We start from the raw sequence: 59,885 nt of genomic DNA, 5'->3' as shown, positions 1-59,885 counted from the left end.
GAAGAGTAATGATAATCTGACACACCCACATGGCATACTCCAAATACTCTCTAGACACGGGATGTGTTAGAACCATAGATTTTCTTTCATCGAGATACACAATTGCACAATTTTATGGGGAGGTAGAGTTGTGTATCTCGAGGCATAAAGTCTATGATTCTAGTATGCCACGTGGGGAGTCATATTATAACGACTCAAACCGGAATTTGGACATAAGTTGGCACGTTTCAGGAAAAATCCACTTGTCTATTGCCATACCAATTTCCTACATAAATCTTACACACAGTTGGTGTAGCGTTAACATAATTTGGTGTGGCAATAGTAGTAGCTCGCTTGTTTAATTAGGCCTACCATTTACTTTTCATTTCAGGAGTTTTCTTCAATATCGACTTAATCCCATGGCGGGAAAAACACCGATCCGTTGCCAGCCCTAAAGAGACAAAAGATACGATTCTTTTGGGTTTTGGGTGTGTTTCCAAAATGTTTCCTTTTCTAGTAAAATCGGTAGATTTTTGTTTTTTGTTTTTTTGGTTTGAAATAGAAAGTTGCTAATTCTCTCTTCTTCAGTTCAGAAATAGAAAATTGCTTCTTATCTCTGTTTGAATTCAGAAATAGAAACAAAACTCTAGACATGCATCTCTATAAATACTTGGTGTCTCTCAACTTCAATTCATACCATAAAGAAAGCTTAGAACAGGATAGAGTTGAAGATAGATCACAATGGCAGGTATGTTTATCTTTTAATTTCCTTATTATCTTCCAATTCAATCTCTTATCATTGGGTATCCAATAACTATAATTGGTTGTTCATGTTCATGTAGATAATAATTCTTATATTACTTGGAAGGATTTTCAAATAAGCAATGGAGACAGAGTAATCTCTGTAGCCAAGGATGGAACAAAGAATTCTGTTACAGTTCAAGGAGCTGTTGATTTGGTTCCCAATAATAATACACAGAGAGTCAAGATTTCAATATTACCTGGAATTTACAGGTCTCCATATTTTATTTTACTTTGGTGATTTTATTCAATGGGTGTTGATAATTTTGATCTTTTGTATCTGGAATTTACAGATCTTATTAGCTTACAATGATTTAATTTCTTTTTAAATGTTTGCAGAGAAAGGGTAATTGTTCCAAAAAACAAACCTTTTATTTCGTTTATCGGAACTTCAGAAACTCAGACTGTAATTACTTGGAATGCTAAAGCTTCTGATAGAGATCATAATGGGAGGGTACTTGGAACCTTTAATACAGCTACTCTCGACATATAATCTGATTATTTTTGTGCAACAGGAATTACCATTGAGGTACTAAATATATAAAATTTTCGAGCATTGTTCCCATATAGATGATTTTGTCTACAAACTTAACCAATCCTAAATCTTTGAAATAAGAATTTTTGTTGTTGTTGTTGATCTTTGAATGAAATACATACGTTCACCCGGAAATTGTAGAACTCTATGGTAGCACGAGCCGGAGACAAGGGGATGCAAGCGGTCTCGTTGAAGGTAACAGGAGACAAATCGATGTTCGACAAACTCAGAATTGTGGGATCACAGGACACTCTCTTAGACTTGGAAGGCAGACATTATTTCTACAATTGTTATATTGAAGGCGCTGTTGACTTCATATGTGGTAATGCAAGCTCAATCTATGAGGTAAAATTTAAACTATGTAACAGAAAACAGTTCCATTATGGTAATATAGTATAAACAAGTTTGTTTGTGATTCTAATAGGTTTGTACTCTACATTCGACGGCAAAAAGCTTCGGAGCAATCGCAGCTCATCATAGGAATTTTGCGAATGAGAATACAGGGTTTTCTTTCTTAAATTGTAAAGTTGAGGGAACTGGAGATGTCTACTTGGGAAGAGCTTGGGGGGATTTCTCAAGAACAATATATTATCAGTGTTGTTTTGACAATATTATAAATCCCTTAGGATGGAATGATATGGGTACTGCATCAAGACGCGAGTAAGTGTCGATAATCCCCTAATGAGATAATCAATTTACATGTTTTGTATAGTAAAAAATTACTAAATCAACTATGTATTTTGATGAAATTAACCATCTTTTACTTATAGACGCGAGTAAGTGTCGATAATCCCCTAATGAGATAATCAATTTTCATGTTTTGTATAGTAAAAAATTACTAAATCAACTATGTATTTTGATGAAATTAACCATCTTTTAATTATTATTAGGTAATTTTATTTCAAAAAACAGTTATTGATATCACATGTGACTGTAAAATATATAAATTATATGATAAAAATCATTTTTTACAAAATTGGATTTATAGCTATTTTGAATATTTTTTGGAAAATAATTCTTCAATATGGAATATAATTTTGTATTTTCAGAACTGCGGTGTTCGAAGAGTACGACTGTAGGGGTGAAGGAGCCCATAAGAGACACCGGGCATTGTGGTCGAATAAATTGAGATTTAGAGATGCGAGGCCTCTTATGAGTATGATATTTATCGCCGCGGATCAATGGCTAAGGCTTTAATTTTCTGCCATTTTCAAAATTACACATTGGTCATGTTTTTTCCTATAGGTTTTTTTTTTTTTTTTGTTTCTTGTTCTTTTTATGGGGAGAATTTCTTTTACTTTTCACACTGACTATGATATTTAATTTTTCTTTAATCAATGGATATGGTAGGGTATTGTTTTTGTATGATTATGAATAGTTTTATTTATTTATTTATTTATGTAAATAATTACTCAGTATTTCAGTTCAGATTTTACATTGGATCACAATATAAGGATCTGACCCTTGTCGGATTGGGTTTTTATATTTATTAATTGGGATCAAGTAGATGCACACCACCAATTACCAATTACAATCTATCACTTAAAAAAAATCACCTTTGCACTTCATTTTGTACGGTTGCACTTCAAAATAAAAGGTTGCACTCCCCCCCCCTTTTTTTTTCCTTCTTCTTCAACCATGCTCATAAAAATAATTTATTATTCAAAAGTATTTGCAACAAGTGCTTGGTCGATTTTTATCTTGTTCTACAAGGGATCAAGACATATTTTCATTAAAAAAATATTATTTTAACACAATCGATTAATCGATAAATATTTTATTATCTTAAAACAAAGAGAAGGTGAGTAGAAGTTGGAATATGAACAACTTTATCCCAATGAAGTGCAACTTGTAGGTTAAGAGAGACAATATTGATGTGCAACTAGGACCCTTACTAACTTGGAGGGTACCATGCAGAAAGATTTTGGGAAGAATTGAAACATGTAGTTTTGATTGTATGAGCGTGTGGTTTTGGTAAGATAGGGGTTGATGTAGAAATGATCAAACAATTTTGTTGACCCTTACGATGCATCAACGGTTTAGTTTATTAGTGCTATACATGTGATTGATCCCAAAATCATAAATTATTACTGAACTTGACACTGATAAAATCTAGTCGTAAACAATTTTCGAATAAAGTACGTGAAAAAATCATCTAAAAACTTGATGAAGCGACATGATTATTTCAGTTGAGTCAAAATGAATTATTATTGATGGATTTTAATCCAAAAACTATACAAAAAATAAAATAAAATAAAAAACATAATTTGAACATACTAATTTGAAATGCTTCAAAAAAACTCTAGAAAATTTGGTGTTTGTCCTTTCAACTCTCCTTGATCGGAATGGATGGTCGAAAACACCACCCCTGATTTTTTTTCCTTGGGATATACAACTACACATATTTATGGAGATGTGTGGCTGTGTATCTTGAGAAAATTTATGGTTCTAGCACATGCCACATCGCGGGGGGAGGGGAGGGGGGGGGGGGGGCCAGAAAATCATTAATCCTATTTTTAACACTAATGATTTTCTGACTCGAAATTAGTCACTCAATCTATATTCGATTGACGTGGTAAAGGCACAAACCCATTGATCTTTTCCTTGTGTATCTCGAAGAAAAAGATCTATGGTTATATGCCCTTGCCACGTCAGCTCAGTACAAATTGAGTGAAAAAAATTCAAGTCGAAAAATCACAACTCTATTTTTAAGAGTCGTGATAATTTGACACCCCCCTTTGACATACGAGTCCTATGCCCCCATCATAGAACTGTAAATCAGTTACCTCGAGATACATAAGAATTTTTTTATGATTATGCTTATCTCGACGCAAAGGATCTACAGTTCTATGATGGGGGTGTATGCCAGAGGGGCGTCAGAAAATCATTATTCTATTTTTTTAAACATGTCTAGGCCTCATTAGGGTTGTCAATGGATCGATCAGGGCCAGACTTTTTTAGGCTTAAAAATTAGGCCCTAACCCAACTAAAGATCAGGTTGGCTTAATAAATAACACTTTAGTCCACTTCCACCTATATTCGGGTTATTTGTGGGGCGAGGCGAAACCCATTTTTAAAGACATTACCAAGGTCAGGGGATCATTAGTAATTTATAATAAAATAATTCTATATTATATTTAATATGGGCCACCCATCGGGCCTACATTCAAAATCCAAAACCAGCCCGGTCCATAGCAGGCCGGATCGGGACAATACTCGGCCCATTGACAACTCTAGGCCTCGTACATGAACATTGCGGTGCGGTACTTTTCGTATCCTATTAGGATAGATAGATAGGGATGGTGTTTTAGTAGTAATTTAAACGTGTGGGTTTTGGCGTTTGAGCTGAAGTTGAGCACTCTCTTCCTTCAAAATCCAAACCTTTTCCAACAACAACACAATCTCTCTTTCACTCTTTAGTTTTTCTTCTGAAATTAAGATTAATTACTACTACTTCTTCTACAACATGAACTTCAAATCACACAAGGATTACAACACGCATTACACATCAAGATCAAGCTCCTCTCCTATTTATACACCACCCTTCCCTCTTCTCCTAATCATCATAACTTCAGAAAAGAAATTTAAAAACAGAGAAAAAAAGATATGGGTTCTTCAAATTTTAATTGTTTTTTGGTGCTTTTGGTTGTTTTCTTGGGTACCCAACAATTGATTGTTGGTGCAGATAATAATAATAATAATAATAATAACTATATTAGTTGGGATGATTTTAAAATAGATGGGAGGTACGATTTGAACCTTAATAAGACGAATGGTAGTAGTCGAGACAAAGTAATCTTTGTAGCCAAGGATGGAACAGGGGATTCAGTCACAGTTCAAGGAGCTGTTGATCTGGTTCCGGATCATAATACACAGAGAATCAAGATTCTAATATTACCCGGAATTTACAGGTCTCTCTCTCTCTCGCCATAGGTTTCTTTTTTATGATTTTATTCTATGGGTGTTGAAATTTTGATCTTTTGTGTCTATTAGTGCACGTATATAAAAAAGTTTAGAGTGTTACCAACGCCACACCAACTGTGTGCAAATTCTTGCGTGATTTACATATGAATTGGTGTGGCATTAGTAAAAGTTAGTGTAGCAATAGCAGCTCTCAAAGTCTATGAGAGGAAATTAGTTAACATGGTTTTCGTAGAGCTTGAAAGATCTGCAAAAGTGTGCTACCATATTAGTAGTAAAGTTTTTATATTGATCTTTAAAATAAGTTTTGATGGATCAGAAGTCATATGGTTGTTAATCTTTAAATTTTCTTAGTTAATTATTATTTAATTTCTTATTAATATTTGCAGAGAAAGGGTAATTGTTCCAAAACACAAGCCTTTTATTTCCTTCATCGGAACTAAAGACACTGAGACTGTGATTACTTGGAATGCTAAAGCTTCTGATAAAGATAGTAATGGGAAGGAACTCGGAACCTTCGATACAGCTACTGTTGACGTACAATCCGATTATTTTTGTGCAACAGGAATTACTATCGAGGTAATATATTATATAAAATTTCAAACATACATTGCTCTTAGATTGCATGATTTTCGCTCAAAACTTAACCAAGCCTTAATCTTTGAAATAAGATTTTTGTTGTTGTTGCTCTTGGTATGGAATATATAGTTTTTATAGTCTTGGAATTTAGATTCTAATTTGCATGTGTTGTGTAAATGTATTGTATTTTATTGCGTTACACAGAGTTGTTTTGAGGAGTTTTACATGTTTTGATAACTCTCGGTTATATGAATAGAAATCAAATCTTTAGGACTGTAAAACTTATGAGAAAATAATAATTGTTCTTATTTTGTTTAGTGGACGTAGGCATACTGCCGAATCACGTAAACCCTTGTGTTTTGTGTGATTGTGTGATCTTTGCTATTTAAATTTTTTTTTCTTCTTCACAATATGTTTATGGGGAAATTGCAGAACTCTATAGTACCACGACGTGGAGGGGTGGGGATGCAAGCGGTCTCGTTGAAAGTATCAGGTGACAAATCGATGTTCTTCCAAGTTAGAATTGTGGGCTCACAAGACACTCTATTAGACTTGGAAGGGACACATTTTTTTTACAACAGTTACATTGAAGGCACTGTTGACTTCATATGTGGTAATGCAAGGTCACTCTATAAGGTAAAATTCCATTAACATAAAGTATTAAAAAGTTTGTTTATGATTATGTTATAGTTATTAATTGTGTGTGAATAATTAGGATTGTATTCTACATTCAACGGCCGAACGATCAGGAGCGATTACAGCTCATCATAGGAATTCCGTGGATGAGAATACAGGGTTCTCTTTCTTAAACTGTACAATTAATGGGACCGGGGATGTCTTATTGGGAAGAGCTTGGGGGAATTTTGCAAGAACGATCTATTCTCACTGTCATTTCGACAATATTATAAATCCTGAGGGATGGAGTGACATGGGAACTTCATCAAGAAGAGAGTAAGTATCGATGATCCTAATTATGAGATAATTGATTTCCTTTATTAAAATCAAATGAAATTAATTAACCATGTTTCACCTGGTTGAGTAATTTTATTTCAAAAACAGTTATCGATAAGGTAATTTCTCAAATAATTCTAGACATTTTTTGTTTATTCCAAATGTGTTATAATTATTGACAAAGTTATCACATAGTGTTAACACTTCGTGAATAATTTACCAACATTATGTGGTAGTTTTGTTAACACATAACATTTTTGGTATTTTTTAAAACTTCAGTAATTATTTGAGAAATTTCCCTTATTGGTATCACATGTGATATGATAAAAATAAAAAATTACAAAATTGGATTGATAGTTATTTTTGAATAAAAATAATTATAGAATGACTCTGTAATATGGAATGTGATTTTGTATTTTCAGGACTGCGGTGTTTGGAGAATACAAATGTACTGGTAAAGGAGCCTATCGGGGAAAACGGGTACCATGGTCGAAATCATTGGGATTTAACGACGCCAGACCTTTTATGAGTTGGAGATTTATAGAGGCTGATAAATGGCTAAGGCTTTAATTCTTCGCCATTTTCAAAATTACACATTGGTCATGTATAGGATACATGTCTTCATGGAGTGTTTTTTATTTATTTTTATTATTATTATTTTAAATTTTCCCACTATTGGACCGTGATTTTTTTTTTTTTTTTAATTAATGGTTATGGTGGGGTTTTGTGAGCTATAACAGTTGGTCTGAATAGTTTTTATTTTTATTTTTTTATGTAAATAATTATTTAGTTCAGATTTTACTAATTAAGCCAGACATGAAAAAGGTTGTCAATGGATCATGTCTCGGTCCGATTAAGGATAATTTCGTGAGGGTTAGACCTGAGTTTTTATATTGGATCTGGATCCAAGCCTTTTTGGGTTGGGATTTTGTATTGGATCTGAATATTGGGATCCAAATTCGAGTAGGATTGGCAGATCAATCAAAAATGTGATTTGATTTACAAAACACACATATTTATTGATAAAATATAAGACAATTTCTCAAATTTTATATGATTTAGACATGGTTGATCAAGAAGCAATCTGATAAGTTGTTACTAATTCAATCTTTGAGTTCAAATCTCTATGTAGCAACTCACTGAGGGTTGTTCGGCCATTATGGTTTATCATACAATTAAAAAACAAAACCTTTTTTCGAACTCATTTTAGTGTTGTAAATTAACTTGCAATCCAACAACACATCCTTCTGTATTTCATGAAAAAACCTTTTTTAATCCGATACCAACCCCTAAATTTATATAACGGTGAAAATTAACTTGTTATTGATTTTTTTTTTCAAAGGTCTTATAATTTTGTCATCCACAATTTTTTCGATACATTATTGTACTACTTATAATACCCTCAATTATTTTAGTCGTAATACCCTCAATTATTTTAGTCAAATACCCATTATATCCTTTTCGTGCTTTCGGACAGTAACATAGATTACTTTTCTTTCAGATACAAGTTTAAAAATCAATTTAGATACAAGTTTAAAAATCAATGGTTTGACAGTGTGTTGAACGTAGTGCCCAACGCAATCAATCCACCATTTTCCTAATGTTATTGCCGCAATATCAACCTTCACTACTGCTTCATTTCCATTCATTTCAGAGGATCATCTTTTAATTACTTGTTTATTTACTTAATTTCATCAATGTTAAGGACTTGAAATTTGGTAATACTACAATTCCAGAGAGAAATTTTTGTTGAAAAATCTTGATCTTCGACGATACTTTTAGGTTTGTATAATGCAAGTTCTTGGATTGCGGTATTTTATATTTTAGTTTCCTCCAACGTCTCGTTACTTGCTAAAACATTTGTTCTAACTACGCTCATTGAATATGACCTCTCATTAGAGAAATGAATTAATAATACCTGAAACAAATGAATGGAAATGAATTAATAATAATACCTGAAACAAATGAATTGTAAGTGATAACAGTCCTACCCATTAGGCAAGAAATGAAGTATCAAGTTTTCCTCATAAATAACGTGCCAAAAATGAAATACATGTGAACTTTTCAAGAAAATGAATTTGTCATGGGCTCGCCGATATATGCCCTTGAAAAAACACATTTACGATTTAATTATTTATATTTCCATGCATGATAATTTTTAAACATTTTCTTCTAAGATTTATATAAATTTTACTATTTTCAGATTTATTATTATTATTTTTACTTAATTAAAAAATATGAAAATATCTAATATTTACTTTTATTTGATAACTTTTAGATATTTTCTTGGCTACTCACCATATTTTGATATATTTGATAATTTTTACTATTTTTAATAAACATTAGTTAAGTTTTTTACTTAAATTAATAAATGATTAAAACTAATTTTAATAATTAAGTACTCAGATTCTTTTGTTGATAATTTGTAAGCATATAATCGACCACTCACCGATTTTTCTAGTTAACGAATTTTTTGTTTATAAAAAACTGTACATTTTCCTAATCTTTTTATGGGATTTTACTATGATTTACATGCAATCTCACTTTTCCATATTGCAACAAACACCCAGAAATAACAAAATCTTGAAAGAAAAAAAAATTCATTTACGATATTTCGTGACCATTTGTAGGGTACCATGCAGAAAGATACTTATAGGAAGGATGAAATACACAATGTGAAAAAAGCCCAAATTTGACGGCCCTAGGCCGTCAAATTTCATAAAATTCGATGGACCAAGGGTCGAATTTTTCATTGTCAATTTTTTTTTTCGATGGGTCGAAACTGTCAAATTAATGAAGGATGGGAGAAATTTGACAACTTCAAGTCGTTAAATCTGAGAATATCAAGAATTTCGACTGTCTTAGACCGTCAAAATTCAATTTCTAAAATTCGTGGACCTTGGTCCGTCAAATTTTTCTGTCGAATTTTTCAGTTTTCATGTAGTGTTATGCAATTTTGATTGCATGGTTGAGTGGCTTTGGTAAGATGTTCCCACAAATCTCAATCATGTATACGTGAGATCCAATGGTTGGGTAAAAAGATGCATCCCAAGAATAAATTACAAATCTCTAAGATAAATCTCAACCGTTGGATCTCACATATATACAGTTAAGATTATCTATGAACATATGAGTTCACCTTCATGAGTCCATGGATATATATTCGTATAAAATACACCTCCCTCGAGATTTTAATTTCTTGATTATGTAACAATTTCTTTTATTTATCTTTTTCTCAATAATAATAAATATGTTTTTTTACTAATAGAAATTGTATTACATCCATTCTTACCCTAAAAGAAAATCTAAGATTAAATTATATATAAGTCAAAGGCAATGTTTTTAAAGCTGGACCGATAATCCGACATAAATTTTGATTAATTGGTTGGATTAAATTCAGTCGTGGTTCAATTTGAGTACAAATAAATTACAAAATTGACAATCTAACACGCAAGCAACCCTCTAGATTTCATGGAAAAGTTTAGATAAAAAAAAAAAAAAAAAAAAACTTCAAAAGAATAATTTATTTTAGGCTTGATCAACAATTTTGAAAATGGATGACTACTAAACTCCCAAATTTAATGGTGAAAAATAATTTTTTTAAATACATATCACTCTGTACTTTACATCCCTGTGACATCGGATCATTTTTAATGTCACAGGTGAGTTCAGAACCCTAGTAAGATTTGAAAAAAAAAACTAAAAAATCAAGGAATTGGATCGATAATTCTGAAAAATCCAATCGGGTAGACCATGGGTCCAGTTCAAATTTTCAAATACTGGTCAAAAGTACTTATATAATTCTTTACAAAAACTTATATATATATATATATATATATATATATATCCAACTTTGAAATAGATATTTACACAATCAATTGAGGAGATGGGATTTAGGGAATATTAACCAATAATTTTTTTATTAAATAGATTATTTAGAAAGCCCCCAAAACTTGGAGACTGTTTAGAAATAAATCCCTCCACCAGATCCTTCAAGTAATTTTCCCTATTTATTTAAAAACATGGCTGAGCCTCGTACATGAACATAATGTGGTACATTTCGTATTGAAGTAGTGACTTTGTCATTGTAGGATAGATAGGAATGTTGCTTTAGTAATTAAAAAGGTTCCATTATCGATTTATAGTTTAAAGAAAAGGAGTTTTAACTAATTCAATAAAACTGCGAGGGAGTTTTCCAAATTACCGTTAACTAAACGTATGGGTTTTGAGTTTCTGTTGAAGCCCAACCTTCTACGTTTAAGTTTAATAACAAACACTCGATCTCCTCCTTCAAAGTCCAAACCTTTTCCGACAACAACACAATCTCTCTTTCACTCTTTGGTTTTCTTCTGAAATTAAGATTAATTACTACTTCTTCTTGTACAACATGAACTTCAAATCACACAAGGATTACAACTTATTTATATACCACCCTTCACTCTTCTCGATCGACTTCAGAAAAGAAATTAAAAAACAGAGAAAAACAAAACTATGGGGGGTTCTTCTGTTTTTAGTTGTTTTTTGGTGGTTTTGGTTGTTCTCTTGGGTACCCAACAATGGGTTGTTCGTGGAGATAATAATAATAATATTAGTTGGGAGGATTTTATGATAGATGGGAGGAGCGACTTCTATAATGGGATGAATCGTAGTAGTAGTAGTAGTAGTAGTAATGGAGTTATCTTTGTAGCTCAGGATGGATCAGGAGATTCTGTTACTGTACAGGGAGCTGTTGATTTGGTTCCCAATCATAATAAACAGAGAATAAAGATTTTCATCTTACCCGGAATTTACAGGTCTCTCTTTCTCTCTTCCCCTTTCAAAGAATTTTTTTATGTGTCTATTTTGGATTTTTAAGTGAATTTAGTTTGAGATGTTCACTTTTACTGTTATTTGTTAGTTTATACTGTTGAGTAATGATTTTCTGAGTCCCCCACGTGACATAATCTCATGATGTGGCATGTGCTTGAACGTTAGATCTTTTTGCCTCGAGATATACAACTGTATATATTTATGAGATGTGTATGCGTATCCCAAGGCAAAAGTTCTATGATTCTGGCACATGTCACATCAGGAGAGTATTTTGAGTATGCCATGTGGGGGAGTCCGATTATCATGACTCTTATACTTTATAGATGGAGTCTTGATATTTGACTCCCCCTCTACTCTCCTGACGTGGCATGTGACTAAATTTTCTTTCCTCGAAATGTACAACTGCACATTCTCATAAACATGTGCAATTGTGAATCTCGAGGAAGAGAATTTATGGTTCTATCATATTTCATGCCTAGAGATTAGAGAGGGAAGTATGTCAAAAAATCATTATTCTTATATATATATATACTGGGAACTTGGCATATGCAAAACCTATATGTATATATAATAATGAAAAAAAGAGTCATGATAATCTGACTCACACTTTTTTGTACGCTCCCCTCACAAAATCATGGATCCTTTGCTTTGGGATACACAAGGACAAATCTTTATGGTTTTGTATGATTCTATGATGACAACGTACAAAAAAAAGTGAGTTAGATTATCACGACATATAAAAAACAGGGGTTTATTTATACTTTTTTAAAATATAGGTTACATAATAAAAAGTAGTGCATAAAATGGGTAAGATTTTATCTGAAATTTGAGTGGTCTAAATCTGAATTTAACAGGTTTGGACCCTTAGAGTAGATCTGAATAAAATATGGGTTGATATCCCTTGATTTAAGTCAGATTAAGATCCATCCCAATATCCACCTAGATCCAAATTATATATTACTTTAAAAATTATATTTTCATGTTCTTAAAAATATCTTTTTTCTACTAATGAATTCTTATAAAATAAATGAATTATAATATAATAATATAACAATTAAAAAAGAAATATAACAAAAAAATGTAGAATGGTCATAAATTATTTGACTCGACCGACCCAAATCAAATATTGCAGTTGTATCTAGATTTAGTGAAAGCAAGATGGTTCGAATATGATTTTAGCTATAAGATCTTAGTCGAATATGGATATGGATCTGAATAAAAAATTTATGACTGTTCTCAATATTCTCAGAGAAAGGGTACATGTTCCAAAAACCAAGCCTTTTATTTCCTTCATCGGAATAGAAAACACTGAGACTGTGATTACTTCCAACACTAAAGCATCCGATAAAGATGCCCAAGGGAGAGAAATTGGGACCTACAATACAGCTACTGTCGACGTAGAATCCGATTACTTTTGTGCAACAGGAATCACTATAGAGGTACTAATTAAACAAAAATAATTTCCACTCTCTTCTTTTATATGAAGTATATAGTTTATATATAATCTTTGAATTATGATTGCAGAATACCATAGTTGCAAACCCAGGAGGTGAGGGGATGCAAGCCATTGCGTTCAAAGTATCAGGAGACAAATCAATGTTCTTTAGAGTAAGACTCGTGGGTTCACAGGACACTCTCTTAGACCTCGAAGGGACACATTATTTCTATCAATGTTACATTCAAGGGTCCATCGACTTCATATGTGGTAATGCAAAGTCACTTTATGAGGTAAATATATTCGAATCGCTTCAAGAATTTCAAAGATCTCATAATTTGTCCTAAAACTAACATGGGTAATGGAATTTTATTTTAATTTATTGAATTGTGCTAATTAACAAGTTTGTGATTCTGATATGAAAAGTGGGTGTGATGAACTAGGAGTGCACCTTGAATTCAACTGCAAAAACATCTGGAGCAATTGCAGCTCAACGTAGGGAATCAGCCGACGAGGATACAGGGTTTTCTTTCGTAAATTGTACAGTGACAGGGACTGGGGAGATCTACTTGGGAAGAGCTTGGGGTCAATTTTCAAGAACAATCTACTCTCATAGTCATATTGACGATATTATAAATCACGATGGATGGAGTGACTGGGGAGACACATCAAGAAGAAAGTACGTATTGTCTAACTTTATGAGATAATCCATTTTCATGCATTAGAAAAATCTAATATTTGCAGGAAAAAGAACAAAAGCAATTGGAGACAAAAAAATATATCATTTAAAACAATTGTAGAACATAATATTGAAACTCTTTTAACTTTGAATCTTCAGGACTGTGTCGTTCGGAGAATATCAATGCAATGGTAAAGGAGCAAAGACGACAAAATGGGTACCATGGGCAAAATCATTCACACATGAGGAAGCAAAGCCATTTCTGAGTAGGAATTTCATTGATGGACATGAATGGCTCAGCCTTTAAATTCTTAACCATTACCCAGAACACAGATTGGTCCCTGCAATGGGGTTCCTTAAGAGATGACCTTGACTTCAATTTTGTGATCCACGATCTCAAATATTTTCTTCTTTCTTTTGTTTTTTATACTTTTTCTCTTAGAAGAGAGAACAATAGCTGACATCAACAATACAAAATACTTTTTCCTCTATGTTTACACAATCTTCCTGTTTTGATAAGGGTAAGAAAATTTCAACCCTCCCATCGTACAATATTTTCTTACAAAAAAATAAAGAGAAAAAAAACTAAAAAAATAAATCAAAAAGCAAAACAGACCACATTGAATTTGATCCAATATCTAGTCTTCTAAAATGTGCTTTGATCTGTTTCAAATGTATGATTTCCTTGCACTAAGGTAATCAATTTCACAATCGAATTTGAATGAAGAGGCTTGCAAATACAACATAAGAAACCAGCTTTGATTAATCTGAAACATGATTTGGAATTATTTCCACATACAATAGATAGTGTCTAAAAATAGTTTAGAACAAACACAGAATTAGCCCGTGGTGAATGGAAGAAGATCCTCAGAACAGTTAAATTTCTAGTCTAATAATCCTTTCCCATAAATCTCAATCATGGGCTATCCATCTCATACCCAACAAACATTCAACATTACAATCCTGACCATCCAACACGTAAGAGTGCTCTCCCCATCATCAACAAATTTGATTTAGTTCTCCATGTTTCACTCTTGAATGGAATGTTTTTCGGCTAGAGTAAATCAATGAGGTACACTACCGGCTGAGCGATTAGGATTGATGTGTCCGAAGCAATGAAGGACAGCTGAAAGACTTGTCACTAACCTCTTAGGCACTTAGCAGCTTCTAGTACTCTTATTTCCCTGCTTTATAGTACCTCTAAATTGTGATCTTTAAGCGTCCCCGAAAACTGGGTCTGATATGGGGAAGTGTAACATAAGCACAAGAAGCACAAAAGGAATGAAAATATAGCGGGGACATAGTAAATCGATAAGAAAGTGATACCTTGTGATTCAATAGACAAAGTCTCTCGAGCATCAAGTCCATCCATAGAGATATCTGAAAACTAGTGTTAGATCAATTTTTTGTGATTCTGTCATTGAAAAAGGTTACGACTGCTGAGTGACGGTCCTCGAAAATAATAACAAAAGGCAAGCATCTTTTGAAAAAGGTAAAAAAACAAGCATTGTTAATCTTTTTGTATATGATTGCTTCAGTAGTTTCGGCGATCATTTCTAGTTTGATATATAAGCCATCTGAGCTCATGTTCAATATATTTCTTAGCAATAAATAACCCTAAAGAACAACTGAAATAATGTAAAAGCTAATACCTTCTAGCAACCATGAAAACAACAGATCAACCGGTACACATGGTTTTAATTCTCGTCCGCTACGTCTCGGTATCATCCACCAACAAGACATATAGTCAAGTCAAATGTATCAGCCAGGATTTAAAACCATGGTTCATTTTTCTTATTGTAGAACGAGACGACTCAAAACTTATCAGAAAACTCCTTCGTGGACAAGACAAGACATCAAAACGAGTTTTAAAACCATGAATGTCAATTGAACACCTCAAAACTTCACAGAAACCTAACTACAAAGGTAATGATGCTGTGTAGGAGCACCAAGTTTAACTCACTTAGTTCACTAAAAAGGATATAATCTCACACCCCATTCAAAAGAACCAAACACAAAAAATATTGGAATCCCACAAAATTTAACCCAACTAGCAAAACTGATGGAAAGGTAACGAAAAATAGGTTACCCACACTGGATAAAGCCATAAAGGCACACCCCAGAATTAGAGATTTGTCATAAACGCTTACCCAATTTTGAGATAATTAAACTGAACCATATTTCCAACATTATCTTCTTAAACTAAAGAACACCCGCGAAACATATAAATGGGGCTCTGAAACATAAACCTTAGTACACAATATACAACTGGGTTTCTCAGAATCTCAGCTCAAAACCCCTTAGAAGGATTAAAAAGGTAGTTTTGACGACGTTTGTGAACAAAAATGATGAAAAACAAAATGGGTATCAAAATTTAGAGCGAAGCAAAGGACTAACAGTAGAGAAGACGGAATATATGATGGTTAGAAGTTAGAACAGACCTGCTAATAATGGAGTTGCGTTAAGAACTTCGAGAGAGCAGATAAGTTCATTTCGTTCCCATTTTTGCAGGCAAGAGTAGAAGGCCATACAACAACGATGATGCCATGGAAGATATGGAGAGAAAAGAGGAGAATACAGAGAACGTGAAAGAAGTCTAAGTTGGGAGTAACTTTGAATTGATGAAATCTCATTTTTGCCGTATAGATTTTGCTTGAAACCTCTCCTTTTACCTTTGACACTCCATTGGGTATTATTAGGCAATTAAGGATAGGGAAAATTACTAAAAAAAAGGGCTACATATTTTAATATTTAAAACATCAGACAGTCCAATATTTTAATCATTCGAAAGGTATTTTTGGTAAAATAATGTATTTGAACACATAAAAACGTTGGACTGTCTGGAGATTTAATTCGTTTCTGTTAATTTTTGAAAAAATAGTTGTTTTTTTTTTTAAATATTAAAATATTTAACCCTTTTTTTTATAGTAATTTTCTTTTAAGAATATAAGGATAATTTCAGGTATTTTCATATATAAACAAGGGTAATTTTGTCAAAATGGGGGAAGAGATTTTCAAGATAAGGTGTGGAGCAAGTATCAAAGGTCCACAATCTCTCCCAACTCTCAAGTCCCAACTAATAAAGCAAAGCAATTTGGATTTTGAATAGGAGCTGTAGACCGAAGAGAGAATGCTCTGAGCTTCAAAAAGGATTCAAGAAATGAGTATCTCTATACTCAGGTCTCAATTCTACTTTCCTATGCAGTCTAATCTCACCATCCCAATAGGTAAAAATCCTCATCTCCTCTTTCCCATTAAAATCACTTCATATTCAAAACACCCTTCAAATTCATTCCCAACAAGAGCTAGAACCCACTCTAAACAAAGTGTTCAAAGAAACAAGTCCCTTATCTTAAAACCCACACCCAATACCCAAACACCTTCGAAACAAGAGTTTAAACAAGTTTCCTCTAATGGGTTTTCAAGGTTTGTGATCTTTGGTGCAGTGTCTATAGGGTTTGCCATGTTTCTTGCAGGGATGGATGACCAAAAGGCCTTGGCATTAGGTCCTGAAGGGCCTTTGATGGAGGAGTTTTGGGACAACATGAGGAGATATGGATTGTACTTCCTTACAGTTAGTACAGGTGTTATTTACGCCATATTTCAGCCAATCTTGGAGCTTTTGAAGAATCCTATCTCAGCAATTCTCATAATAACCATCTTTGTTGGCTCTATATACATTGGGTCTCAAGTGCTTTCAGCCATGGTTGGTGTATCTGAGTTTGCTTATGAGTATGGATACTAAATAAAGAGGTATCTTTCTTTCTGTATGTTGTTTTATGAGCATAGATATAGATGTGTGCACAATCAAAGATTAATACATTCCCTTCTATGTTTTTGTGTTTCTTCTCAATTTTGTGAGTCACAAAATTACCTACAAGTATGTAATTTTAACTCAATATCTCCATTATGTGCCATGTGGGATCATGGTCGTCTCGTCCATGAACGATACTGAGTCATCTCAGACGAGTTTTCCCATTCGTTTGAGTCGTCTCGCTCAACAATGACAAAAATAGACCGTGGTTTTAAATCTCATCCGATACGTTTGACTTGTCTATCTTGGTGGACGATACCGAGACATATCTGACAAGTCTTCCTGTTCTCGGACAAGATTTAAAACCATGTGTGGTATACTCTTTCTAGGCTAGCTCAATGACTTGGGTTTGGTAACAATTCATCATGGGCATGGTAACAATTCATGAACACTCTCTTCTAGATAATATCATGAGAAAAAGGTTGAATTTAACAGCAAAAAATCACCTCTCAGACTTGTTTTGTGTGTAGGGCTACCACTAAGTTCTTGACCTGAAGACTATCGAATCGCATGTTAGTACACATAAAAGCCAATATCAATATTAGGAAGTTGTTTTTTGATATTTTGTGGAGGTGATCAAAGTTTGGCATCTTAAGTTTGATGTAGTCATTCCACGGGTGGTAGTTACTAGGGTGTAAACTACTGTTTTTCATCTACCTCTAAGGGAAGCCAAGAAATGTGTAACACTTGATAGCGGTATGTCCGAGTTAACCCTTGGCACTTGCCCCATCAACGTCCATCTCCTTAAACTCCTGGTACACATTGAGATTTTAGACTGTGGTTTATGAGAGGTTGGGGTTGATTTAAGATTGTTCTATTCACAATGTGCCTCACTGCATTGACGCTTGAGAGAATATAAAATGCAATGTACAATCACACACACAACAGAATCAAGAAGAGAGATTCATTGCAGTTTGATCCCATTGGAGCTCTTCTCCCACCATTATGATTTCACAATGGAGTTTCCAATGTTCCTTAGAAGAAATGACGAGGTGTGTCCCAATACTACAGCTAAGAACTTGTAATGCAGTGTGTTGGCCAAAGCCCTTGAATAGGTAAACCTGTTTTTAATGAGATCAGTAACTTGGTGCTGGTGAGATATTGGCCAAAGCTTGTTCATGTGTAATCCGTGGAAAGTAAATGGTTTATCAACACAGATGAAAACCTCACACCCAAGACCCATCGATATGACACAAGGTTTTTCTTGCCCACAATGTTCTCCAAGCAACACCTATTTTTTTTTTTTTTTTTTGATAATATAAATTTTAATATTGAAGACAAGGAGAAGAGGGGATTGAGATAGCCCCCAAACAACAGAACAAGAAAAACTAACAAGGAAAAAAAAGAAAGAAGAAAAAAAACACACGCCCGACGGGAGGCTACGAGTCACAAAAGGTTTTCCTATTAAAAATAAAATCTTGGAAGCACACTCCTGCAAAGTTTTTACTCATCTTTGATCAAAAGAAAAGAAATCCCAAAATCTCTAAAATTTCCATGTGAGATGAGCTCTCCTTGCTATGGAAATACCTGTTGTTGCACTCTCTCCAGAGACCCCAAACAATGGAAGAAGGAAGGGTAGACTAAAAATACATCTTTTTATAAAAGAAGATATTGAAACTCCAACCCTCTAAAAACACAAAGAAAGATTGAGAAAAAATCCAATCCACCTGTAAACAAGATAAGAAGAACATTCAAATAACACAAGAGAAGGAACAATGAATAAGAATGTGGTTGGCGGGCTCCCCACCCTCGAACAAAGAAATAAAAAATTTAGGGTAATCCACCCCGACACATCAAATTATCTAAGGTGATGATTCTACTCAAAGAGGCATGCCATAAAAAGAAAGACACCTTAGAAGGAACAAAAGCGAACCAAATAATAGATGGAGAGAAGATTACTCACACGATAGAAGTAAGTAACAATACAAAGACTTGACAGAGAACTTTTTATCCTTAGCCTTGAACCATTCCCTTCTGTGTTGCTCATTCTCTCTTAATTGGATCTAATTAAGGAGATCAAGAAAAGTTATAACCTCCGTCAATTCTCAATCATTGAAATTCCTCATGAATCCCAGATCCCAAGAATTTGTGTTGTCTTTCCTAATCAGACACTGTTTTACTGCGTTGTTTTATTTTCAAAGAATAAGCATATAAGGATGGAAATTGAGTAGACAGAAATGGAGTTCCGCACCAAAAGTTCTCCTAAAATCTAACCTTCTCCCTTAACTCAATTTTGAATCTAATCTCCCTATCAAACTTATCAACACTCTTCAGTATACCTCTTCACATACTACACCAGTAAGTTCCTCTAGCATCGTTACTATACCAATCAAACCTCTTCTCTCCATATTTAACATGAACCACCCCTCTCCACAAGTTGTTTCTTTCTTTCCCGAATCTCCAAAGTCACTTGTTCATGAGAGCTTTATTTGTTAATCTTAGCCCTTTAATCCTCAAGCCTCCATTCTTCTTTGGAGTGCAAACCATCTTCCACTTCATCAAATGATATTTTCTGCCACCATTATTATCATTCCACAGAAAATTCTTCATGAGTCTTTCTATCTTAACTTCTACTAATTTAGGCAATGAGAACAGGGGTATGAAGTAAATCAAAATATTCATTAAAGTATTTTTAATCAACGTAATCTTACCCCATTTAGATAGATATTTTGCCTTCTAAGTACTCAATTTTCCATCTTCTCGATAACTCCCTCCCAGATGTTTTTATTACAATACGGAGCCCCTAAAGGTAAACCTAAATAGGACGATCCAAGAACACTAAGGTATCATAAATTGCTTGAAATTGCAACATAATAAAACCCGAAGAACTCTTACTTGTTCTCTAGAACGATCCAAGAACACTAAGGTGCCATATGCGAATTGCAGGTGTGAAATTAAGGGGCCCACAATGTTCACTCTAAAACCGAATGACTTCCCTATCTCAACTTCCTTTTTGAACAATTTTCCCAAGGCCTCCATCACTATAAGAAATAAAAATGGGGATAACGGATCACCCCGTCTCAATCCCCTGGAGCTCCTAATGTACCTTACTAGACCACCATTGACTAAGATAGAAAAAGAAATCAAAGCTACAACTTCACAACCCACCTAATCCACTTAGAACTAAATCCCATCGTACACAACATATACTCCAAAAAATTCCAACTTATGTGATCATAAGTTTTTTGCACATCGATTTTTCCTAGTAGCCCCACATTCTTATCTTTAATCTTAGAATCTAGACATTCATTAGTCATTAAAACACGATCTAAAATTTATCTTCCCCTAAGGAATGCACATTGTTCAAGGCCAATTAATTTCTTCAAAACTTCTTTCAATTTGTTTGCTAACACCTTAGAGATTATCTTGTACATCAATCCCATTAAACTAATAAGTCTAAAATCACTCAAGTCAATCACCCCCCACTCTTTTGGGAATCAAAGCCACAAAGGTACTATTAAGGGCATAATCCAAGCAATCCTTTTCTCAAAACTCCGAAACTATCTTCATGAAATCTTCAACTATAATTTTCCAACAGTGTTTGAAGAATTCCATTGTAAAACCATCTGGTCCTAACACTTTGTTCTCACCCATGGATGCAATAACTAATTTCACTCCGTCTTCCCCAATCTGTCTTTCCAACCACATCATTTCTTCATGAGTTAAAGTGTTGAAGTCAAGATTGTCGGGACGAAGTCTCTTATCCTCTCCAAGCATCATCTTTGGTCTCTGCAACTTCGATCACAATGCTTTTGTAAAACAGAAAGCAATGGAAAACAAGATGTCTTATAGTGTATTAAGCGGCCACTAGTGAAGGTTTTACAAAGTGGGCATCTGCATCCTCTTTAACCTATTGGGTTGCAGTTAAGACAATTATATCAACTCTGGTAACATCCACCAAATGAGTTTACAATATAAACTTCTTTCACAGGGATGAATTCTACATCAATAAGATGCAATTCTAGATAGAGTTGTATGGAAAAGGATGTGAAAAAATCGAAATAGAAAAGAGAGATAATCACACAAAACACAAAGATTTATGTGATTCGGCATTGAGCCTACGTCCATGGAATAGAATAAGAACAATTACTATTTTCTCACATGTTTTACAGTCTTAGAGATCTCTATTTATAAAATTGGGAGTTACTAAAAACATGTAAATCTATCCCAAATAAGAAACCCTCGCAGTTCTATGTTGTGCAACAGAATGACGACAAGCAAGACCACACCATATTCTCTGCACACTTAGTACAAAATCCACATTTCATTATTAAATGTGATAGAATTATGAAAATGATGTAATAGGTAACCAATGACCATTGAACTCTTTCAGTACTAAATGTGTATATCTTCTTAAAGCAAAATTTACTATTTTTAACTTAATTTGGTCAGTTTGTAAAACCCAAGGGATCATCAACAATTTATTTATGACCAACCACTGTTAAATAAAGAAAAATAAAAGTCCACAAATTCATTTTTACCTCCAATCATGAAGTTCTTCAATATAATTTTAATGACCTCCAAGCTAGTAATCCGAATCTTTTTTTGTTATTTTCATTCTTCATCAAAATTTAAACACTATCATGGATTTGGCTTGGGTCGGGTTGGGATTGATCTGGATCCAATCTGATGAGGATCGGATATGATCCAGAAATTATGGTAATTATCGGATCGGGTCCTCATCAGAACAAGGATTTATCGCATCACAATATTAAGATCCAAATCCAATACAAAGGCACTAGGATCATATCTCGGGATTGGATTAAGTCCAATTGGACGTATAAATATAAACATATAGTTATATAATGAATATCTAAATAAAAATAATTAATAAAATTCATATATTTTCTTATACATTTCGCATCAAAACAAGGTTAATCCGATCCATTAGGTTATCAAATCGGTTCTTATCAGCTAGAATCTAACCGAAACCCAAATCCTCGATCCAGATCCTAAGTTATTATTCCGGGTCTCGGGTCTTATCTGATCCATTACAGTCCGAGTATTTTGTAAGCTAAATATATGACACGTGACACTCAAAGAGATTGGGTGTGAGTTTGGAATCCAGCACCTAAGAGTACTTGATCTAGACCCTTGAACATTTCAGCGCGTCCGCCTTGCGCGTCGTCGTCATGTTTAAGACTCTGAGATTCTTAACCTCTCCTTAAACCCTAGTTCTCTCTGCGTAACAAGAGAGAAAGAGATGTCTCAAATCGCTCGATCTCGTAGTCTTCTGTTCGTGCTCTCGAAGAATTGCAGATCATTTAATTCAAGTGTTTCTGCAAATCCCTCAAAGGAACCTTTGATTTCGTCTTCATCTCTTCTCAACGATCAACCTCTCCCATCTTCTACTGCTCCTCCTCCATCTCCACCTCCCAATATCTCTGAGAAGAAATCATGGAGTTTTCTCAAATTTGGAATCTTCGGAGCTCTTACGGGAGCTGCTGCGACTGCTGCTTATACCTCTTATGGTCAGTTTCTTCTCATTTTTCACTTTGATTTGATCTCTTGTTGGGTTTCTAGATTTCTTGAAAAAAAAATCCCATTTTTTTTTATAATTGTGTGTTGTTCTTGGAACATCAGCGATCAGTAAATATTACCTTGCAATGCAAAATTCCAAGAACCTAATTGTCTAGGTTTTATCTTGAAATGAACCCAAAATTAGAAAATTCTCACATCCGGAGAACAAGTAGAAGAACTTGATCTTGTCTTTGAATTGGTTGTTGTGAGCTTCAGGGGGTTTGAAACGTTTTTGGGTTGGTTTGGTGGGATAATTGTTAGGTGTCTTTGTCTTTGGTTCGAAATGACGTCCACGCTTTTACTCAAAGATGTGTTATTTGTTGTAAGTGTTTAGATCACATGGATTCATCATCATGGAAGCCTCATCCGAAAGATTTGGTGGACGGTTGTTGGTCATATAATTTATTTCTTTTGTAAGGTGTAATATTTATATAATATAAAGAAAGGCGGTGGCATAGTTGACGGGCCTAATACAAATTTTTTTACCAACCTCTCCAATCTATCAATTTCTTCTTCTTTTCCATTGAAAAAAGTATGGATGAATTTATAATCATTGAATGAAAAAGAAGAAATTTGTAAACTTAGAGAAAGGAGGGAAAGGGAGCTTCAATGAAATAGAGATAATACTGGATTTATGTAAAAAAAAATGAAAAGGCCTTTGTTGTTTTTCCTTTATTGATTCATTAAAAAAAAAAATCGGTTCCACGGGATAAACCTGTTTTTAATGAAATCAGGAACCTGAGCAAGAGTGTGTCTATTTCTAAAATGTTATGTGACATTGTTTTCTCAGCATACACCTTGGAAGAAGTGGACGAGAAGACTAAGTCTTTGCGAGCATCTACAAATTATGATGTTGGGGATGATGCATCTGCTCTTGATGTAAGTTTGGCATTTATATTGTGATTCTCAGAAAACAGACATGCCGTAAAGGAGGGGTTGAATTTGTTTTCCTCTTATTTCTTTGGGTATGATATTTTTAAAGTCAAAGCTTAGGTAATCATTCTTAAAATCATGCAGGCACTGTAGTTGAATAAGAAACTTTTAAATGTATATAAGATATAAAATGCTAAAGATGGGGTAGAACTTGAGGAAGTGAATGGCTTTTATCAATTGAACTAGTCTAAAGGGAGGAGATAGTTTACATCATTATTGTGTATGTACCTGAGTAAAATTAGATAGGAGCATTAAGAGAATTTTGAGAAAATATGGATGATTTATTCTTGCAATTCCAAATAGAGAAGATATTATTGGAGGGAACTTAAAGGGGCATGTATTATTGTAGTGAAAGACAGAAGGATATGAAATGGTGCATGGAGGATACGGGTTTGGACAAAGAAATGAGATGGGAGTGACAATCCTTGAGGTTGTCGTGGCATACGATATGATGTTATCAAAAACATACGTAAAAATGAGAAATGAACATGTAGTGACTTTTAAAAGTGGATTATAGATAGATAGACTTTTCTCTTTTAGGAAGAATAAGTATCTGATATGCAAAGATTCGCTGGTTATCCTAATGAATAATTCTACACAAAATAGAAAATAATGATGTCTTTGGAGAAATATTGATTGGGGAATAAAGACAGAACATCTACTTATTTAAAACAAAACAAAACAAAACAAACAAAAAAAACAGAACAATTCAAGGCTGTTGGTGTTCTCTGAGTTGAACTAACTTGTTATCATGAGTGTTTACTTTCTGTAATTCTTCTCTTGAGCAGAAATTCAAGGCTTTGAGTTATACAGCTGCAATGACAGGTGAGTCTCTTCCTTTTCTCTCATTATTCATTATTTTCTATTGTTTATTTTCATGGAGTTAGTAATTGGTCATTGCACATAATGACTCTATGCTTGGGCATATTGTTCCAAGATTCGTTGTTCTACGTCTTGACTTTGACAGTTTAACTACTACACAAGCATGTGTCCTTTTTGTCTCCTCATTTCTTGATTTTCTTTTCACGTTCGTGCTGATTCCTTGAAATCAGCTATTTTTTTCCCTTTTTCGTTTTGTGGCATTTAGCAGGAGGGGTCAACTTGAGGAAGAGGGGATTTAAAGCCTGGATCACAATATTGAGTCCTTGATCTCATAGCTGTGGTTGAATGTCAATTTTTTTTTTTTTTAACTTCTTTTCTTTCAGAATTATTGTGATTTTTTTATCTTTACCTTCTCAACGTCAGCTAAGGATGGATTTAGCCTTCTAATCCTGACCATTTTGTGCCTACATTGTCATCTACTCTCACAGAGTCGTTAAATTTAAAACTTCTATTATTTTGTTTAATAGATCTTTTTTCGTTGATATTTCAGTGCCTGCTAAAAGCGTTGAACTTTACCTGGATCTCAGAAGGTCAATCGAAGAACATGTTCGGGTGTGTATTATATTCTGATATTTTTTCTGTATTGAGAAGTTGTTCCTTATCTCTTTTTTTGCATGGTTTTAGGAGTTTACAGAACCATCTGCCGAAAAGCTTCTTCCAGATTTGCATCCTCAGGAGCAGCACGTTTTTACGCTTGTTCTGGATCTAAATGAGACTTTAATACACTCTGATTGGAAAGTAAGCTTTACTTTTTGGAATATATATATTCTTGTTCTGCATTGTTTACAGTTTTCACCCTTTCCATAGTAACCATGGTCAGGATTCATCGTCAATTAGCATCTTTTGGTGTTGAATTTATTTTCTAATCATGAATTCTCCCCCTATGCGTTCACGTCTTTTTATAATAATGATGGTATTCTTTTGTTTTACAAAGCGTGAAAGAGGTTGGAGAACCTTCAAAAGACCAGGAGTTGATGCCTTCTTGGAACACCTCGCCCAATTTTATGAAATCGTCGTCTATTCTGACCAACTGAGTATGGTAATTTGATTTACTGCTCCCCATAAAGTTTTGCCTTTCCCAAATTATATTTGCAATTATATGGAACGTTTTTGTGTGTGTCTGGGTGTGGTGTAGTATGTTGATCCCATCATGGAAAGGCTTGATGGGAAGGGATGTATACGATATAGATTATCAAGGTCTGCAACAAGATATCAGGATGGAAAGCATTACAGGGTAAGAGTTGAGAACCTTCTTTGTTCCTTTCTATTACCTCATGATTTGATGGTTTTTATTCTTCTTTAAGTTTTGTGGTCATTTCACGAGTGCATGCCGTTCTCTCAGACTCGAAGCATTGTCTTAGTTAGGGAAATCAAATCATACTTTGATCAGTATCCCAATACCGTGAATGACTCATGATGCACACTAGATTGGGCACCAAAGCCACGTCAATCCCATATCATACTATCTGCACGCGTGGTTTGTGCTGCTGGTAGATTAGTATGCTGCTCTCTGTCTTGTTTTTTCTGCATAGCCATGATTGAAATCTTAAATGGCATAATCAAAGTGTTGCTCCAACATGAATGGCGGTAATCCTCCTTTTGAGATGATCGATCGCTTGTTATATACCCCACCATACTCACTATCACCTCCATGACCACCACTATCATGATCAACATCTCTACTCTCAACCTTCAAGCTTCTCATAAACCTATCAAACAACTCAATATCGGCAACAAGTGAATTGTCCCTCCTACTACTCCTTAAATGAACTTCTTTAAATTTCCCTACAATCCAGTGATCAACATCGATTGCCATATCTGAAGCCAGCCTTTTGTTAGTCCTTGGTAGATCCCCCAACTGGTCTTCTTTGATCTGTATCTCCAAAAAACTTTATAACGTCTTATATGTGGTTAGATTGATCATATCGAAATATCCCTCCAATTCGTATTGTCTTGTATAATGTGCTTCACTTTCAGGCTCAAGTTGAAGTGTGCATATATGATGTTGTCTAGCTTCCTTGTTTCAAGACTTTTTGAATGCCTTGTGTTGTTAGGGTGAACAGATTCCAGTTTCTTTCACATCCATTTGAGTAGGTAGTGGATGATTTTACCCTCGATGGCAAATTTCCTCCAGTTTGGAAAATCTACACCATATATAAACCACGACTCAGCTACATTTAAAATAGAAGGTAATTGTTATATGCATATGATGGAAAAATAAAATAATAACTAATTAGCTGTTGAGAGTAACATGTACCTTGTGCTAATTTTTTATGTTCTTTCCCAGCCAATAATCCATCACAGAATTCACATGTCACTTTGTGGTAGATCTTCCTCTTCATTGCATATGAGGCGAAATTAGTGTTAACTTATTCTGTTCAGTTAATATCTTGGTACATTATTGTAGTGTACTAATATGTTCATGTTAATGAGACATACCTTGTTACACGTACTGTTAGCTCCTTCATAAGTAATATGTATTTCATGTCTAGTATAATATACAGATATACAACTGATATATTCGTAACATTGAAGGGAAAATGAAAAGGAGAATAAATGATATACACAAAGGAATAGGATTTGTAATTACATTCATGTGAAAGCCAATATTAGGAGAGTGATTAGTCTTGGTTCCAAAGGGAGAGAGTACGATACAAATCCTGTTAGTGTAGTATTCCAGCATAGAGTTTTTATCTTAACAACTCCTGACGTGTCTACACTAATAAATATCATGCCATGGAGTATTCTTTTTTGTGTATTTTTCTTTGTAAAAAGATATTTATAAAAAAAAAATTTATTCCTGGCTGGCAGGACTTGTCGAAGCTGAACAGAGATCCTTCAAGGATTCTCTATGTGAGTGGACATGCACTAGAATCTTGCCTTCAACCAGAGAATTCTGTTCCAATTAAGCCTTGGAAGCTTGAGGCAGATGACACAGCACTTTTAGATCTTATTCCATTTCTCGAGTGTATGCCTTCTTGTGCCTCCCTCAGAATGCTCTGTGTGTATTTAATGAATTCTCATGAGTTAATTTATCTATTAATGCAAAGACTCACTAGTCTGACATGGTTTAATGACAGATGTGGCCCGTCATAGACCAGCTGATATAAGACCTGTACTAGCATCCTATCAAGGCCGCGATATTGCATCTGAATTCATTGAACGTTCCAAGGAACATCAGAGGTATAATAGCTTTTTAATTCTATATGCTTCACATGTTCAGTTAAAAGGTGGGCATTTACCGCCTTAGTGATCATCAAAATGTCTGTTATTAGTTTAAGAACATAGTAACCAAGTTTGGATTCTGCAAGTATTCGGTGCGAGGTCTGTTTGTTTTAAACCTAGCTTGTTCTAGACATTTGAAGGTTGAAGGCTGGGTAGGGGCAATTAATCAGCAAATCACTGATTGATTTGTCAATTCACCAATTTATCGGCTGGTCCCTGATGTGGAGAATTTTTTCACAATTTTTAAAATTTTGTGACTGGTCATGAGAAGCTTCAAAACTAGATGTTGATGTCCTGCTTTCAACAGACATCTGCATACTAGTCAACAGAAGTCCACTTGGATGTTTAGGTCATTTGTTTGGCTCAATGTTCAGACTCTGCCCCAAAACTTCAATAAAAGATGGACAGCTATCCTTCACGAACTTCAGATATAACTAGAGTCATACCATCAATCGAACAGCATGTAGGCAACCTGGATATTTATTAAAATGGGTTTTTGATGATGCAGGCGAATGCAAGAACAGAAGCAGCATGGCCGATTCTGGCGACATTGAGGCAATGGGGAGAGACTTGTTGGGGAGGGAGAAAAGTGGCTAAAAGTTCCCTAAGAAGATTTCAATTTTGATCCATAGAAAGGCATTTCTTGTATGGATAGCAGCATTTCTTTAGCTCAAGTCATCCCATGTTCAGCCGAGGATCTCTTGGATTATGGGCTGTTTTGTTTGTTTGTCTTCTGGCCTTCTTTACAGAAGCTTGTTTCTATTCGAGTATCACAGAATGAATTTTGATGGTGTAATGCGTAGGCTAGTTTGATTCCTCATTTTAGCAATGTTGTGAAATTGGGATTAAAGACCCGTTCTATTGGTTCTTTGATAAAACTTGCTATCTTAGAACAACTAATTTTGTATTCTTTCATTGTTAACTGTAAGAATCGATCTGCTAAGGAGAAAATATTTATACTAATGTTAAACGATAAATTCTCAAATAAAAGTTACACTAGGTCGCTAATGGGTGATTGTAAAGATACTGATTACTTGATGGAAGTCCACATTTTATAATTCGAAAGAGTAATACATGTTCCAAGAGAGAACAAGTGATAGGCAGATAAAGTAATTTAATTATTTAATACATAATTTATATTACAATTTCACGAAACATAATAAGTTAGTGGTCTGAGAAGTCATAGGAAAGATCAAATAGGAAGGTATGGATTTCAAGATTGATTCATTTCGTTCTCACGTGATTCACTCAATATGTTTTATCTCTCACAATATGTTTTCATTAAGTTAAAAAGATCATTTCGGAATCTTATATTCTTATGTTGCTTGCCTAGTGTTCTTATAATGCCACTTGAGGTTGACAGTGGTGGGCATCTGTTAAACGTAAAGAAACCTTGGCTTACTACAACAATCAATAACCCCACTAACTATTCATGATGATGATACTATAAGTCAGCATAGCTTCTCTTCAACCAAATATGCGTAATATAATTCCAAACGACAAAACGCCACAATCCAATGGACCATAATCTATATTATTATTATTATATTTTGATGATGACAAAACAGAAAAAAAAAAGGGTTCTACCATATACCACCACCAGCATATATGATGTGTGTAGAGTACACAACACAGTGCTTTACAAACAAGTAACAGATGAAACACTAAGTGGGTAATTAAAGCTATTAGCATATTGGAAGGAGATGGTTTGGCCTGGACCAAGTGCTTCACCATTGTTCACTAAGCAGTCATCATAAAAAACCCTCCTGAAAATGTTTGGGTTAATCATCCGAGCCGAACTGAACCATCCACAGCTGACGTGAATGTTGGCAATGGAGCGACCAGAGACACATACATTCAGGACTTGTACTGTGTAAGTCGGGATACCGTTGGGGAGAGGTGTAGTTGGTCCCTGGTATATAGCAATGTCGTCCCTCGAGCACACTTCCCCACTCCTATTCAATGCTTCCTCTTCTTCACAATTCAAACATACATATAAAAAAAACATTGAAAAAGGAGGAAGAATTAATTCTTGGCAGAGATATTCAAGTAAAAGTTTCTAAAAGAGCCAGAGAAAGACCAAAAATAGCAATGATGGCCATTGAAAGCAGATATAAAATCTCTTTCGATAACAAAATCCAACTTTTGACATAATGGAATAATATTGGGATTCATTTAGCCGACAACAAATATTTGGGACAAGTATATGTTGTTGTTCTTGTAATGTTGCAATGTATTATGCAATTTTTGTTTGATAAAAAATAGTTAAATTATGATGCACAATAATCATATATTGTTAAATTTAACAACCTAGGCCCAAAGAATTTTAACTTTTTCACAATAATGGATTTTATATTTAAAAAAAACATTTTGAAGAGAAGAAGTGGTGCAAGTCACAAGCTCTAACTACAAAATGTAGTTAGGAAACACAAGCCACAGAAGATATCACTAGAGATAAACACCTCAAACATATCAGATACTTATCAATCTTCAAAATCATGGGTTTTGCATAAATTATCCCAAAAAGAATTCCTTATTTATTATTTAACAATAATAAAAACAAGGGTTTTTTTTTATATCATAAACCAATGGCATTTTTCGTTAATATATCAGTATCTCAAAAAATTATTAATAAAATTCTATTGCACTAAAAGAACAAAATAATAATAATAAGAAAACATATTATATGATACTTATTAAGGCCATTAATGAAAATAATAGCAAAATCAGGTACGTAAGGAATTTTGTAAAATAAGAAGAAAAAAAATGGGTTGTCAAGTAATTTAAATAAAAAAAACACATAAATATCGTATTAATTTCCACTAATATATATTAATTCTACTTCAATTTTTCTTAAGTCTTACCTACTGATTTGAGGAGCTTACGAACTCCAACCGTGAGATTTGCATCGAGAGTGTGTGATCGTTGGATACCATCGCCCCTAATCAACGGCTCTGATGCATTATGAAGCACTGTACAGCAACACAATACAATGTTTAATTCAGAGAGTGTAACACTGAACAGTTAGCAAAATGTTCTCAGAAATGTAACATAAATAAATAAGAGAATTTCTATTGGCACACTAATGTTTATTTATAACACACCAATCTCTTTCAAATCAAATCGTCGACAGAAATGTAACTGTTCTTTAATTTTTTTTGTATTATGACACCTCATTTTTTTCCTTCAAAATCATGGAACCCATTTTTCTCCACCGAGGTATCTCCTTAGAAAAAAGAAGGATAGAGAGAGATTGTAAACTCTTTTAAGGGTTTGTTCTCTTAGGTTTTTTTTTTTTTTTCTAAAAAAATTACTAGAAGATAATGTTCTTCTAATCTTATTTGGTGTATAATATATAATTATAAGTAGAAGTTAGTTTGCCAATAGAAATTCTCAGTAAATAATGGTCTGATCTAATAATTCTTTAAACGATCCGATAAACTAATCTTCATCACTACAGGTTTCGTATAATTCCTATCAGATAATAAAATTAACAAAAAATGATCTTAGCCGTTGATCATTTGATCACTTAATCGAAAACAAGTCTTTTTTCATTTTTGCCAAGAAACGATTAATAAAAGAAGGAGCCAAGAAGTTGAAGAGAGAGCCTTACCGAAGAACAAAACAAGCAGAAAACCGAAACTCAAAGCAACCGAAACGATACGACAATCCATTCTTCGACAAACACTTTTCATCGCAAATCTGTAAATCGAATCGAATTTATAATATATAAATAATAAAAAATGAGAATCCAAAACAAAATGCATCAAAAAGATCAATTGGACATAAAACATGAAATTTCAAGAGAAAAAAAAATCGTCTATTTTTTTTTAAATATTGAAATACGAGATCTAAACCATGAAAATGAATGAGTTTCTGACACACGTCGGGAAGTAAGATACCGGCGAAGAATAAGTGTGGATTCCGGTGTGTAATAGATTACGCGGGAAGTCAGAGTTGCGAAGTGCGGAGCAAATCTAGTTTCGAAGCGACGTGAATCTATGAGGGATCCAGCTTGAATTTATATACGAAATATCATTGACTTGCTTTGAAAAGGGACGCGATTTTTTGTAAAATTACAGAAAGGCCACTGACGTCGAAGACTCTTAGCAATCAATATGGGTTTTTATGGATTACTACTCTACATACAAACATTTAATATCACATCTTTAACCATGAATCGTTGGATGCTCTTCGAGATTTTTGTTCAATGATGCACTCTGTGTTCACAGATCTCGGAGAACATTAACGTTTAATTATTGTTAGAGATAAAAGATACTTCATATTATAAATTGCTAAATTGCAAGGTAACCATAGATGCTTTTCATTGAGATAAGAGTGAAAAAACATCTATGGTTCCATACATTTTCATGTCAAGAAGTACAACATGAGATTCTAACTTGAGGTCACTCCAACACGATTCTTTTATGTTTCAACACAAGTGTTAGGCTGTAATAGTCAATATACAACATATTTAGAATATATTAATTAAATCATTCTATATTAGAAAATATTAATAAGGTAGGTATTTTATATTTAGAATAATTTATAATAGTAAGTATTGATATATAAAATAAATTTTATTAATAATTCTTGGATGGCAATTATAAAAATTGTCATAGGATATTTAAAGATATTACATAAATCAAGACATAAATGTAATATAAAATGGATTGGATTTTATCCAAAATTCAAGTGATCCGAAATTTAAATTTAGTGGGTTTGGGTCCTTAGAGTAGATGTGAAGTTCTAAACAAAAAAAATGGTTCATATATGGTTTGATTTCCCACGATCCGATTCAGATTCAGGTCAGAGACGCATCCATGCATATATTACCTAGGTCTGAATTATATATTGCTTTGAAAATAATATTTTTGGGTTTTCAAAATACTCTTTTTGAGTGCTTTAATATAACATAGATTTTTATAAAATAAAATGATTGTAACGGTAAAATAGAATTGTATTGCAATTAACAAACTAGTTTAAGAAAAAAAATGTTGAACTACCCCACCTAAATCAAGCAATTCAATCAGGTCAGGCTTTTAATAAGTGAAATCAAAATGATTCAACTGGGGTTTGATTAGTAAGGTCCAAGCTAAATGAATAAAGAAGGAATTGAATGATCTGAATTGCATATATAGTTTTGGAAGTAGGTTTATACAATATTGGCAACCCAAAGAATCAAGGAATTGAATGATTTGAAATGTTTTTATTTTTCTAATTCAATTCTTGAGAATTGGGATCGAGGGTATCTGTGATTTTTGACGATTCTAATTTCATTTCATTTATTTTAGAATCAGAATTAAACTAAATATAATGGTTATGATTCTAGAACTGAACCGAAACCAACCCATTGACACCCCTATTTATGACCACTCGAATTTTTGTGTCGGAACCATTTCTACTCCATTAGCCCATGATAATAGTAAAGAAAAATTTATTTAAGTACCAAATATGAATATTATACCTTTTTGATAAATAAACTGCAGAAATTTGAGGTGCCAGTAATTTCGCCAAATATTTGGTGGTTTTGGTGAAAAAAGTAAATAAAATAAGAAAGTCACACGCTTGCATTAATGTTACAGAACACAATTAAAACTCACACGCTTAAAAGGTGGGGGATTAAAGCTGTCGGTCACATCTCCCTTCTTCACGAGTACTGAAAACATTCCTAAGTCTTCGTCAGTTTGAAAAAACAGAAAATAAATGGCATTTTTACTAGCTGTAGTTGTCATTCGGCGCTGCTTTAGAATTCAAACTCCCATATAACATCGAAAGGTAAGTTTACTAAAATACCCACCATTCTATGCACAGAAATTAAAATAAAATAAAAATTATTTTCGTATAGGTAATTATTTATTATAAGTAAAAAAGGTAAATCTTTAAATTTTTCGCATAGGTAATTATTTATTATAAATAAAAAAGGTAAATCTTTAAATTTATTACTTTATATGATAGAGAACAATATAATTATTAATCAAAAAATATATTTTTATTTTTACGTTTTATATTTTATACCATAGACAACGATATAATAACTATTTTTCTTTCTCTCTCTCTCTCTCTCTTTATATATATATATAGGGAATGTTTAGCACCCTAAGTTTTACCACACACTTTAACAAACGTTTTTTGTCCTACATGGGTTAAAAGTTTTGGAATGGGCTGATTTTTGGTGAGGATGATCTCTATGATTAGAAGATCATCCTCCCCAAAAATCAGCCCATTCCGAAATGTTTAGCCCCATGTTTACACGTTGAAAAATCGTGGACCGTCCATTTTTTGTAAATCATTTTTGATGGGGTTAGAAGTTTTGGAATGAGCTGATTTTTGGTGAGGATGATCTCCTCACCATAGAGATCATCCTCACCAAAAATCAGCCCATTCCAAAACTTCTAACCCATGTAGGACAAAACGCGTTTGTTAAAGTGTGTGGTAAAACTTAGGGTGCCGAACGGGACCCATATATATATATATATATATATATATATAATATATATATATATATATATATAGGGTCAGGTTCAAAGGACAACCATTTCTACACACATATAGACAACGTGTTTTGTCTTATATGGGCAAAAATATTTGGAATGGACTGATTTTTTGTGAGGATGATCTCTGTGATGAGGAGATCATCCTTGCCAAAAATCAGCTCATTATAAAACTTCTAGACCGTCCAATTTTTGTTGAAAAATTATAGACCGTCCAATTTTTGTAAATCAATTTTGATGGGGTTACAAGTTTTGGAATGGGATGATTTTTTGCCAGGATGATCCCCTCATCACAGAGATCATCTTCACAAAAAGGACAACCATTTCTACACACATATAGACAACGTGTTTTGTCTTATATGGGCAAAAATGTTTGGAATGGACTGATTTTTTGTGAGGATGATCTCTGTGGTGAGGAGATCATCCTTGCCAAAAATCAGCTCATTATGAAACTTCTAGACTGTCCAATTTTTATTGAAAAATTATAGACCGTCCAATTTTTGTAAATCAATTTTGATGGGGTTACAAGTTTTGGAATGGGATGATTTTTTGCCAGGATGATCCCCTCATCACAGAGATCATCCTCACAAAAAATCAGCCCATTCCAAACATTTTTGCCCATATAAGACAAACACGTTGTCTATATGTGTGTCGCAATGTGTGTTGCAGGAACCCGACCCTATATATATATATATATAGGTAAATCTTAAATTTATTACTTTATATAATAGACAACAATATAATTATTAATCAAAAAATATATTTTTATTTTTACGTTTTATATTTTATACCATAGACAACGATATAATAACTATTTTTCTTTCTATATATATATAAAGGTAAATCTTTAAATTTATTACTTTATATAATAGACAATAATATAATTATTAATCAAAAAATATATTTTTACTTTTATATTTTATATCATAGACAACGATATAATAACTATTTTCTTTATATATATATATTTGATAACAAAGGATATTCGGACGAGCTTGTGCGCACCAGACTAGTCCCTACACTCTGCACTCAGGCAATACCCCACTACGTGAAGTGGTGCGTGGCCATCAAGATTTTTATGGGTAGTGGGATGCAATAATTATTAAAAAATATAATTTTAAAAATTTAAAAATAAAAATAAAAATTAATGAAATCAATCCCAATGAAAATCCAAGAATTTTGGATTTGCCCCAGTCTTGATTCTAACGTTTTAAAAAAAAAACCTGAACACTAATTTTTAGGTTCGATTTTGATTTTACTGAAACCCAAAAATTTGATTTTGGTGGGCTCAAATGTACACTCTTACCCTAGGGGCACACGTTAAGAAGTATTAATTAATACACCTTTAAAATTTATTTTCCTACCAAAAATACCTTTCAAAATTTTTTTCTAACAAAATATCCTCAAATGCTTATTTCCAAGGTGTAATTAAAGCATCTTAACCTCTGCACTGAGGGCACATGTTAATAAAACCATATTTTTAAAAAGAAAAAGGTTCAGAAATGCCACGTGTGGAGGTGGCCCCATCCCTATAAGTAGTAATCCTATAAAAGTTTTTGCTGCAATGGCACCCGTTTCAAAGATCCTGCAAATTAAACGAATTGATAGACATAAAGAGATAGATTGTGTTGGGAGGTGGAAACTGAATAACTGCAAGACTATCCTACTTAGGTTATGGACCAGCATGCATGCAATATCTTTATTACATTACATGGTATATTGTGGGACATAGCTATAGGTGGTCAAAGGCACCCCTTATCCCCATATACTTCACCCTTGGACTGGTGGAAGGATCACAAGAATTTTTCTTTAGGTTGATCTCTCTCATTATCTTTCTTGATATCCTTATTCAGAATTTGGGAAAATAATCACCATTATGATCAAAAGCCTAATCCACGCATTATAGTTGAGTTTAACACATTAAGTCTACTATATATTTAAGAGTCGTACTCGAATAACCTCAAGATTGTATCTCACATCGTACATCCTAACGTGAAATTGTGTAAGAATTAGATATGCTTTTTTTATTCGTACATTTATAATAATCATCTATAGTTCCTACACACTTTCATGTCAGGATGCGAGATATGATGTACATTCTTGAGGTCACTTCAGCGTTTTTAATTCATTAGTATTTCAATTTTGAATTTGTCTTGGAATATCTTGTTTAAGCCGGTATCAAATCTTCTTTTTATTAAAATATTATCTTGGGATAAAATTTTAAACCTTGATTTGATCTTCTAATTGAATGCGTTAACCAGATTTTGATGCCTAATTTAGATCAAATATATTATATAAATCTATTGATAAAAATAGTTACTGTAGGAAATTTCAATTAAAATTTAGTTTTTCTATTCATCTTAAAGATAATTTCCTGATTTTTCTAAATATGATTTGAAATTTTAAATGTACTCTTATATGCTAGGATCCTTCTACACAAGATCACTTATAATTAAACTTTATTTCTTATTTATTTTTAAAGATTAATATCGTTAAAATAAAAGAGAAATTTTACTGTGACACCAAATTATACTTAAAACACACCAATCCTTTTGAAATTAAGTATGAATTGGTGTTTTAAAAGTAAAAGATGGGGTGCTAATAGCAGCTTCTCAAGTAAAGAATGAAGGTATCAAATGGAAGTGAGAAGGGGTATAATCGACCTTTTAAGAGTGGGAAGAAGAGAGAATAATAATTAAAGAATTAAATGCAGCAAAGACTTTGGAATGTGGGGGTGAGACTGTGGAGAGGAGAATTGGGAAGAAAGAGAAGAATAGCAATTGAGGACTTAGCCGTCAAAACCAGAGATGCCGACTTTCTACAAGCGGCGTTATTTACTAACCTGTCTCCCTCTCTCCCTCCATTAATACTACTTTGGTTTAACAGAGAGATGTGTTATTCTCGATATAGATATCTCCATCAAAATTTTTGATAATAAATTATCTCAAATGACACGTGTCACAATCTTTATCGTCAGAATTCGAAAACTGTGCCATGACCATTTTCCTTTTCGCAATTAAATAACTTTCGCTCCTTTTCTTCCGTTAGTTTTGTAGAGAAAGACATGATAAATTATGGTTCAGACGTTGGACATAGTGTCAAAGTTGGAGCTGCCAATGGATCAGGTCGGGTAGGCCCTACTTAGGAAATGATCCGATGTTAATCAGGCCACAAAATCCTAACCCAAAGCCTGATCCGTTAATGATCTAGTTGGACCAAGTTGGTCCAAATTTAAAAAAATATATATAGCTACTTGGGTTTATTCCCTCTGAGTATGTGTTCAAAACTTACTTACTAGCTCCTGACTTACCCTTTTGCATGTTGAAAAACTTACATGGGATCAAGATAGTGGTGGCAATGTTAACATGATTCACAAACACAACTTGAAAATAATACAAAATTAGTGAGTTCGAGTCAAACCGTGTAATTGAATTTACGTCATAATAATGTCAATACGTCTAACATAATTATTAAATGGGTTGTGTTTAGATTAGGAATGTCAATTTGCTTCATCCGTTTTGACACGTTTACTTATCATGTCATTAACATGTCATTTTATATCATGAAACATGAAGAGTATCTCAAATATCAAAAATTATGTAACAAATTTTAAAATTATCCAATTTTTATTATAATTCTATAGAGTTTTTTCATAATAAGATTTTTTTTTCTTTAAAATTTTATAAAATATAGAAGGTGTTTTAAGATATTATGAAAATAATTAAGAATTTTTTTTTTTTTTTTGCTTGGGAAAGAAATGCTTTCTTTACTAAGTTAATAAAGAAAGTTTCTTGACTTCAGTATCTTGTGCCATCCAAAACCATGATCCGATGTCAAAAGGTTGTAGAGTACAAAATTGTAAGAATTCTAGAAAAAAAAAAATTGGTAGTAAAAATGAAATTTATTTTTTTCACTTAAGATTATAATTTTATTGAACAAGTTACATAGGCCAGTTACCTATTTAATAACTATATCAGGTTTAAGTTTTTGACTAGATTATTAAATAGGCCGGATAGATTTTTAGAATACCCGTAGCTCAACACGAGACAACAAGGCCCATTGCCACCCTTAGATTGGGGTGTACAATGGTAGGACTAGTCCCATTCCAAAGGTACACCTAATATATTCTCTTATATTTATATACATAAATGTAGTAAGACCTATAACCATGCCCTGAAGAACTCTCCTAGTTCAAGAAGGATCGTACTAATAAGGTGGCAGTTTACTAAGTTGGTTAAAGTCTCTGAGTTGATATCATGATTTGGGTTTAAAATCTGCCTTCACAAACTAATTACTAACCACCAGTCTCACTTGCGTAGGTAAAAATAGCTGAGATTCAAAGAACATCGAGGAAGATTATGAAAGCCAATATAGAACATTCTTTCAATAAAATAAAACGTGGCTCTAAACCAGAGTGAGATCGAGAAACAAGTTCTCTTTAACTATCCCAAATATTTAGAATATGGCTTCGTTGTTATTGTTCTATGACTTGACACCAAAATTGGGGTTAATTGAAACAATAATTATTGAGTCGTCATAATCTGACTTACCCACATCATATACTCAATCGACACTCCTGACATGACAGATTTAGGAATAGTAGATCTGCTATATCCTCAGGATAGTAGTTCTATATTCCGAGGAGAATAGATCTACGGTTCTCAAGCCTGTCATGTCAGGGGTGTAGATTGAGTATGTCGTGTGGGTAAGTCAGGTTATCACGATTCATAATTGTTTGCTCCCAATATTGTGGACCTTCATATCAATTAAATTTTCTTGATGTGTTTTTACCATTTGATTTATTATTTTTATTGTTCATGGACCAGTAAGGCCCAAAGAGTAAGCAACAAAAAAACAAGAGTGATCTATTTATTGGGAGATCAAGATCAAGATGAAGATGGTTTCCTACACCATTTGGGTTTTTAAGAGCTGAAGTCCATCATCCATGAACAAAAACCAAGGTGCAAATTTGTTAGGGTGACCCAATATGCATTATCACTCGGCTGCTTGGGCTTTTATCTGTGCTTGGATTTCAGAATTTTTGGGACAAACTTAACCCTGAATGGGATACTTGATAAACAAACGAGCCAATCTTGGATATGGTCTTGAAAAAGTTTAAGGCCCGCTTAAAATACATCATTTTGGGCTGTCACATTTGTCTTTTTTTAGGGCATAAAATGGGTTGGATTTTATCCGAAAATTGAATTTAGCAGTTGGGATCCTTTCGAGTAGATCCGATTTTTTATGATTCCAAGGTTTTATCTAGAAGGTTCGAATATGGATTCAGATCCAAATAAAAAATCCATATAGATATACTCGAATTTGGTTTGGGTCCAACCCATTTTAAGCTCTAGTCTTTTTTATCAATTTCTTATAAAAAGACCATGGTCATTATAATTTCAAAAAGAGTCGTGATAATATAACACCCCCCCTTTGACACATGCCCTCATCACAGAATCGTAAATCATGTGCCTCGGGACACATAAGAAAAGATTTATAATTATGCATATCCCAAGGCAAATGGTTTACGGTTCAATGATGGGGGCGTGTGTCAGAGCCTCCAAGGGGGGGGGGGTGTTTGAAAATCATTACACATGAGGTATCCGAAATATTCACCAAAACTCTGAGGTGTATTTCTAAATGTCCCATCAAGTTATAATGATCTATTTAAATAAATAAAAAAACTAAAGAACAAATCAATCAAAACACGAAACCTAAATTGACTTATCATAAAATCAACTTTTGGTTAAATAATGTACTTGATTGGGCTTAGTTTTGATAACTAATTGTGGCATTATTGAGTTTTAAAATCTGTAAGGATTCACAGCCACCCGATTAATATTGAAAAAAGAAGCAATTACTATACAGCCTTACATTTAAGTGTGATCTGACCAGTAATCTCAAAACTTAAGAATCCTAAGGTATCGTCAATGGTTGAAGCCAACTCTCCACTTAGATTACTTTAGACCTCAATGATGTGCCCTCAAATCTGCATTAGGAACCAAGTTGAAATCATAATTCTAAAACTGGGTCAGTAGCTCCCATATCCACCCATTCAACTCAACCCAATGGCTGATTTATATTGAATTTGGATTTATCAATAAAAGAAGTTATATATAATTTAGGATGTTATTTTAACTATATATATATATATATATACTAAACTTCTAACCCATATTTTGAAAAACCATTGTTTTTACATATGTTTTTACTTATGTCCCATGAACCCCATATATATATATTTGGAAAAATCAATAAAATGTTTTCAAAGCTTAAGATGTTTAAAATACATTTATATATCATTAATTGAATCGTTAACTAAACTTATGAGTCGTCTAGTTGGCTTGACTTGTTGTACATCTGAGTCAAGTGTGAATCAGGCTAAATTCTCAAGTATGATTAAATATCACATCAAGAAGCCAAAGTGCATCACACGCAAATTTAACCGAAGTTGGAATCATAAGTATCTAAAGCGACTTATAACTACTATATATTCTACAATGGCCCATGTTGGAAACCCAACAACCATATATGTGAGCTTTCTCAAAACTACAAGAAAACTAAAACCAACCCCAAACATGGTTTTTTAATGCTAAAAGACAAACCTTGCAATCACCCCAAGAACAACATCCATACTAATGTCTAACCATTGGATGGTCCTTACTTTTTATCTAGTGTGCATCCCGAGGAAAGTAAACATAGAAGGGCTAATGTAGGTTTCTCTATGATGAGAACTCATTGCGAAATCGTATGGGATTCTAAACAATTAATGGCCTAAGCAACATTATTAGTTTCCGATGTATAACACGCATGCATATATAAACATACCCATGTCAAGCGTTCCTTAGCTTTTGCTCAAGCTTCTTCTTCTTGTTCGAGTTTGGGTTAAGATATCTCCCTCATTCTCTCGAAACTATTTATAGGGAGAGAGAGAGAGAGATGGCTTTGAGGTGGCTTGTTCATTCTGTATGCACCTCGGTCTTTGAATATGGGAAGGACGTTAACGTTCAATATGATCATGTAGGGTTTACTCATCCTGGAAGTAATGTGAAGAGTCCAAAGGACCCAAATGAAGGCTCACTACAAGGAAAGAGTTGCAAGGGCAAGTGTCCTACAGAGTTCCAAATGCCCCTTCATTACCCACGGTACAAGAAGGCAGACTATAAGAACATGGAAGAGTGGAAGGTAGACATGTTGCTACGAGAATATGGGCTTAATTACGATGGCACCCTTGACGAGAAAAGGGAATTCGCAATTGGGGCCTTCTTATGGCCTGATCAAATCTGATCAGGTCTTCAATATATAGATGCAAAATAAGGCGTTAATCGTATTTTAAGCCATTATATACTATTTTATTGCCAATGCTTACCTCTTCTTCATGATCTGCAATGCGAGGGAAAAACTTTCATGGATTTGTATATGTTAATTTGGTATGACTAAGCATATTAACGATATCGAACTTGAGAATATGAAGACTATTTTAGTGAAAATAGTAGAATTAATTTAGATTAGATAGAGACTAAGTTTAAAAAAAAATATGACCTACAAATGATAAGCTATAAGATTAAATTTAATGGTGTCATTTGTAGCAATATGCACACATATGTGTTTGTGTATGTTTTAATTGCATGGTTTCCCTCTACAAATTCTTTCAAATATGTTTATGTTACTTTTATTACAATAATGGTTGCTAGTGTGCTACGACAATCCCATGGCAAGCAACATGAATTTTAAAATAATAATATTTTTTTAATATCTTATGATTATGCATTTATTAATCCATCTTATAAATTATATATAATAGAACTGGAGTGACTGCGTAGGACACTACGTTACACACTGTGTTGATGTGGAGGTACGCACAGAATCATAGATTTTTCACTTGTATCTTGAGGAAAAGCATCTACGTTTCTGTGCATACCTCCATGTCAACACAATATGTAACGTAGTGTCCTGTACAGTCACTTCAGCATTTTCCTAAATATATTTTGTCACTTCAACATTTTCCTAAATATATTTATAAAATATTCCGTCCACGATGAGATGACACAGACTAGTCATTTGGTGAGGAAATATGGAAAAGGGTTGCAATCATTAAGAACATAAAATGAGGTGTCCGACCTATAAGCCTAACTAGCAGGGATGAGACAACTAGCCTCTTAGAGCGCCATATCTTGTCAAAATCCCCAAGGTATATGCAACACCCTACGAACCACACATAAAAGGTAAGCCAAGATGAATCCCTATGATTAGCCACATACCTCTTCCTATTGAGGGAGGCCTCAGCCACCACACCCAACACTCGTTGGTTTTATGTCGTATGTTGTGAAAAATGAAAATTGTTTTAGGATCTCCATAAGAGTAAGGATAGGGAACAACAATTATGTAATACCAATTCCCACATTGGTTAAAAGTAGTTTAGTTTGTCAAGGCCGGTCAACATATTTATGCAATCCCAACTAATAAAATTATTATATATAAAAAAAGTGATTTATACATGCCCTTCATGTCTTGGCCAATAAAATTATTATAAATAAAAAAAGTAATTTATACATAGAGTCATATGATAATTTGACTTAGACACATGACATACTCAATCGACTTACTTGACGTGATAGGCTTGGAAATTGTAGATCTGTACTTCTCGAGATACAAAACTACACATTTTTATGGAGAACCACAGTTTTGTCTTCTGAGAAGAGTAGATCTACGATTTCTGAGCCTTTCACGTAAGATAAGTCGATTGTTTTTCAACTTTGCTTTAACCTCTTGTGATAAACCCTTGATTTTTCTCTACCCAATTTTTTTTTTCTGGTCCCTCAACCTCATCTCCCCTGTTATAATAAATGGACTGTCAAGATACTGCCTAAAGTCAGGGATTACTTGACAGAGTCGTTTGGGAGCGAACTTGGCGAGGACACCTTGACGTGGTGGTGCATGCATATCCATAAATGCATTTTACTCGTATCTCGGAAAAAACACATCTACGAGTGTTCACACCACCCATGTCTCCTGTGATGCGTTTTACATAATTTTCCCTTTCGAAAAATTTGGTACATTCTAGAGACGCCTAGTCAGTGGCAACTTTAAAACAGTGATAAATGAGTCATTTCCAAAATGGGTTAACATTTGACATATGTTGTTCTTACCTTATGGGCCAACATCTAGAAAGTTTATAAAAGGTGGAGCAGATGGAAAGTGATCACTTTATAGCATTATCAATCTTGCCCATGGTTTTAAAACTCGTCCGAGATTGAAATATATCATCCGAATTAACTCGGTATTGGAGTTGAACGAGACCAACTTACAAAATCACTTTTTTAGCAGAGATTTAAGACTCACATTCAATTTTTTTATTTTTTGAACAAGACGTCTCAAACGTATCAGAAAACTCGTCCGAGACAACTCGATATCGGGCCTGGACGAGACAAGACGCGAAACTGAGTTCTAAAATCATGATCTTACCCTACCAATTTGAAAAATTACTAAGACCCCCCTTGACCATTTAGTCAAGGAAGTAGATTCTTTATAACATCATGATCAAATGTTGTTCAATCTTAAGCAGCTCGACTCATCCATCACTTTGATTTCAGTTGAAGGCATTAAAGGTGTTTGACCCTGGTATTTTATAAATAAATAAATTTTAATCGTAGCAGCGTAACTCCAGTAGAGTTTCTAACCTAACTCGGTGCATTTTACAAGATGACTCTGATGAGTTGAGTTGATGATTTTGCCAAGTTAACTCAGAGAGCTGGTTCCATCGAGTTTTCCGCTGAGTTATCCCAGTAGAACCATTTGGCAGAAAGGGACATCGAACAACTACAACGTACCTTTCTGAATGAGAATGTTGGATTTTCTTGCTACCCACACAATGATTTGCAATCCATAGCAAAATGACTCATGATTTTCTAACGCCCCCTGATGTGGCATGGGCTAGAGCCAAGATTTTTTTCCCCTCAGGATACACAATTGTACATCCCCACAAATATGTGCAGTTGTGTTTCCCGAGAAAAAGAATCTATGATTCTAACACATTCCACATCAGGGGGCGTCAAAAAATCATTATTCTAGCGAAACATATAAAATAAAAAGATATATTTTTTTTTACAGAAATGAAAATAAATAAATAAAAGACATGTCCATGAGATTTTAATCAGAAGTCTAATGCATACAAGTTCAGGCAAAGAGAACATGTATTAAAATAACTTTCATTAAGATCCAAATTTCAAATGTCTTCCATATAAGGTTCTAACAAGATCCTGCCATTAGTCTACAATCACATTACAATAGGTTTATTAGATTAAATTCACTCCTCTTTAACTCTTTTTCTTCATCTGAACCACAGATACCACAAATAGAGCATTTCAGCAACACCATTAATATCAATCAGGAACTGTAACAAGTTGCATGTGTTGGGTCCATTTACAAGGGGTGTATTGGAGAACAGAGGGTAACTCCCTCAATTTGGTGCAGTGGAAATACAACAATCTTTAGGAATCATTGAATAAGCCTGGAGAAGATCTTGTGCTTGCTTGAGAAAGGTCAGGTCACAATGTTCCAACCTTCGTGCGTAACCCCTAAATCGAGGGGTGGAGGGCAAGTGTGGAAGTAAGGGAGGTCAAAGGGTGTCAGATTATTGTGTATGGGGGAAGCCTACTCTTTCTGGGCAGAACCGCTGAAAGACGGAACCCTGTACAAAACGAAGTAAACCTGAAATACGAGCAAACTATTAACAAATTTGGACACGAGTGGAAACATGTTCTAATAAAATTTCAACGTATAAAACATCATCCATCTGTCTAAGTGAAATTTAGCTTCTCTATATCCTAGACCTGTTTCAAAGTTGGCAATCCTTTTCCCATTTGCGTCTGTTAGGACTGGATGGAGTGGAATAGTAGTGTGATTGAAGGAAAGGAGCATTCCTTGTAGAAGGTTCTTCTATCCATTTTGGGGCTCACATTCTTCTGAAGTAAAATCTTTAAGGAGTTTTCTTCAAGGATTTCATGTTTAAGAGGAATGTGTTATGTTCCCCTTGAGAGTTCAGTGTTTTGTGTCTTCTTTTTGTTTTTTTACTTATTCACCAAGGATGCCTCCTTTCTTTTCTTTCTCTTAATAAAATAAATTTTTACCTATCAAAAAAATGCAAAAAGAGGATTGATATTGGCAGCCTAGTAGTTCAGATATGATAAACCTTACTAAAATTTATAATTGTTTGCCACGTCATCAGCTTGTGCATACATAAGGAAAGTTTAATAATTGAAGTTCAAGCTGTGTTTCTTTGATATATACAACTTGGAAGTTATCGCATTAGGCTAGACATGACTTGTGTTATTTTTTATTTTTTTGATAGATAAGAGAATTTATTAATCCATCAAAAAATGGAAGTCAAGGAGACCTACCAAGAAAAACAAGGTAAAGAAAAAGAAAAAGCAGAAAAAATACAAACAGGCCATAACATTTTGCATAACCATAGTAAAACCTTATTATCACAACAAGAATATGAATACAAATCATAGAAAAAAAAAACACCATTTCATAATAAGGAGAGTAGAAGACATATATCCAGGAAATTAACATAGATAATCTAAAGAAGGATTTTGAACAAAAAATTACCTATTTTTATATAAGAAACTTGTGTAACATCAGCTTATATATCAGTTGAAAATTCCCATTTATGGAATGAAAAGTATTACAATTTATATAACAACCAGCAATGCATAATCTTAGTAATACATGAAGTGATTTAAAGAGACTAACCATTTGCTTTCTATTAAGCAGCTTCTCAAATTGTCATAAAAGTCTACCCCAGACCTACAAGAATGGCAGACTTCATCTGCATATTCTTCCAAATAAATGTACAAAAAGCAATAAGTAAAGAACTACCTCGACCCAAACTCAGTAACCTTCCTATTTTTCTTTTATAGCTTCTTTTTTTGCTTTTCTTTCAAGTATTTGATTAAAGAGGGTTCCCCATGGAGTCGCATTCACTACTGTTCTCAGCATCCTCAACTCTAGCACCATTTGAAACATGCTCCGCTCTAGAACCATTTGCAACATCCTCTGCTCTAGCATCCATTGGTGGACTGGACTCCAAATTCAAAGGAATTCCTTCACTGCCTTGCAATTCTCTAACATGATTAAGGACCCTTGTAAGCTCTGTACGGACGTAATCAGCACGCTCTTTCGTGCTTGAAGATTCTGCAAATAGAGTTGTAGTAAGTGAATGGAATGCTTGACACCAGTCATCAGTGTAGATTTGAGTACTTGTAGGAATTAAGGAGCTTTCTCGTCTCCATCTAACTGGCAAATATTTTTCTGGAATGTGAAAGTAGTTCTTTAATGCAAGTACACGAAGAGCGTGTCTGCATAATGTTCCGGAGAATTCAAATTCCTTGCAAGAACAATGAATCTTTTCATCTCTATGTGACCAACTCACAAGATGACCACCATCCATCTGCTTGTGGTGCCTCACGAGATACAATCCATTAGGCATTTCAAATGCTGCACATTGCATAGAAACCACAATTTCATGTTGTAACTGATTGAAGGCATAAGGTGTAAGAATCCTAGAAGCTTGCTCTTCAAGGGGCATGGATGTTTTAATAGGCACATCTTCCATCTCTTCTCCTGCTTGACTTCTGAAGCGGGCGGTAATGCCCACCTACATTCCAAAACACATCTTACGATCATAATGTGTCAAAATGATTAGTGACAAGAATAGAAGATATAAGATATATTCAACAAACCTGTTCAAAAAAGCTTTCTGAACATATTTGTGACCTCAAGATTTCTTTCAAGAATGCATCTATGGACTTTGAATACTCTGTTGTTGTCATTCGAGCATGAAAGTAGCATCTTATGTGAGACAACGCCCATGATGCTCGATAAGAAAAGAGTAAACCAGAATGTTTATTTGAACCAAGTCCAAAATAAGTAACCATCTGATTCCACTGACATTCGAAATCCTTTACCGTGTCCAAATTATACAATCTAGTAAATTCGGACCTAAATTCTTCATACCGTGATCCAAGTAGCGGATAGAACCAGCTTGACAGCTTGGAAAAAATATGCCAAGCACAAAAAGCATGTTGAGTATTTGGCAACTCACTAGTTATAGCATCTCTAAGACTTAAATCGAGATCAGTAAGAATCATCTGCGGGCTTCTTCCTTTCATAAACCGAAGAAAAGTCTGTATGAGAAGAAATTTATAAGGAAAAGAAATACACAAGCATATAAAGGATGCTCTAATTAAGATTTAACTTCACCAACCTGCAAAGCCCATGAAAAAGAATAAGACGTTTCGTCTTGCAATAAAACACTGCAAAAGAAGATGATGTTCCCATGGTTATCTACACCGAACCATATTCCAAGAAGCATGTCGTAGGTGATATCACGATACGAGGTGTCAAAAACAACTACATCACCGAACACCTCATATGCACGAATAGAGTCCCCATAAGTCCATGCAATGTTTCCAAGCTTATCATTTTCATCCATTGTAAAGTCATAGAAGAAGTCGGCATCTCTCTCTTTCACATTCTTGCACAAATTAAGAAGCTCCGACACATCATTTTCTCGATCAATTTTCTTAGAAGATGACTGAATAAAGTTTCTCACATCCCTCTCTATAAACGGCAATTGTCCTGGCTCTCCCCCCTTTTCAGATCCTAACATCTTCATTATATGACACGTAGAATACCCAGCCTTACGGAGTAACAAGATGCGTTCTCGATCCGCAGCTGGTATTTTACGATATGCAGGAAGGAGACGTAGCTGGTCATCTTTCAACAATTCATGGTTATGAACGTTACTGAATCGCTTAATGGTCCATTGAGGAATGGTTCCATAAAATTCCTTCACGACGGTCATTTTGGCCTCACATCCACACAATGTTGATTTTCGATTTTTTTGTCGCTCGGGTTCAGCTGATTTTCTATGTCGAGCAACACCGGCACGATAACATACCAATTCCCTTCTATAAGTTCCTAGACGTTGGCTACTCTTTGAGCTCTCTCTCCTAATTGCAAACCCATTTTTTCTTGCAAAGTTGGCATAATATTCAAAGACATCATCGTCGGTATAGAATGTCTGTCCTACATATGGAAGAGCAACGTCGACCTCAGTATTAACAGCAGCAATTGACGATGACGCCTCTTCATTTTTTACCAAGTCTAATTCTTCTTCTTCTTCTTCTTCAAATCTAATATAACATTTCAGATCTCCACATGGGCAATGCTGCCTTCGAATCCAGCATTTGACGCCATTTGGGGACTTAGTTGTTGCCATTTTTTATTTCAAGCATAGATTTTAAGAAGAAGAGAAAAAAGGTCTAAAAACCCTGGATTAGAAACATAAAAAGTATCAAAAATGTGTTGTAATTCATGATCAGATGGGATTCAAATTGAACAAAAATAAAACTGAACGTAAATGGAGTGTTTGCTAAAGAACGTAAAATCCAAAAATGGAAATGGTTTTCTGAACTTAGAAAAATCAATTTTTTCCCTCGTACCCATTAAACGTGTAAGCTTCATTTTTCGAAAAATGTTGACTGATTTGAACAAAAACCCTAGAATTTGTGGATTTTGCAACCATTACTGCTTTATGCCAAGAGGTTTTAATGAATGAGGCAAAATTACTAGAAAAATTAAGCAACCCAATCGCAGAGAAACAAAATATTAAATGTTAGACTAAACGGAGATAATTGAAAAAATAACTGAAACAGTGACGAAGAGATGCATACTCTTCAACTTTCGTTTCTTCTTCGTGCTCGCGTCTTCCCTCGGTTCTCAGCCTTCCAGCATTTGTAGTCCCTGTATATAGGCCCAGCTCGCTTTTAAGCCCAAATTGGGCCTTCTTTAGCTTGGACACAGTACAGAATCGGCCTTACAAATTTGAGACCCATTTCTTTTTGGTGAATATTTTAGGTACCCTTGTTCTTTTTCAAACTAATAACGTACCCATTGACTTCAGTACTAAAAGAAAGACCTAAATGCCCTTGTGTTCAACCTCTAACCAAAATCCCCTTGATTTTGAATTTTATACTCGTCTTCAATCACAAGGTTCTATCTCTTCAAACTTCATTAAAAAAATAGGATTTTTTTAAAATGATGGAGTTTTCCATAAAGAAAAATCAAGGTTTTTCACTGAACGTTAAAGAAGACCTCTATAGGTCATTTTCTTTTAGTCTCACTTAGACGTCTGAGATCAAGGGATATGTCATCAGTAAACACAAGGGTATCTCAAATATTCTCCAAAACCTGGAGAGTCAAGTCTATATAATATACCTTATTTTTCTTTTTATAGATTTTTTTGGGGGTAATCAAGAAAATAAATCCTTGGCCTGGAAAGATGGCACAAGTAATAACAGCCGTTAGGCTGAGACCCCTTCCATTTTTTTTTTAATAAAATAACAGTATTTTAAACCATTCTAGGTATTGTTCATTACTGTTGTGAATATCAATTACCGTGTTATCATACCATTCTAGGTAAAGTCCTGCTGGAGTGACCTCAAGACTATACCTCATATCGCACATCCTGACATGAAAGTGGATAGGAATCATAGATGCTTTTTCACTCGTATCTCAATGAAAAATGATTCCTTTACACTTTCACGTCAGGATGTGCGATGTGAGGTACATCTTGAGGTCACTTCAGCATTATTCTTCTAGGTATTGTTCTTAACCTTGCTTACAAAAGTCATGTCCAAGTAAAAAAGAAAAGGAGTACAAAACAAAAGGAAACCAAAGAAATTGGTAGATCAGTAATCAGTTTGCCCTCTGGCCTTTGCCATATGACATAATATATTTGGGCGGTACAATTTTTGTTTTGGGCAGCCCTGTCAATCCTACTATTCCCCAATATAAAAATTTCTGAAATTTATGCCACACTAAGACACCAGATTAGAAAATGGAGGAGATGTTTATGTGTTCAAACTACAAGTAGTATTTAAATCGATTTTGCTTTGCATGAGCAGAAGTTCTGTTCTTCACAAATAGAAGTACAAACAAGGTTAGATATGCACTCCACCTTGAATTTTGGAGGGAATGTACTCATCTGACAAGAAGGAAATTGAGGACACAGATAGCGCTTCAATCTCAAATTTGACCCCCTTTTGCAACATCATCTCTAGTTCAGACCTGTCATGGAAAGAAAAAAATGTCACTTCTCTTCACCAAGGATTGTCCAAGTAAAGCACAACTAATAGAAATTTATCATTTAAAAAAAAATCACAGAATTTTACCTCCATTGTGGTGCTTCTTGTTGTAGGTAGCATCTCAGTAACATGGCTTCAGCTTTCCTCTTATCTGAGACGAAAAACGAGAACCCTTAGAGATTACTCTGGAAGAAGAAATTTGCCAGAATCAAAGTAAACATGCGATAAGGATCTCATTAAAAAATAAATGAACTCACCTTCAGTGGTCAGAGGAAGGAGACATCGCTCTGGAAGTTGGTACTTCTCAGAATCTGAAGGAAAAGCTCCAAGCCAGCGTATCTCGGGCACACGCAGAAATTCCGCATCATATGCCATTTGCTTTAAGGAGGTGGGGAGGGGCATTTTTATTTTGGCAATTAACACAAAATAATAATATATAATAATAAAAAAAAAGGCAGGCATGAATACTATTCTGTGGGAACTTCTCAATTACATTGCCCAGTCACTTTTCTAACTTGCTTGAGTATATAGATTGATAGTTAACAGAAGATGAAGAAACCATACCATAGAACCAAAACGATAGGTTGTCAAGATGTCAAAACCATAAGGATCACAGTCTACCAAACAATAGGCAGGCAAGCGCAATTTTGCTATAAGAAGCCGCAAAAACCTGAATGGAACAAATGAAAGCTTTTACAATGGAAAAAATAAATATGAAAGATCCGATGTCACTCAGGTAGTTTAATATATACTCGAAGAGCCTTTTTCAACAAGAACACACATAACTGTCAGTGGAACTTTACGAGGGATCAAACTTATAAATTACAAAGCCAAATATGTTGTGTGAATGTCTTGTATTCTGTTGTGCTATGCAGAGCTGCGGGGGTGGAGGGGACAGCGCCCCCGCCGGAAGAGGTATGAAAAGGGCAATCATGTAACATTTTCTTAAGAGTTTTCTATTTTTTGGGGGGTTTCTGTTTTGATACCTCTTGGTTATATAAATAGAGATCTCTAGGACTGTAAAACTAATCAGAAAATACTGATTGTTCTTATTTTGTTCCGTGGATGTAGGCACACTGCCAAATCACGAAAATTCTTGTGTTATTGTTGCGATTGTGTTCTCTTTGCTATTTCGTTTTTTTCACAAAATATACACATGCATCACTTAAAACAAGTCAAAAAGTTATAATAGGCCAGAATGTCATAGTGGAGGAATTCAACAAAAGACATCCCTGGACATTAGATAGGTAGATAGTTTCTTTTATCTGATAAAAAGTGGCAAAATGGAAATAGAGAACAAGGGATATCGATTACCTTCTAGTGGGAACATCTGGATACCCTCTTCCCTAAAATTATTAAGCAATAGAAATCATTAAAAATGCTGTTGAGAACTACAGGATGAACGAGTAAGCGTGCTTACTGTGATGATAATACAACGGTTTGTATCACAAAACTGGTCATTTGCCAATCGCTGGAATACTGCGGTTAGAAATCAAACACCCATGACTCACTTCAAGCACACCAATATGGGCAGTCAAAGTAAATCATGTCCATTGTTGTATAAAAGTTTACCAGCCTCCTTCTCTACGACCAATATATACTCCGCAACACTAAATATATCTATAAGAAAATTAAGGGAAAATTTCAACAACAAAAAAATGCAAGCATATTTTCATCTACTGAAGTGTAAGCATTACACATAAACAAATTGAAAAAAGAGAAATAGAAAGACCAATCAATTTTTCTGGGTAATGGCTCTCATGATTATTTGGATACCTTTGACTTCTTCTACATGTACAGGTACAGTGTGAGCCTGCAATAAAACCAGTTATATAGATCTACATAGTTATATAGATCTACATAATATGGAGTAGCTATTAAGTTTGGAAGCTATTATATGTTCTTACAGTGCAAGGGCTCCTTATGCAATCAAATTTCCTTTCACCTTCTAAGAATCTTAACCAGCCCATAACCAACCTAGAAGAACAATAAATGAGTTGAATAATACTATTGCAAGTCATACACATTCAAATATGAAAAATTCAAAAAAGAAATGATGCAAAGCCCATGATATCCCTTGCATAGTGTCGGCAACTGAAGGTAAACAAGAATATTTTCTCAAAATAAAAATATTTATAAAACAAATCTCGATGGTTTTACACTTTTAAGGTTAAGAAACATTTCTCTGCACAAAAATAATTGTTTTATAGATAAACATAGTAACCAAATACCATGGGATATCAAGGTGTGTACCACAACAGTAACTAGGATAGATTATTTGTTATGGTGTGGAGCCTGATAGTACTAGTCAACAAGGAGGTATTGTACCCAAGGGTATTTTCGTAATTTCACTAATATTATGTAAAACCCTAGTTAAGTTTCTTGGGGTATTTACATTTCTCGTTTTTTGGTGAAAGGGTGTAATCTGTAATTGCAAGTTTTTTTTCTTCATAGTGGAATCGGTGTCATCCGTGGACGTACCTCAATCTAGAGGGAACCACGTAAAATCTCTATGTTTCTTTGTGTGATTGCATCTTGTGTTTGGTGTTTCAATTCATTTTCTTGTTTCAATTGCACCTGTTTTCTTAACATTATTCTGATTCAAAAACCGAAGGGTGACGAAATGCATCATTTTTCGGCCCTTCTTGCAATTTATGCTTCCGGTATGGACCAATCAAAGGTCTCATTTGATTTTAAAAAATGCTAGCTACCATATCCAGGCATCACTGCATCCCTGGAGCATGTGAAACTACTCAAATGAACATCTATATACTTCTGTATCTATCTCATCACAAAGGATACGGTGACCCTCAACCAAATAAAAAAATTGTTTCCTTATTCAGTTTGGGAATCATTTCCATGGTAGACTAAAAAATCATTTGATGGAATAGAGTTTAGAGAAGCTAAAAAGGTACTGATCTCTTCTCCTGTTCCATGAACCAAGGTGCTGCTTTTAAAGGTACGTACCCATTTCCTACAGATATCTGCAAAAATTTGAGAAAAAAAATTAAGTAAAAAACCTGTGACTACTGACTAGTTGGTTTTCACTTGAAACTATATAATTATTACAGAATCTGAAAATTCTTAGCAGCCACTCATGGATCTTTCTTATAATGTAATTAATCAGTTTCTAGCTACTTAATCATATTTCAGGATTTACGACACTTGTACAGTTCAGTTTATCTTTTTTCTTACAACAATACAAGCTATTGAGCTCATTGTCAGCTGCATCATGGGGTCGCATTTTATCCATAGAATAATGGTTTTGCTTCCAATGTGCACATATGGCAGATTAGCCTAATGTAACTCAGACAACCTGCCATTCAATTGTGATAGACTAGGCCAGAAGTTCAAAATGAAGTTTTTAGGTACATTTACTAAGCATAAATCCAGTAGTTTAGAAAAAGGAGAAGAATATAGTAAATTTAAATATGAATCAAAACATCAAGATAACAGAGCATACCACATTTAGGTTATGTCGACTGCACTGTAAAAGGATGCATATGTCATTGATACCCCGATCTACAACTGCTTGTTCTGCAATTATAATTAAAAGAGACTTACATGGATAAAATCTATAGTATCTACAAAAATCACATATGAACCAGAAAGTCTTAGTAACCGGAATATAAAAAATATCCCAAGATCAATAGAGAAAAAAATGAAACAATGTCACTGTATTCAACTTTGTAAAAATGCACATTAATTTTTCAAAATCCATGTTACAGTAGCAGATAAGTTTAACAGATAAATTCCATCACAAGAGTACCAAATATATCTTACAACAAAAGCTAAGCTCTTCTGAACATAAATGCTCAAAAATTTATAGAGATACCTGAAAATATAGATGGATGCATGTAGTATATGTCTCTCTTTGTCCCATGTTTGTTCTCTTGCAGAAGTTGTTGAACAATTAGTAGCACCCTTAGCAAGACATCTGATGAAAGACAAAGAGAACAGGTAAGAACTCAATTATGCTCAATAAAACAAAGTACCCAATTAGTATGTCATGTGATTCCCCAAATTTGGGATATGGCTTTGCCGATAATTATGATGGTTGATTCCCTATGTCTATTCAGGCTGCAAAATATCAAGGGTAACTTACTCAGTCGACGTACATTGCATTCCCTTTGAAAGGACAATAGCTCTTTACCATTGTGCAAATTGGAGCTGCAACAACTGCATCCATCAATTGTAACACATAAGTCAAATCCACCCCACGCTTGAGCAGAAACCATTGATTTAGTGGCAATCAATAAGTTGGAACAACTTCGTAAGTATATCTTCAATATAGAAATCAAAAGGATTCAATTCGAACATCGAAAAGCATCATAAACATGACCAAAATTAAAAGATCTTTTGGTAATGGAAGAAAGGATGAATAATTTATTGGAGTTCTTTAGGTTCAAAATCCATGTCCATTCTATGCATGTCTATGATTGTGATCCCTACATTGTTGATGAATTCAGATGAAAAATCATTCATTTGTTGCTTCAAAACCTAAGATTCTTGCAGTATTATCGTAGAATCACAATGATTTTAGCTTTTAAAATTTGATAATTATATGTTTTGCAATATAGTACGTAACAAAGAGACAATTCTATCTTTTAGTAAACTAAGATTCCACATATATTCTCACCTGCCATCCATAATTAAACCTTCAACTAAGATTCTTCTTCTTTAACCTCCAAAACAAAACTCCCTACTTTTTCCACCAATTCACCTTAAACTCGAGAAACCTAAAACTGCTAAACTTTCTACACTAAAAGATTCTGAAAACTTAAAATTATAAAACGATCACACAATGATCCTGTTAATTCAAAACTCTAGTAAATAAGAGATCATTCGAAAATTATTTGAATTTGCAGAACGAAATTCATCAGATCTAGGTACTTTTAAAGATGCTCACCAGTTTCCAGTTGGATCTGCGCAGTAATTTCTGTAGCGTTCCAGGGAAACTATCGGAGATTTTCCATTGCGGAGATCTTCTAAAAGAGATAGAGTGAACTCTGTAAAAAAGGATCGAAACTCAGTGAAATCTTCAAATCTACATCAAAATAACAAGACATTTTAACCAGATTTATTTGGATTATCACCTCTGATTTTCTTGAGCAGATTGCATGGATTTGAACTCGAAGGTCTTCCCTCCATTTCCTACTTTTGAGCTTGAGAACTGAACCGCGTTTGAAATTTCGCGCCTTTTATAGCGGAAGGACTAAATATGGTTTCCTTTGCAATACGCCAAGTGCGCACTGCGCACATCTGTTAACTCTACAATTATACATACAGTGGAAAATGCTAAAGGGACTGCGCAACTGTTACGATCTTCAATCTTGACCATTAAATTTGTTGCCCACAACTTGAATAAAAAGGTTGGCAAATATGATCAAACTGATCTCTGAAGTCTGAATAATCAATTTGTGGCCCAGAACTTGAATATACTTTTTAGCATAGATACCACATCATTTATAAATAATAATAAAAAATTAAATCAAACATTGGAACGAAAATTTATCAATTTGGTCAAACCTAGTTCAATTTGGTTCATTAGGCTACATTAATTTATCAAAAAATATATATATATATTCATTGGTAAATAATCAGGGGCGGATTTAGAGTGGGGGCAATGGGGGCACTTGCCCCCATAAGAACTTTCAAACCTTCTTTGGAGTAATGAATTATTATATCCCAATTTGTTTTACACTCTTAGTTGTCCCCACAAAATAGTTTCCATTGTTATGTTGCCCCCACAAAAAAAATTACAATCTTCATTGCTCTCACAAAAAAACTTTCACTCTTACATTGCCCCCACATGAGTTAAATCCTGACTCCGCCCCTGTAAATAATATTTAGTTATATTGTGAAATGTTAATTTTTTCTTTGTGAGTATCAGTAATAAATGTTCTCACTTTTATATTTAAATTTAATATAAATAGGGTCATTTTAGTAAAAACTTAAGAAAATCACCATCCATCCCAAAAATCAGGGTTAGTTTTCAAAATTACAAAATAAATATTTTTTCTTATGTAATCTTGAAAACCATCCTTAGTATTTTAAATCACAGATAATCCCATAGCTGCATGCGTGTTTGCACATGACACCTTCTAGTCTATTTTAATTTTTAATACCAGTGCATCTTACTCTATGGGCTAGGTAGGCTAAGATTCATCTATTTTAGGTAAATTGTTATTGCATCTTAACATAACAAAATATCCTTATATCTATAGTTTTTAAAATAAAAGATAGAGAAACACCTATCATCCTATCTCTCATTAACATTAAGTATTCCTAAAATCCATCTAATTGTCTTCTCTCCCTTGTGTTAAATTCTCGTTTCATCCGTTCGCTTTCTAGTTTTAATTCATTAAACTCTCATTTCCACCGCAAATGCCATTAATCAACATCATGTTCTTTATCGATAATGTTGGATCAATGATAAAATAACAAATTCGTCAAAAAATTTAATATTTTATTTTAATGGATTTTGTTAACAAGTAACATTAGGGCATATGTTAAAGTGCAATAAATACACCTGAAAAATTAAATTTTGTACCCAAAATGCCCCATGCTAATCTACATTTTCATTTTTCTCTAATGCCTCCTTGCAAAATGGATTGGACGATGGTACACCAAAGTCTGACTCAAAATTATGGGCGTATAAATTATAAGCCCTCCCCCAATAATATGAGTCAAGATCAAGGTCGTAGGCTCATAGTTATAGGTTTTTTTGATAGATTTGAGCCGAGTGGATAAGACTCATTAAGTCCAATTGATAGTCCTATCCAAGAATTTTCGATGTAAATCAAGATTTTAAATCTTGTTTTGACGTCTCATCCATGATTGAGATTGAGATTGGGTTGTCTAGAGTAGTCTCATTCAACAATGAGACAAATGAATCATGATTTTAAATTCGTATATCCATCTTGTTGGTGGACAATAGTAAGACTAATCGGACGAGTCATCTTGATCTTGGACGAGATTTCAAATCATGATGTAAATTGCTCAGTTTTCAATTTATATGCTATAAAAATACAACCGTACTTGCCTAGCTTTTTTTGTTAACTACAAAAAAATGTTCTCTATTAAAATTAAAATATATATATATTGTCGGTGGTTTTGATTTTTGAATTTGAATTTGAGAGGTGATCCAGTGAGGGAGGGATCAATCAGCCTACATTACCGAAATGTTAGGGCATACGTGGCAAAAGGATATCTTAATTTCATTTCAACAATAATACAGCGAAAGAAAACAAGCAAAAAAAAAAAAGAAGGGACCCAACTGTCATTAACACTATTCTTTCTTCGAAATTTACATTTCTTCGTGTCCTTCAGTCCCTTACCAAATAGAAAAACGAAACAAGTGATGAGAGAGAGAGAGAGAGAGAGGAGAGAGTTGGATACAAGAGCGAGTTGAGTGAAACGCCACATATTCACCCGGAACTCTGAATCAGCTCGTCGATTTGTTCCGGCTGTCCAGCAACGTAATCTAAGAGACCTTCTCCGGTTTTCTCGACGGAAGTGTCAGATACTGGTGGAGAAATCTGACCGAAGAGGACGACAGCGATGAGAAATAGAGCTGTGGAGACGAAAAGAGGCCAGAAGTAAGAAAGAATGGTTAGAAACCTTGGAGCAATAAGGAAGAGAGAGAGAAGGAAAATAGAGAGAAGGATTGCGAAGATGAAATGAAACTTGAATTTCAGAAGCTTTTCTGGGATCGCCATGGCTGAGATCAGAGAGAAGTCGAGCTCAGCTGAGTCTTTAAAGGGTTTTTGGAGAGAGACAGAGAGGTTATCCCTCTCTGCAAAGATTCTCTGCTCGAAATGTTTGTTTTAGAATTTCAGAAATGTGAGTTTTTACAGTTAGCTTTACTTTTCATCCAATTTTATTTTTAACTCTGGCTATGTTTCCCAAAGTAGCCTCGACATTATCTCACATTTCGTTTTTTCTATTTGACCAACTACGGAAATATTCCTATTGTTTGTTTGAAATGACGGAATTACCCTTAATTATTCATCTTAATACGGAAATATTCTCCTTGTCTGATGGAAATGGCGGAATTGCCCTTAATTTTTAATTGAATGGCCTACGACTTTTTTGAATTGACGAAAATAACCTTAACAAAATCTTGAGCATAGCAAGAAAGTTTGGATTCGATAATTATTTAGAGTGGGGTTTCAATTTGGTTAATTCAAATAAATATTGTAAATAAATTGAGCAAATTTCTATGAATGTACAAAGACTTATGATGAATGCACGTAAATGATACGTTGTCTTTACACGGTTGATGTGGCAAAGGCACAAAATCTTAAATCTATAATTTTGTACCATTGTCACGTCAATCACATACAGACTGCGTAAGATTTATAATGTGCATTCATCATGACTCATGTATAGCTGATGCTTTTAGATTAAATAATGATAAATTTACTGAAAAAAAAAAAAAGACAATCGTTTGACATGACATGTGTCCAGAATCATAAATCTTTTTTTTTGTGTATCTCAGTAAAAAAAAAAAATCTATGATTTTGTGCGCATGTTATGTCAAGCAATTGAATTTTTTTCAAGTCAATTTATCACTACTCTTTTAGATGTTTTTATTTTTATCAACATCCACTCTTCAATCTCTTGGAAATCCTATCTGATTCTTGAAATTTGAATATTAGGGAAAAAATTATGAAGAACAATGGTTAAAGATGTTATTATAATCGCATAAACATTAGAGAAGATTAATTCATTGATTAGCATATAATGTTATTATAATCGCATATAAACTATGAAAGAAAATCACAAAAGTCGAGGGCAACTTGGTCATTAGAACATTAAATAAGGAAAATCCCCCAAATGTTGTCGAGCTCTGACTAGTCGGCTTCATGTTCCTGCACCTAAAAGTAACAAATATTTTGTATTTAACTGAAGAAGGAACACAGGGGGGGTTGTAAAACCCAGGCCGAAAGGCAAGGAATTATCTGATTCCATGAACTTTCCCATCACACATTTTATAAGTTGCTCTTCATTTGGATTGAATAGAGGGGAAAGGCACAAATTCTTTTGGCTTTTGGGGTTAGTGCTCAAGACATTTTAGGTGGCCAAATCACTAGGGATAACTTCCAAGAAACCAATTTTGTTATGTTTGGGATGGAATCTGTCCTCTTTGCCACGTTTCTGGCACCTAAA

General features: G+C 34.0%; 7 protein-coding genes, 1 long non-coding RNA gene and 1 pseudogene across 17 annotated transcripts; 5 read left to right on the top strand and 4 right to left on the bottom strand.

The window, feature by feature from the left end:
- Positions 1-720: 720 nt before the first annotated feature.
- LOC147390092 (pectinesterase QRT1-like) lies at positions 721-2,512 on the top strand (annotated as a pseudogene). The gene is made up of 6 exons (XR_015182601.1): positions 721-727; positions 822-993; positions 1,120-1,309; positions 1,457-1,660; positions 1,740-1,975; positions 2,365-2,512. The product of XR_015182601.1 is annotated as a pectinesterase QRT1-like (transcript).
- A 140-nt stretch (positions 2,513-2,652) lies between these two features.
- LOC147390091 (pectinesterase QRT1-like) lies at positions 2,653-7,336 on the top strand. The gene is made up of 6 exons (XM_086457711.1): positions 2,653-2,677; positions 5,001-5,226; positions 5,626-5,815; positions 6,248-6,451; positions 6,531-6,766; positions 7,189-7,336. Exons 1-6 carry the CDS (start codon positions 2,653-2,655, stop codon positions 7,334-7,336), a joined length of 1,029 nt encoding a protein of 342 aa, XP_086313837.1.
- A 3,268-nt stretch (positions 7,337-10,604) lies between these two features.
- On the top strand, positions 10,605-14,489 carry LOC147390090 (pectinesterase QRT1-like). The gene is made up of 5 exons (XM_086459757.1): positions 10,605-11,559; positions 12,825-13,014; positions 13,100-13,303; positions 13,454-13,689; positions 13,849-14,489. Exons 1-5 carry the CDS (start codon positions 11,258-11,260, stop codon positions 13,994-13,996), a joined length of 1,080 nt encoding a protein of 359 aa, XP_086315883.1. The 5' UTR covers positions 10,605-11,257; the 3' UTR covers positions 13,997-14,489.
- A 70-nt stretch (positions 14,490-14,559) lies between these two features.
- LOC147390089 (uncharacterized) lies at positions 14,560-16,124 on the bottom strand. The gene is made up of 3 exons (XR_015183170.1): positions 15,342-16,124; positions 15,016-15,069; positions 14,560-14,926 (listed from the first exon to the last, which is right to left on the bottom strand). It is a non-coding gene; the product is annotated as an uncharacterized LOC147390089 (long non-coding RNA).
- Positions 16,125-16,735: 611 nt separating this feature from the next.
- LOC147390088 (uncharacterized) lies at positions 16,736-17,542 on the top strand. The gene has a single exon (XM_086459756.1). It carries the CDS (start codon positions 16,850-16,852, stop codon positions 17,432-17,434), a length of 585 nt encoding a protein of 194 aa, XP_086315882.1. The 5' UTR covers positions 16,736-16,849; the 3' UTR covers positions 17,435-17,542.
- A 5,108-nt stretch (positions 17,543-22,650) lies between these two features.
- LOC147390087 (mitochondrial import inner membrane translocase subunit TIM50-like) lies at positions 22,651-28,892 on the top strand. Its single transcript, XM_086459291.1, has 10 exons — positions 22,651-22,974; positions 23,814-23,902; positions 24,745-24,781; positions 25,329-25,390; positions 25,463-25,576; positions 25,773-25,877; positions 25,974-26,072; positions 27,650-27,806; positions 27,919-28,021; positions 28,572-28,892. Exons 1-10 carry the CDS (start codon positions 22,707-22,709, stop codon positions 28,615-28,617), a joined length of 1,080 nt encoding a protein of 359 aa, XP_086315417.1. The 5' UTR covers positions 22,651-22,706; the 3' UTR covers positions 28,618-28,892.
- A 760-nt stretch (positions 28,893-29,652) lies between these two features.
- On the bottom strand, positions 29,653-32,046 carry LOC147390086 (TPD1 protein homolog 1-like). Its single transcript, XM_086417067.1, has 4 exons — positions 31,966-32,046; positions 31,677-31,765; positions 30,928-31,035; positions 29,653-30,037 (listed from the first exon to the last, which is right to left on the bottom strand). The coding sequence occupies exons 2-4, from the start codon at positions 31,756-31,758 to the stop codon at positions 29,703-29,705; spliced, it is 525 nt and encodes a 174-aa protein (XP_086273193.1). The 5' UTR covers positions 31,759-31,765; positions 31,966-32,046; the 3' UTR covers positions 29,653-29,702.
- A 12,705-nt stretch (positions 32,047-44,751) lies between these two features.
- On the bottom strand, positions 44,752-49,424 carry LOC147390085 (putative protein FAR1-RELATED SEQUENCE 10). Of its 8 annotated transcripts, none has more exons than XR_015182812.1 (6): positions 49,299-49,424; positions 47,828-48,896; positions 47,304-47,747; positions 46,441-47,218; positions 46,315-46,368; positions 44,752-45,267 (listed from the first exon to the last, which is right to left on the bottom strand). XR_015182812.1 is itself a non-coding variant. In XM_086458494.1 (4 exons), exons 2-4 carry the CDS (start codon positions 48,842-48,844, stop codon positions 46,514-46,516), a joined length of 2,166 nt encoding a protein of 721 aa, XP_086314620.1. In that variant the 5' UTR covers positions 48,845-48,896; positions 49,299-49,424; the 3' UTR covers positions 44,752-46,513. The 8 variants fall into 8 exon arrangements, 1 of the variants encoding a protein (XP_086314620.1); XR_015182813.1 differs by having other exon boundaries at positions 44,752-45,247; XR_015182809.1 differs by having other exon boundaries at positions 46,315-47,218.
- Positions 48,844-55,985, bottom strand: ATSPO11-1 (Spo11/DNA topoisomerase VI, subunit A protein). 2 transcript variants are annotated; one of them, XM_086458495.1, is made up of 16 exons: positions 55,808-55,981; positions 55,621-55,720; positions 54,817-54,890; positions 54,547-54,648; positions 54,175-54,248; positions 53,679-53,695; positions 52,619-52,688; positions 52,488-52,524; positions 52,284-52,331; positions 52,132-52,190; positions 52,026-52,057; positions 51,276-51,381; positions 50,969-51,089; positions 50,799-50,862; positions 50,585-50,694; positions 48,844-49,368 (listed from the first exon to the last, which is right to left on the bottom strand). In XM_086458495.1, the coding sequence occupies exons 1-16, from the start codon at positions 55,860-55,862 to the stop codon at positions 49,241-49,243; spliced, it is 1,197 nt and encodes a 398-aa protein (XP_086314621.1). In that variant the 5' UTR covers positions 55,863-55,981; the 3' UTR covers positions 48,844-49,240. The 2 variants fall into 2 exon arrangements, with proteins under 2 accessions (XP_086314621.1, XP_086314622.1); XM_086458496.1 differs by lacking the exon at positions 48,844-49,368 and having other exon boundaries at positions 49,615-50,694; positions 55,808-55,985.
- Between the last annotated feature and the right edge of the window lie 3,900 nt (positions 55,986-59,885).

The sequence above is a fragment of the Akebia trifoliata genome, chromosome 11, assembly GCF_017979445.1.
Source record: "Akebia trifoliata isolate Shusen 1 chromosome 11, ASM1797944v1, whole genome shotgun sequence".
Classification (NCBI taxonomy): Eukaryota; Viridiplantae; Streptophyta; class Magnoliopsida; order Ranunculales; family Lardizabalaceae; genus Akebia; species Akebia trifoliata.
The sequence above is the reverse complement of the archived record's forward strand: the minus strand, read 5'-3'. Positions and strand labels throughout refer to the sequence as shown.

What these genes read in the sequence shown, in the direction of transcription:
- LOC147390091 (XM_086457711.1), top strand. Translation starts at nt 2,653, where the DNA reads ATGGATATGGTAGGGTATTGTTTTT. An exon ending in TATGGTAGGGTATTGTTTTT is followed by an intron (nt 2,678 to 5,000) that starts GTATGATTATGA and finishes TTGTTGGTGCAG; the next exon opens with ATAATAATAATAATAATAAT. An exon ending in GGAACTTCATCAAGAAGAGA is followed by an intron (nt 6,767 to 7,188) that starts GTAAGTATCGAT and finishes TTGTATTTTCAG; the next exon opens with GACTGCGGTGTTTGGAGAAT.
- LOC147390090 (XM_086459757.1), top strand. Translation starts at nt 11,258, where the DNA reads ATGGGGGGTTCTTCTGTTTTTAGTTGTTTTTTGGTGGTTTTGGTTGTT. An exon ending in CAACAGGAATCACTATAGAG is followed by an intron (nt 13,015 to 13,099) that starts GTACTAATTAAA and finishes TTATGATTGCAG; the next exon opens with AATACCATAGTTGCAAACCC. An exon ending in ATGCAAAGTCACTTTATGAG is followed by an intron (nt 13,304 to 13,453) that starts GTAAATATATTC and finishes GTGATGAACTAG; the next exon opens with GAGTGCACCTTGAATTCAAC.
- LOC147390088 (XM_086459756.1), top strand. Translation starts at nt 16,850, where the DNA reads ATGAGTATCTCTATACTCAGGTCTCAATTCTACTTTCCTATGCAGTCT.
- LOC147390087 (XM_086459291.1), top strand. Translation starts at nt 22,707, where the DNA reads ATGTCTCAAATCGCTCGATCTCGTAGTCTTCTGTTCGTGCTCTCGAAG. An exon ending in AGGATGGAAAGCATTACAGG is followed by an intron (nt 26,073 to 27,649) that starts GTAAGAGTTGAG and finishes CCTGGCTGGCAG; the next exon opens with GACTTGTCGAAGCTGAACAG. An exon ending in CGTTCCAAGGAACATCAGAG is followed by an intron (nt 28,022 to 28,571) that starts GTATAATAGCTT and finishes TTGATGATGCAG; the next exon opens with GCGAATGCAAGAACAGAAGC.
- LOC147390086 (XM_086417067.1), bottom strand. Translation starts at nt 31,758, where the DNA reads ATGAAAAGTGTTTGTCGAAGAATGGATTGTCGTATCGTTTCGGTTGCT. An exon ending in TCTGCTTGTTTTGTTCTTCG is followed by an intron (nt 31,036 to 31,676) that starts GTAAGGCTCTCT and finishes GTTGCTGTACAG; the next exon opens with TGCTTCATAATGCATCAGAG. An exon ending in TAAGCTCCTCAAATCAGTAG is followed by an intron (nt 30,038 to 30,927) that starts GTAAGACTTAAG and finishes TGAATTGTGAAG; the next exon opens with AAGAGGAAGCATTGAATAGG.
- LOC147390085 (XM_086458494.1), bottom strand. Translation starts at nt 48,844, where the DNA reads ATGGCAACAACTAAGTCCCCAAATGGCGTCAAATGCTGGATTCGAAGG. An exon ending in CTTTTTCATGGGCTTTGCAG is followed by an intron (nt 47,748 to 47,827) that starts GTTGGTGAAGTT and finishes CTTCTCATACAG; the next exon opens with ACTTTTCTTCGGTTTATGAA. An exon ending in CAGAAAGCTTTTTTGAACAG is followed by an intron (nt 47,219 to 47,303) that starts GTTTGTTGAATA and finishes TTTGGAATGTAG; the next exon opens with GTGGGCATTACCGCCCGCTT.
- ATSPO11-1 (XM_086458495.1), bottom strand. Translation starts at nt 55,862, where the DNA reads ATGGAGGGAAGACCTTCGAGTTCAAATCCATGCAATCTGCTCAAGAAA. An exon ending in ATGCAATGTACGTCGACTGA is followed by an intron (nt 54,649 to 54,816) that starts GTAAGTTACCCT and finishes GTCTTTCATCAG; the next exon opens with ATGTCTTGCTAAGGGTGCTA. An exon ending in CCTTCCTCTGACCACTGAAG is followed by an intron (nt 50,863 to 50,968) that starts GTGAGTTCATTT and finishes TTTTCGTCTCAG; the next exon opens with ATAAGAGGAAAGCTGAAGCC.